We start from the raw sequence: 72,089 nt of genomic DNA on the forward strand, positions 1-72,089 counted from the left end.
GGGGGTAACAGTAAAAAATAAAAGGAACATTTAAGTCTAAAGTCCTTTGGGACGAACCCTCATCTATGCAATGTGCACGACTCAACTCTCCTAGGGCGAAAGAATGAATTCGGACCCCATTGTCATCGAAGTCCAAAAAGCTACTGTATTGAAGGAACCAGGATGAGTGCATGAGGTTCAGCGTGTCTATAGCAATGGGGCAAGGAAGCCCCATGTTGCTGACAGTCTTGGTCAAATAATCCTGGTACTATTAACTATTCCTAACTAAGGCCTCAAAATGAGGGGCGTAAGTTAAAATCGAAGGCATTTTACCTTGTCCCGAAATGCTAGCCCCGGGAGCTCCAGAGTTAGGCTGCCTTCCCTCGAGATGAACGTCCAGTTCTTTGGATTTGGCCCTCTCTACTTGACGGGCCTGCTCCTTCTTCGCCTTCTCCGCATTTGCCTTGACCGCAACCTCCATTGCCTCGATGTGTATAAGGGCCAGCTCCTCCCTCGGGGCGGGATCCCTCTCGCATTGCAGCCCCCGGAAGCTAGGACATCTATCGACATGTTCGTGATAATCAACCTGACCAGCTGAAGGTTCTCTGTAGTCATGAATCCCCCCACGTCTAACTCCTCGGCACTAAGTGTGGCATAGAACTTTTTTCGATCCAGGATCGATTTGCTAAGCCGGGTCTGAGCATATGGACCTGCTTTCCAAGATTGTGAGTGTCCAGTAGACAAAAACTAAAGGCTAGACAAAAAATGAAGAAGGACGACTTACCCACACGCTGGAAGTCCAACACCAAGGTGGGGTTCTTCTCCAGGAGGAACCCGGATGTCATGAACCAGTAGTGCCTGCCATCCGGGGGGTGCTTCCATATGCTGAATCGAGCCGCACTAATGCCACATACTTTCAGCCTATAAAACTCATCCCATGTCTTGTCTTTAGAGTTCAATTGCAGCTCCAGCTTGCAAAAATACAACAATTCTACGGGAGTGGGCGCCGGGATCTCCTTCGACGCGCAGATTATGCGCCATCTCGCGAGAAATTTATACGCTTGGGGGAGTAGCTGGAAAGGCGCGATCCTCGCAAAGTTGAGGAATCATGCGAAATAGTCGTGGAGCGGGAGAGTAGCTCCTGCGCTGATGTGGCCTATGCTCCAGGCCCCGAACATGCCCACGCTGGTATGGGCTTTCTCCTCCTTCCGGGTCAGTCGGTTGTAAAAAATCCCCCGAGTCGACTCTACTCCAAGGGCTTTCTCTAGCTGATGCAGCATTCGGTAATTCTGGAACTCATTATTCTCCCCACCCATTTCCCACTTGTTGCCAGTGGGAAGTTTGGTCTTCTCCAGGACTACAGGGCTCGCCTGGACACTGTCATCCGTGTACAAAGTCACGTCGCGACTCATAATTAGGGACCTAGAAGCGATAAAGAAAATGAGAACCAAGCAGTTAGCACCAAAATCGAAGAAAACTAGTTAAGGTACGAAGGTTCTCTTAAAACTGCCCTCCGGACCCAAATCCGGGTGCAATAGAGATCCCAAGATCTTATGTCAGGAACTAAACAACAAAGGCTTTTCTAATTCACCCAAACAATCTTGAGGCGTCCGAATTGATCCGGGACAACCAGACTAGTATGAGTTGTCACCTAGAAACTCTACGATTCATGCCTACCACTATCCTATCTAGAACCACCCTACACGGTGGTCACGGTCCTAACAGATTTATGTTCGCAGAAATAGCGTGACAATAAAAACAACCAAAAAGGAATAAAAAGAGGAGAAAATGACCATAAAATTTACTATGGGGTATTAGATTTGAGATTCGTAGAGTCTCAGGCGACAACATCGACAAAATCTCAGTCTTGAACCTGAGAAGACGATGCAACAGTTCGTCGGCACTCCCAGACGTGTGAACCGAAACAGAATTGTCTGTTAGTTGAATGGAAAGAGGTCTCATCGAAAATAAGTGAACACGACGGTGTATCAATCGTCGGAGAATCTCGTCGGCAATGTTGGACATACGAAGCTTTCTCTGCTCTCTAGTTTGAATATATGGGATGAGTAAAGTTTGGAAATAAGTCTGTCGAGGTATTTATAGGGTAAAAATCCACTATTTGATCCAACGGTCCATAGTGGGGATCCCAAGATTTTCCCCATCCGATGATCCCAGATGATGCAGGGGCATTAATTGGCCTAATCAAATACTAAATTGTAGATTCGTCAATCCACAATCTGCACCTACCTCATCCAACGGTCCATGTTAAAAATCTCAAGACTATCCCCATCCAACAGTTTTGGATAGTGAAGAAGCATTAAACAGCCCACTCAAGTACCCAATAAACCTTTTTCGTACAGACGGGACGTCTCAAGAATTGCACTGACACCCATCGGTCACCTGGGCAATCAAAAGATTCTTTCCAGATCTTTAAGGCGCGAGTGGCGCAGATGCACCATCAACCTGGAGACACGTGTCTGAGACGTTGGGAATTTGAAAGGATGGGGATCACCCAAATGGCCCCCAAGTAAATGAACCCGACTCCTAGTAAACGAATCGGGATATTTGAGATTGATCCGGGAGAGTGAGGCAAGTCTCCACCATGTGAACACAGATGAAGACTTGGGGGGTAAATGTTTTCATTATTTTCCACCCGTGACACATGGCATGACCCACTGGGTTTGTGGGCCCTCTTAAGAGGTCCAGGCCCATCCTGAACCCAATGAACGGGGAAGGAGGAAATCGTGATAGCCCGAGCACCATCAAGCCTAGCAACATTCAATGGGCGCGAGCATAATGAAGGAACCGGGACTAAGATGCAGGCCCAACTCATCTTCTCTGCCCCGACCAACCTACATCCTCCGAGATGCTAATTAAGGCGACATACTAACTGTTCACTGAAGACAGACCTTATCAATGTTATATTATTTCATATAATATAATGTTAGATTAAATAATGTGACAAAATGTGATTTGTCACACCTTGTAACATATTATTGAGAGTCAGAAAAATTAGACACATGTGTATACTCAAATGTGACATATTTTGGAGTTACAAAATCAGTTACAAATTTGTAACTCCCAAATATTACCCAATACTGTGTATATTATATGTTACACATTTGAGATTGGATTTCACAAAGCCATGATGAAATATGGTTGTTGGAGACATGTGTTTTAACTCCCAATAGGTGTTTGGAGGTTACAAAATCTTGTGGGAAAGGATTTGGGACGTTTTGGAAAAATGACTTTTTTGTGCTGGGGGACAGAAGCCAGTGGCCGCAGCCAGTGAGGTTGACAGCCTATATGGTTTTTCAGTTTTTTTCCAAATTAAACGGTTCTAACATCCCAAATAACTCCCAAATCTCCATTTTAATTCCATAAACATCCAATTAAACATTGGTAACAGCCATGGGGGTTAGTGGAATTTGAAATTCAAAGGGGTATCTCAAACTCTATAAATATGAGCCTAATGCTCACTTGTAAGACACACTATTTTCCATCCACAAAGCACTTGGCTGGAAAATACACCATAGATGCTTGATAATTCCAGAGAGTTATTTCCTTGAGAGTTCCCTTCGTGCTTAGAGAATAGGGGGAAATAAGCTTTTGGACAAAGGTTTTGAGCCTTGTTCAAGTTGGTGATCCCCACTACTCTACACTTTGGTTGTGTGAGAGTTTGTCCCTTTTTATTGGTTTTATTTTCATTCTTTTGATCTTGTTGATCTTATTTACTTGTATTATTATTGTTTTGAGTTTGTAATCTTCTTCTTCTACCTCTTTATATTTACTTGTATTTTGAGCAATTTAGTTGTAATGTTTATTTAATCAATTACCTTGTCTATTGTATTTTTTACATAGAGTTGTATTTTGGGTTTTCCATGTTTCCATTGAGTATAAATATATATTATCTAACAATCAAAAGCTTAACTTCCTTTTCAATGGAAGGAGAAACCATGGAGATCATATAAGGATCCAACTTTGAAAAGATGGTAAGATAAGGTAATGTTCTTCTTTGGTTTTCTTAGAAGATCTAATGGTTTTCATATAGTGATAGAAATGAGAAGAAGAAAAGTTTATAAATGAGGTTCATTGTTTTCTAATCTCCTTTGTTTTTCAAATATAGTGGTTATATTAGAAGATAATTTAATATCTTGAGTATTTATTATATGTGATTAATATGTAAATAATATAGTAGATTATTGGGTAAAATACTAGCATGTTATAGAATTGTCTTATTATGTGATAATGATAAATTATTAGAATGACAATTTTATGAGTTTTATATGACATGCCTATATATTGATTTTGTGAATCAATATAAATGTGAAATCATATGTGTATGATATTTGTAATTCATGTTCTCGTATTAATAAAGAGCTATATTAGTATGATATTAGTCATGTATGTTGACAACAATGTGAAGTTATATTTCAAATATTTGTGAGATGATAATATGTTTTATCTTATATCATTATAATGTAATAAGTTACTATTTATTTGGTGAATAAAGTGTATTATTTGGAAATTAAAATTCTCATTTAAAGTGTTGAGCATCTCAATTATGAGATAAGAAAAGATGAACCTAAGGGGGTTACATCTTTTGATAAGTGTCTTGCCATTGCAAGAAAAACGGATCAAAGTGAATTCAAAAATTGTGGGATGACATGTTGACTCAATAGACTTATAGTCTAAAGTGTGGTCAAATGAAATATATTTGAGAATTATTTAGTGACAATAATTCTTAAATATTGAATGATGAGACATTTCAAAATTGGAGAAGCAATTTTGAATCTTTACACCAATGGTGAATAAAAGAGAACTTTATTCATTTTGGTTAAATATTGTGACATGTTTAAATTAATCTCAATGAGGAAATAATTTTAAACAAAAACATAAAAAATCAAAGTGTTAATGTAACGCCCTACTTCCTTAGAGCCGCTACCAAGTGAGTTCAAAAACATGCATTTAACTCGCTAATCGAGGTTTAAAGTCAAAAGTGTAATTAAATCATAAACAGAGTTATAAACTTTGAAAATAATTCCATTTACTGAAAATCATAAAGTATTTGACATTTGGGATCCCAAAATATCGTTTAGAAGTATTTACAACATTTAAGTACAAACAAAGTCGACTAGACGACAAAATCTAGGTTTTAGTACAACCATCTCCCAAGATCCACTGGCTGTGGCAGCCAGGCAGGCCAAACATGTACGCGCCGCTTCACGCTCTCCGTACTCATGGTTGTTCGATTTTCCCCTTGCCCTTACCTGCACCACAGAGCACCCGTGAGCCGAAGATCAGCAAGAAAACCCTCACAAGAAAAACGTATCCATAACAAACACTTAGCATATAGACAGGCCATCAATAGGCTAAACACATACGGCTATGCCATCCCAGGCGCTTTACCAGGCCCTGGGTTTGCGGTCCACACCGTGAGGATATCCCAGGTATCTGTTAAGGTCTCGCCCTGGCAACTCGCACTCCACGTGCTCAACGCTGCTCCCGGCCCCTTGCCGCACTCGGCCTTGCACTCAACGTGCCTAACGCCGTTCCCGGCCCCTGCCGACCTCGGCCTGCGCCGTTCCCGACTCTTGCCGAACATTTACACAATTGCATTCATAGCATAATAAAACATATACTGAACATTAACAAATTCAATCAAGGGCTACGCCCTGCAATTCAAACATATAGAGCGCTGCCCTGCATACAAGCTCTATGGGAACAGTGGTTTTCTTACCTGCGTCTCGAGCTTTCCAAGCACCAATGCTTCGAGCACAGTTCCTTAGTCCAAGCCTCGCTGAAGCCCTAGTCACAACACATTAACAATGTCCACCTATCAAACTCTAACCCAATAAATAGTTTCAAACCATAATTATGATCTCCGAGGCATTGAATTCTATCAATCCGGGTGATAAAATCCATCCCAAGCCTTAACTAGTGAGTTCCTGAGCCTAAAACCTCTTAAAAACCCAAAAGTACCTTAAGCGTCGCGGCCCTAGGGACTCATGAAGCGGGTACAGATAGGTGACAGTAGCAAAAGTCACAAAAGTGGGTATAGCTCCCTTTAGCCATGTGACGATAGGGTTACAAGAGCTTAACTGATAAGTTATCCTTTCATAAGTTCGATCAGGATAGGTGTATGGTGAATGGTCACCAACATAACCTTCCTCATGACCATAGAGTCATAACCTTGGAACATCGTTCCCTAGCCATGTGACAACAGTCACCGGGGCCTTATGCCCTAGCTTTGAGTACTAGTCTTAGACTAGCCAAGCGCTTATAAGTTCATCGACTTTAGGGTCGGTCCAACATTAATGCCATAGAGCCATTAAATGCAGATATCGATTCGATCTAATCTTCATTTGGCCCGGCGTTCATAACGCTCTGCCATTTCTGACTCTTGGGTCAGTGTCCCTGACTAGTCAGTGCCATAAACAAGTAATCAACATTCACTAGCATTTAATATGCAATCCATGTCCACATATATCAACCAACATGCTTCAGTAACAAGCCATGCATGTCAAATACATATACAGGGTGCAACTGTATTCATACACTGTTTTCTTACCTCTGGTTCGAGTGAAAGTTATTATAAGAACGACCCCTGAGAACGATCAATCTTTTAATTCCTTGACGGTCACCTGGTCATAACCAAAATATAGGATTCATCAATGAAAATGATAACAAAGGGTTCCCAAACCAAAACCTAGCCTCCGAGACATCGAATCCCACTAAACTGGGTAGTAGGATCGATCCCGAGGCCTAAGGCTTGAATCCCCAAGCTAAAAATACAATTCTGGCCAAAATTTCCTTAAGGGTCGCGACCCTCCCTAGCTGCGCCACGGCGCGCCCCTCAAACAGAGGTGGCCTTTTCCTGTCAAGCACCATGGGCCGCGGCTCAGCATAGCCATGCTACGGCTCATTACGCAAAACAGCCAAAAACCAGCACGCACCAGCTCGACTTCCCCTGCGTTTTCCCTTGGAACCAAACCCTCAAACCAGTTCCAAACCTCCTCCAAACACTCAATCCAACCCCTAAACATCACCTCTATCAAACCCTCATCAAAACCCAAGCTAAACATCATTCAAACTTCCATCAATTCAACTATCCATCAAGAGAATTACAAACTAAAAAAAACTCAAAGCTAAAACAGAGTACAACCAGAAACCAATGGCTAAAACTCACCTCAAATCCGAGATTAGACCTCCTTCAATGGCTGAACCAAGTCTACAAACCCATCCCCTTGATTTCCTAGCTTGAAACCTCACTTTGAGCTCAAAAACTCCAAAGGATAAATGGAAGGAAATGATGTATGGGATGAAGAAGGAAAACCCTGTTTCTTCTCTGTTTTTCTACAGCCATCTAAAGGTCATATACATCCATCCAAATGACCTAAATGCCCCTAAGTCATTAAAAGTTTCTAAAACCTTCCCAAGGGCAAAATTGGTACTTTCGAACCTATACCGTTAATTATAATTAACGCTCTCCAATTCCCACTAACCTCAACAATCTCATACACCAATAATTCACATCCCGTTACCCTATAATTCCCGGTAACGCTCTAATCATTAAAAACACCCCGAGACTCACCCCGAGCCCCGAGCTTAAGCCTGTTATGACCAAACCGATAAATTATACTTGAAGATCGTCTCATGCCGAACAACTCGAATCAATCCACATTATAATGTGGCCTCACAATATATCATTGATATGCAAACAAATATACAATTATGCCCCCAACGGGCCAAATTACCAAAACACCCCCATAAACAAATGTGGACCCACATGCATGCATTTAGCATCATATTATAATATAATTCTGATAAACATGCATAAATTCATTTAATGGCATAATTAAACAGTTATGGCCCTCCCCGCCTACTAATCCAGCCATTAAACCATATTAGGGAATCCGGGGCATTACATTACCCTTGCTGAGTTATGATTCAGAGTTGATCCCCTAAATTCCCAACTTTAATTCCTCAAGCTCCAAGCCCTGGTTTTCTGGTTAGAGTCTCCCAAGCTCTGCTCCAATTCTTAGTTCTTGACCGTTTTCTTTTCCTAGCTTCTTTCCTTGAGTTGTCTTGGAGAGTAAAGGTGAGAGAGAATAAAAGCTATCTTCAGCTGAGAAGGAAAAGTGAATGTCGGTTTCTAAGTTTCTAAAAACTTCCTAGGTTTTGTTTTATTTAACTTAAGCTTTAAGGTTACCTCAAGACTCGGGGTGCCAAAAACGTCCCCGAGGGAAAAATGGTAGATTTCCCCAATATTCTCTCATAGACATTCTAACCTCAAATATATCTCCAAATATTTATTTCCATAACCCGATAACCCCATAATACATCTAATACCCAAAATACCCCTCGACTCGCCCTGAGTCGGATTCTCAACCCCGTTGTGACATTCTGGCTAACTGTTCCCTAGAACTGTCTCGGATCGTGCTACACAGATACATATCACATACATATCATATTTATCACATTTATGCCCTCAACGGGCTAAAATCACAAACTTACCCCTAATATCCAAACGGTGCCCACATGCATATTCAATTCAACTAAACATGCATCTCTATCACACATTCACATAAATTCACATATTATAACCGTAATTCACCCACTACCCTCCAGGCACGCTAATCAAGGTCCTATGCCTTATTAGCAAATTTGGGTCGTTACAGTTAAAGTAAATCAATGAGGGTTTATTTTCTTTGATTTAAAGTGTTTAAAAATTGACATTTTGATTTTGATTTTGATGAGAAAATCAATGGATATCAAATTGATATTTGCAAAAGAATCTCTAAGAGACTCTTAAAAAATGCACAAAAGTTGTTTAAGTGATTTTGAGATTATTTAGACAACTAAAAGTAAAAGTTGCTTTGAAAGGAGTGTGCCTTGCTTTAGCAAGTAAATAAATCAAGATAAACTTTGAGATTTTATCTTGAGAGTTTATCATTTGGCATAAAGGACTCATGATGAACTTTGAGAATCATAGGTCTAGATTTATCTTAGAGGATAAAGGACTTAATAGAAATGAAGATATTTCTATTTTAAAGTGATATTTTATTATCACTATGTGAGAAATGTGGGGGTGATACTCCAAAGTTAATCAATTGATTAATTTGGTCATCCTATCAAATAGATGATTTGGAATTCCACATTCTAATTTACATTGGCTATATGTGTATAGAATGAACAAATCTAGACATGTTTGGTGTCTAAAGTTATTGTTTTGTAATATTTTGATTCAAGAAGGAATCAATTTAAAACATAAAGGATAATTCTAGAAACAAATAGGTTTCCAGAATTAATATTCAAGGAAAATGTTTATCTTGGATATTAAACTATAAAATAGTGGGGGTGTTGACTATGGTCAAAATCACTATTTTACAGGGGTAACTATTTTAATCAAACTATAGCTAGCAACAAAGTTTGAATAAAATAATGAGAGTGTCTAAGTATGCATACATGAGAAAAATGATTCAAATGGAATCATTTCTACATCTCAAGGGGATGGGACTTAGACTCCCTAAAGAGATTCACAATTGATGGTAACCTATCTTAATACTAGTAACCAAACTAGTATTAGGTTCAATAGGTAATAACAAGTCAATCAAGTGAATAAGTAGTAGTACTCAAATTTTGTCCCATCTAAGATATGAGTACTAGAGTGTTGAGAAGACAAGTATTTTAGGGTAACAAAATACTGTAACAAAATGAGGGTTAAAACCGAAAGGTTTTTTAATAGAACTTAGTCTTGAGAAGACAAGTATTTTAGGGTAACAAAATACTGTAAGAGTTCTACCTATATAGACCTAGGGGTGGTGCCACCCCTCATGAGAATTGGGAGTCATTCTCAAGAAAAGACTATGAATGGAATGTGCACATGACCATTAACGGTGCAAAAGCGAGACATTGAGGTCTCAAGTGAACATAGTAAAGGTGTGTGTGTTATCACCGGTTTGTTATCAAGGGATAGTGGTTCAATGCTTCGGCAACCAAAATTTCAACAAACTTTATGATAATTACACCAAGGTAAAATTCAAGTCGAAAGACATTTTACTTTATGCACCAATGCAAATGTTTCTATAGAGAGTGATTATTTAATCAAGTGGGGGAATATTATAATTTAATATAATGTTTGATTGATTAAATAAGTGTTATAAAAAGTGATTATTTAATCTAGTGGGGGAATGTTATATTATTTCATATAATATAATGTTAGATTAAATAATGTGACAAAATATGATTTGTCACACCTTGTAACATATTATTGAGAGTCAGAAAAATTAGACACATGTGTGTGCCCAAATGTGACATATTTTGGAGTTACAAAATCAGTTACAAATTTGTAACTCCCAAATATTACCCAATAATGTGTATATTATATGTTACACATTTGAGATTGGATTTCACAAAGCCATGATGAAATATGGCTGTTGGAGACATGTGTTTTAACTCCCAATAGGTGTTTGGAGGTTACAAAATCATGTGGGAAATGATTTAGGACGTTTTGGAACGTTTTGGAAAAATGATTTTTTTGTGCTGAAAATGGCATGTGGCCGCGGCCTGGGGGACAGAAGACAGTGGTCGCGGCCACTGAAAATTCCTGGGCGCGGCCAGTGAGGCTGACAACCTATTTGGTTTTTTAGTTTTTTCCAAATTGAATGGTTCTAACATCCCAAATAACTCTCAAATCTCCATTTTAATTCCATAAACATCCAATTAAACATTGGTAACAGCCATGGGGGTTGGTGGAATTTGAAATTCAAAGGGGTATCTCAAATTCTATAAATATGAGCCTAATGCTCATTTGTAAGACACACCATTTTCCATCCACAAAGCACTTGGCTGGAGAATACATCATAGAGGCTTGATAATTCCAGAGAGTTATTTCCTTGAGAGATCCCTTCGTGCTTAGAGAATAAGGGGAAATAAGATTTTGGACAAAGGTTTTGAGCCTTGTTCAAGTTGGTGATCCCCACTACTCTACAATTTGGTTGTGTGAGAGTTTGTCCCTTTTTATTGGTTTTATTTTCATTCTTTTGATCTTATTGATCTTATTTACTTGTATTATTATTGTTTTGAATTTGTAATCTTCTTCTTATACCTCTTTATATTTACTTGATTTTGAGCAATTGAGTTGTAATATTTATTTAATCAATTACCTTGTCTATTGTATTTTTTACATAGAGTTGTATTTTGGTTTTTCCATGTTTCCATTGAGTATAAATATATATTCTCTAACAATCAAGAATCCAGGCGAGATCTTCAGTGTCATGATGTCCACCTTGGCAAATGAACCCGAGTCCTGGTGAACAAACCAAGACTCTAGTAAATGAACCGGGACATTAGTAAACGAACTCAGACCAGACCCCTAGATAGGGCAAGCCTAGTTTTCCCCGATGCTGACCTGTCCCCACCAAATCCGACAATTGGTCTCCTCAAATAACCTGCAGAAGAGGGTACACCCAGAACGTACACTGTTCCTAGGAAACAGTACTCCAACTACTCTGACAGAACTTGTCCCTAGGATCCCCTTAGAAGCTCATGCGGACCAGTCCGTGGTAACGTACAATGGGCAGCTGTAAGGCTTGGCCACACCTAAGTCGGTCCAATGAGCCCAGATTAACAACATCTAATTATGTTACATTATTTGTATTATGGCTCCATTAGCGAGCAAACTGTAATTACATCCCTATTGGCCCCGGATTAGTCCAGCCCAAGGTGCTTGATTGCCTATAAATAGGGCCAGTTGTGTACTGTAGTGGGGATCCCATAATTTCTCTAGTAAGCAAAAACTCTACTAAAACTTGTAGAAAAACTCCATTTTCAATATTCTCTAAAGCCTAATACTAGTGACTCGCGGACTAAGGCTCATTAACGCCCCAACCACGTAAAAACTCTGATTGTTCATCTCTAATCCTTTCTTTTCAGCTCTTATTTCATAATATATTTCTAGTTTTCGAAAAACTCAGTAAACAATATCAAATTCAAAAACTATATTTCTTAAATAAAAAATTGTATTTTTTTGAAAATTTATAATTGTGGTTAATTATTTTTAAAAACTATAAAAACGATAATAAAACATATAATTATTATTATTTTAAAAATCTCTACGTAATCATTATGAATATTAGTACTCACATATCATAATTTAGTGTGGAAATTACATTAAACATGGTATTTTTTTTCTTCATAAGTTTGATAAATATGAGGTTTTCAATTTGGTGCATTTTTTTATGGGTTTTTCTTCTTCTTTTTTTTTAATACATTTTTTTGAGTTTCTTTTTCCATATTGTTTAGTAATATCATTTTTTCCCTACTTATATGATGATAATTGGTTACTAGTGTCGAATTAATTATTTTAAAAATTGATGTGGTAGTTACCTATAACTACTATCATTTTTTTTTTGTAATATAGTAGTAACCAATTACCACTATCATTTTTTTTTATAGTTTTTTAGTGATGTGGTGATAAACGATTATCACTATGAAATTAATTTTTATATTTTGAATGATGTGATGGTAGTTGGTTACCACTATCAAAATAATTATGATTATTTCCATCAAAATATATAATTCGTTACGCTAATAATAGATCTAAAACCTTAATCAAAAATAGGTTACTTAACTTAAACCTGAATAATAATAATAATAATAGTGAAAGCAACCACTATAGAAGAATAATAAAAACATTCTAAATCACTGTCGGAGAAGACTATCACAATCTTGTAGGTGATGATGCCGGAGAAGATGCTGACAAGGAAGAAGATTATTGTCAATAATTTTTTTTTAATGAAATTTGTGAATTTATTTATGGTGATATGTTTTATATATTTTATTGACGTTCTATATTTTTTTTTGTCAACTTGCCCTATTTCGTGGCATAAGTCAAATGTTTATAAATATAGAAGTTAAGTTTAAATTTAAAATATGTAAATTTCTCTAAATTATTTGTTACTATTACTAAAAATGTTATAAAATAGTGACAAAAATGTCAATCAAGCCCAAAAAAAATCCAATTACATATGTCCATTTCACTTACACCATTCTAGAGTGAGCTTAAAAGTTGAGGAAATTACATTTTATATGAGATTTTAATAGAGTGAAAAAATATGATTTAAAAAAAAGAGTTAATTTATGACTTTTTTTTTAAGAATTTCACTTTTTAAGAGTTTATTTTTCCATATTTTTGTATAAAAGTTGGTTTATGCCATAGTTTTACTCTTAATCAAGTTTTATTAATTTGGAAGGGTATGTTTGTAATTTGATTATTATTTTTTAAGCTTATTTGTTTTTTTTATATAACTAACTTTATACTAATATTTATTTGGTTGTTTTGCAATTTTTTTAAATATGAATTGTGTTTATTATTATTTTTTATTTATTAGAAACATTTTTTTTCTTTTTTTTTAGATTGCATGTTTATTTTTTCAAATCTTAGGTAAGGTAACCAGTTACTTGATTGATCTTTGACAATTATGTAAAAAAAAATCTTAGAACTAGGTTAAATAACATGTACCAGAAGGGGTAACCAACGATCGTGAGAGGAGTAATTTTTTTGCCATAATAGGGGTAACTAGTTACCATAAGAGGAGTGACGGGGTACTCATACTATATATGAAAAGAAACATCAAATTTGAAGGAAAAAAAAAAGAAGAACACTTCATTAAAAAAGAAATAAGAAGTACCTATGATTTTAATAACAAGGTAACCAATTACCATAAGGAACCCATAAATATACACCCATATCAGAATATAAATGTAATCAGTTACCCCCAGAAATATACACACAAAGAACTGAAAGGTAACCAGTTACCCCTAGAAATATACACACAAAGTACGAGAAAGTAACTAGTTACCCCCAGAAATATACACACAAAGAACGGGAAGGTAACTAGTTACCCTAGACCTGAAGATAGAAAAAAAATCAGATCCACCCTCTTTCTCTCTCTCCCATCTTCTTCTCTTCTCTCACCAAGAACCCTAGCCGTCGTCTGCCTTTCCGCCGCCTGGGTTCGTGTCTAGGCCACCTTCCTGCATCACCTTCGACCATGAACCACCTTCCTCCCTCGCCTTCGACCACCACCAAAACCCCTTATCCCGTACACGCGAACCCTGTCGTTTTGGATCTGGGTGCGCATCGACACCACGGGCAGAGGTGGAGGTGGTTCGTCGTGGAGATGTTGGTGTTGCACCAGGGCCCACACTCAGATGGGGCTCTCTGACGAGTGGGGCTCAGGCGGAGTTGGGGTCTCGAACGGTTGGGGTCTTGAACGGTTGGAGCTGAGCTGGGTTTCATGGAGGTGCGCGCCTAAGGTGAATTCCAGGTGGTGAGGGTGGGTGGCCGGAGATGATGGTGGAGATGGTGAGGCAGGCGAGTGGAAGACAAGGGAGGTGGCGGCTAAGGAAAAAGGAAAGAGAAGAGAGATGGGAGAGAGAGAACCGTGCAGCTGGGTTTGGAGAGAGAAAATGTTTGTGTGGCAGGGGTTTGAGAAAGAGAATAGTGTAATGCTAATTTACAATAGTTACTTTGTTTGACTGATGTGTTTTGATTTTAAATTTAGCTTCTATATTTTAGTTAGCTAGTAATTGTGTTTTCTATACTTTAATTTTTTCTTTAATAAATTTTCCTATAAAAATTAAGAAAAGTATAATTTTCATATTTTTGTACAATAATGGCACGAAAGCCATATTTTTGAAAAATGCCCTTAGAAGTTTGAGCTCCATCTAGGCCCAATAGATAAAACTTGGGCTTTCATTGGAAGAAGCCAAATTTCTGGTTAAGCCCAACCTGCCCTCCTTCCCGGTTCGTCGTCTGAAACTGTGATGTAATGTGAGTTAAGCAATTTCTCAACCGCCATTGTCCATTGGAGCCAGTCAAGATTCAAGAAGATAAGAAAATGGCAGGCCTACTAGCATGGGCGGCAGACGTCGTCGGGGGCGGCGGTAGTGGACATGGAAACGGAGAAGGTGGGGCTGATTTAATCCCAATTGTTTACAGTCCAGAGCAGCAAAAGTACGTTCAGGAATTGGATCAGAAAGCGGCTTCTTTGAGCCGCTCAATTCAAGATCTACGGTTGAGACTCCCTCCTCCTGACATATCCCAACGCCTTCCTCACCTCCATGCTCACTCCCTAGCTTCTAATGCCGATCTTGCTCTCCAATTGAATTCCCACTCCGCTACCCGCGAACAGGTTTGCTTATCCTTCTTCTTCTTATTATTTAAATGTTTTTTTCACCAAATTTTTTATAATTTTTTTGTTCATCTGGGTCATTACAAATGTGCATTGATTCTATTCTAATCGAGTGATTTCATCTGGGTTTATATCAATGGTTTTTTTTGGTTTTTAGGGTTTGAATGAAAGTATAGTTTTTGTATATTGTTAATGCTTCATTTTGCATTATTAATAGTATTTCACCAATCATTATGGTCAGGCTCAATTGAGAGAGGTGACTCTACAAGAAGAAAATGCTGCTTTCGAAAAAGCTATATCAAATTGTGAAAATAAGATACAGGAGAAAAGACAGGAAGCTGATGTACTAAGGAGAAAATTAGAGGTGAGCATTAACACTTTCAATCGGAAAGGTGACTTTTTTTTTTTTTTTTGTAGGTAACCATATATAATGAATGCCACTATGTTAGTGACATTGCCTCTTGTTGAGACTTCTTATGCACATGGATTTTATAGCCATATTCTTTTACTCCAAAAGAGTAAAGTTTTTATGCCCTGTCCCTGTTATTATAAGTATACTAAAAATGCATGTAGTTCGCTTGGTGGTTTTCATGTGTTTGAGCAAGCCATTTGAAGTTCTTTTGATCAATTGATCATTTTAGGAGATGGAGGAGACTGAGAAGAATTTGAGGGTGGAACTTGAAAATGCACAAACTGCATTGAGTGCCAGTCAATCTGGTGGAGGAGCAGAAGTATCAGTGGGTGAATCCTCAGCGTTTGAAACTGGACAAGATACAGCAGCCCCGAAGTCCTCCATAATAGAGGAGTTAGAGAACCAGAAGAAGGAGCTGGTCTGCATTCTTTTGAATTTTTTTGACGATGAACTCTTATTTTTCTTGCATTTTACTTATTATAAGGGTTATCTTTCTTGTAGAGTTTATTGGAGGATAAAGTTCAGGTCTTAGAAAAGACTTGGTTAGAAGTACAAGAGAATGCACTGAAGCAACCCACCCCAGGTATTTTAAGTCATCAATTTACTTACTATGTCGGACTATGTCCTGCTTAGCTTAATAGAGGAATCATATAGTTGAAACTCTTGTCAATTTTTAATCTTCGATTCTGCAGCACAAAGAGAGAAGATATTAGATAAGCAGCTTCACAGCCTCATTGAGCAACTGGCTTCGAAACAGGTAATTGTGAACCTCAGAAAAATATTTCAAGTGTTCCCTACCCCAAAAAAAAAAAAAATCAAGATTTCTTGTTTCGAAAGTACCAATATTTATATGTTATCCATTGCTAAATCCTGGAGGAAATTTTGTCACCGTTGACACATTATCCATTTCATTTGTAGGCACAAGCAGAAGGCTTGGTAAGTGAAATTCATATAAAAGGGCTGGAACTAGAAAATTTGAATGGTTTGTGGAGGCGGCTGGAAAGTAGCAATGTAGAGGTGAATGCAGCCAGAAATCGGTTTGTCCGAAGCACATTAGAGAAGGGGTCTGCTTCCTCTGATTACATTGTTGAACCTAATTACAAGAACCCTTATTCTTCTGGTGGCCGAAATGAATGTCAGCAGAGGCTTATGTTGCTCAGATCAGGTTTTGTGTTTTACATTTTAGTTTTGCACATCTTGGTCTTCATCAAAATTTCATTTTGGTAATATATATATATATATATGGTTATCAAAATACTGATTCAATACCTTGTTTTATTCTTGGTTTTATGCCTCCAATCCAACTTATATAGAATGGGGTAAACGAGGCAAAAAAAGAAAAAGGAGATACACTTGAGAACGATTGCGTGTATGAATTATAGTTGTGTATATACGATGTAATATTTTAGCTATATTCCCAAGTTCATCATGTTGATAGCTGAGTTTAGTTGGGCTTCTTCGTTTCCCTCTATTGCAAAAAGAAAAGTACATGTCGTTTATGAACGAACAAAACGGATTTTAAGGGAAAACTTGTTTTTATAAGTTGAGTAATGATTGCTATTTACACATAATGATAATGATGTGTAATTAATTTCAACTACACAATTAAAAGTGATGAGGTCCCACTTAAAATTATCTATGGATGAAATTTAACACATCTAACATTACTTAAGTTTTATTCATTGGAAGTTCTTGATAAATTACATTAATAGCACGTATTATGTTGTTTATTCAAATTGTTCGGAAAATGAATTAGAATTATTTTATGTTGTTTACATTATTAGGAAACTTAATTAGAATGTTTAAATTGATTAAATTATTTTTTTTATTAAAAAATATAAATAAATATAAATATTTATTTTGTGAGATATATTTTTAAATAACAAAATTATCTTTAAATTTTCTATTTATAAAAAATAGAAGTCATTATTATCAATGGCATTTCTTTGGTAATTGGGATTTTTTTTCCCTTATTCTACCAATTTCTACCATTAGTAAATATGTGAATTCGGAATCATTATTAAACAAATAATTTTCATTAAACATGCCATATTATCAAACAACATATGAAATAGAAAACTAAATGTCGTTTTCTGCCTCATTTGTTGGTTTGTTTTTAAAGAAAAAAGATGTTGTCAGCGTTACATACATACAGGTCTGTCATCTTTGTAGAAACAGAAAAATACATGTCGTTTCTCTAAAACTCGATATGTTCTGTAATTGACTTATTGTTTCTGTTCAATAAGTAATGAAAGTTGGCCAACATGTCGTTATTCATCTGAAAGGAGACATCTCAAGGAGAAACGACATGTAGTCATAATGTGGTCATGAAAAATATTTGTACGTGGGTACCAAGTAAGCGTGGATATTAAGCAACCTACAAGAGAAAGAACTACACACACAACAAAGTCACACTCCATTCTTGTAACTATTTAAGAAGAGCCAAGTATATTGAAGCATCACTACAACAACTATCAATTCAAGCTTTGATAACCCCAATGGAGCTTCCCCTTAAAAAAAACAAAAAACTTCAATGGAGCATTCATCAAAGTCAAACTCCTCCAATCATTTCAACACCAATTTCTGTTTGGCCTTGACAACCCAAGTTTTAGAAAATGAAGCCAATAAGGGTACAAACTTTGTGGCCTCACCTTTATCATTACATGTTGTGTTAAGCTTGGTCGCCGCAGGGTCAACGGGACGTACTCTAGAACAGTTGTTGTTCTTTTTGGGATCACAAAGTGTTGATGAACTCAGTTTATTGTCTTCACATGTCACAAGTCTGATATCACCAAATGAAGGCAGTGAAAGTCCAAGAAGTGGTCCCCTCTTATCCTTTGTTAATGGGGCTTGGTTGGATCAAAGGTACAATTTGAAGCCATCATTTGAAGCTATTGTGAAAGAGACATACAAAGCCGAGATAAAAAACGTTGACTTTGTTGCTAAGGTAAATCTCTTTGTTTTCAACTTTTTTTAAATTTATAGCCGTTAAACTTACTGAGCTAATATTTTAAGTTGGGAATATTCTTTAATCAAGAAAATTGATGGTCGTGTTATCTAAAATTGGGGAAATTTGTAAATCATGATTCATGTTCATAATGTTCATCTAGTTGACTTTTTCGGTTTTAGTTTGATTTTTAGATCCATGGAGATGAACTTGTGTATTTATGTTTAATCTACATTACACATACACATACGCATACGCATACACATATACATTATTGTTATTAAACAATATCATTTTAATACGATTTTGCTTGTGCTTTTCTCCCTGAAGGCTGATGAAATAGTGGATGAAGTGAATTCTTGGGCTGAAAAAGAAACCGAAGGACTCATAACTAAACTTCTTCCTTATGGATGTGTAGATTTTCATACTGTACTAGTTTTTGCAAATGCACTCTACTTCAAAGGATCATGGGATAAACAATTCGACACTTCAAATACTCGAACTAGAAACTTTCACCTTCTTAACGGTCAAACTGTTCAAGTTCCCTTTATGACAACTGGTGACAACCCTTTTGAGAGACATCTATACAAATGCTTTGATACTTTTAAGGTTCTCAAAATTCCTTACCGAAGTGGTCAAGACTCTCGTAGATTTTCCATGTACTTTTTCCTTCCAAATGAGAGGGATGGTATCTTCAATCTAATCCAAAAGGTTAAATCAAATCCTAATTTTTTGGATGAACAATATGAGCTGACAAAAGACAAACTCACTGAGTTTTGGATTCCAAAATTTAAATTCTCATTCGAGTTTGGAGCGATAGAGACCATGCATAAAATGGGGCTCAAACTACCTTTCAAGCCTGGTGAGCTTACAGAAGTGATTGATTGTCCCATTCTTGGTAAGGACATCTTTGTTTCAAAAGTATTCCACAAGTCTTGTATAGAAGTCAACGAGGAAGGGACAGAAGCTGCGACTAGCACTGCTGTTATGTTCGAATTGCAACGCCAAAGAGTGTATCCAAGCTTTGTGGCTGATCATCCCTTCTTGTTCATGATTAGAGAAGAGACTCATGGGATTGTGTTCTTTTTTGGAGCTGTGCTTAATCCACTTCTAGACTCCTAATCCTCATTCCTCTTAACATGTTGTTCTACTGTAATTTGTCTTTATTAAGTGTGCGTGTTCTTTTTTTTTTTTCTGGCTGAAATATGTAAGGTGTGCTTTGATATGCTACTTTTGATGGATTGACATCTTTCTGTTGTATGAAAATAAATCTCAATTATTAGATATACAAAAATAAATTTCCTATATTCATATGTACTATTTCTTTTTGGCTGAGTGACCTGCAAACCCTCATTTGCTTTTTCACTGGAAACAATTGACTCAAATGAAATCATCATAAAAAATGAGTCTTGTGCTACTATTGCAATAGCTGTTGATGTTATTGAAGTCAACTAGTGTTGCTCATCTGAGTGTTTTGTCTTCACATATGACCTTGCCTAATGATGGCATTGGGAATCTTTAAGAGGTTGTTAGTCACATCTTGTCTTTTGTTAATCGTTCTGGTTTAGATTAAAGGCTCACTTGGGGCTATCTTTTGAAGCATTTGTGAAAGGTTCTTACAAAGCCAAGATCAGAAACCTTGGCTTTGTCTGTTAGTTGTGTGGTTAAGAGTTCGGTTATTTCTTGGTTAGAATTGCAGCCTAATTATTTGTAACTGAGGGTACCTAACATGGCAACTTAAAAATGGTTATCTGTTAGTAGTATTAGTTATCAGCTTGTTTAAAGTATCAACTTGTTTAAATAATTATAGTTGTGTATATACAGTGTAATGTTTTAGCTATACTCTTAAGTTCATGTTTTAGCTGGCTGCCTTTTGTTGTGCTTCGTTTCCTTGTGAAGAAAATTTACACGTTCATTGCCAGAAGGAAAGCATCTGTCGTTTTCGAACAAAAATAAAACTCATCTAAGTGAAAATCTGTTGTTATATGTTGTATTCGTTAACAGAAAACAACGTTTCAGATGAATTACATCCTTATAAAACAAGGTACTTCAAACAACATATGAAACAGAAAACTATATGTCGTTTTCTCTTTTCTGCTTCATACTTAGCTTAGCATTTATAGAGCCATGTCAATGTCATCTTTGTAGAAACAGAAAACTACAGGTGGCTTTCTTTAGAATTCGATATGTTCTATAATTGACTTGTCGTTTCTGATAAGTGATTGAAGTTGGCCAAAATGTCGTTTTTCATCTGAAAGGAGACATCTCAAGGAAAAACTACATGTAGTCATTAAGCAAGCTACAAGAGTTTACTTAGCAAGCCACAAGAAGTATGCGTGGATATATTTAGCAACCTACAAGAGGACAACACACGTACAACAAAGTCTAATAGTTCATTCTTGTAACTCTATTTAAGAAGAGTCACTACAACTATCAAATTAAGCTTTGCTAACCTCAATGGAACATCCATCAAAAGCAAACTCCTCCTCCAATCATTTCAATAACAATTTCTGTTTGACCTTGACAACCCAAGTTTTAGAAAATGAAGCCAATAAGGGTTCAAACTTTGTGGCCTCACCTTTATCATTACATGTTCTGTTAAGCTTGGTCGCCGCAGGGTCAACGGGGCATACTCTAGAATAGCTGTTGTTCTTTTTGGGATCAGAAAGTGTTGATGAACTCAGTTTATTGTCCTCACATGTCACAAGTCTGATATCACCAAATGAAGTTCACGAAAGTCCAAGAAGTGGTCCCCTATTGTCGCTTGTTAATGGGGCTTGGTTGGATCAAGGATACAATTTGAACCCATCATTTGAAGCTATTTTGAAAGAGAATTACAAAACCTAGATAAAAAACGTTGACTTTGTTGCTAAGGTAAATCTCTTTGTTGTCAACTTTTATATAGCCGTTAAACTTGCTAAACCAATTCCATCAAAAAGAAAAAAAAACTTGCTGAACCAATATAATAAGTTGGGAATATTCTTTCATTAAGCAAATTGATGATCTTGTTATCCAAAATTGGTGAAAGAATGTGGACCATGGTTCATGTTCATAACGTTCATCTATGTTGACTTTCTCAGGTATAGTTTGACGTTTAGATCCATGGAGATGAACTTGTGTAATTAATAATTATGTTGAAAAGTTCAATATGTTTGTCTACATTACACAACATACACATATATTGTTATTAAAAAATATCATTTCAGTACGGTTTTGCTTGTGCTTATCTTCCTGTGAGGTGAATTCTTGGGCTCAAAAGGCAACCAAAGGACTCATAACTAGACTTCTCCCTTATGGATGTGTTGATCACTTGACTGTACTAGTTTTAGCAAATGCACTCTACTTCAAAGGATCATGAGATAGAGAATTCGACGCTTCAAATACTCGAACTAGAAACTTTCACCTTCTTAATGGTCAAACTATTCAAGTCCCTTTTATGACAACTAGCAACAACCCTTTTGAGAGACATTTATACAGATGCTTTGATGATTTTAAGGTTCTCAAAATTCCTTACCGAAGTGGTCAAGACTCTGGTAAATTTTCCATGTACTTTTTCCTTCCAAATGAGAAAGATGATATACATAATCTAATCCAAAAGGTTAAATCCAATCCTGAGTTTTTGAATCAACAATATGAGCTGACAAAAGACAAACTCACTGAGTTTTGGATTCCAAAATTTAAATTCTCATTCGAGTTTAAAGCAAAAGAGACCATGAAGAAAATAGGGCTTGAACTACCTTTCATGGCTGGTGAGCTTACGGAAGTGGTTCATTGTCCTATTACTGGTAAGGACATCTTTGTTTCAGGAGTATTCCACAAGTCTTGTATTGAAGTCGACGAGGAAGGGAAAGAAGCCACGGCTAGCACTGCTCTTCTATTTGAAAGGCAATGCCTAAGAGTATATCCAAGCTTTGTGGCTGATCATCCCTTCTTGTTCATATGATTAGAGAAGAGACTCATGGGATTGTATTATTCTTTGGAGTTATGCTTAATCCACTTTTAGACTCCTAACATGGGGTTCTCAGCATGATATTCTACTGTAATTTGTCTTTGTTTAAGTTTTTCTTTTTTCTTTTTTGCTGGAAAATGTAAGGTGTGATTTGATATGCAACTTTTGATGGATTGACATCTTCCGTTTGTATGAAAATAAATCTCTATTATAAGACATACAAAAATAAACTTCCTATATTCATATGTTCTATTTCTTTTGGCTGAGTCACCAGCAAACCCTCATTTGCTCTTCCACTGGACACAATTTTCTCAAATGAAATCATCATGAAACTAAATGAGTCTTGTGCTACTATTGCAATAGCTGTTGATGTTATAGGAATCTTTAAGAGGTTGTTGCTAGTCACATCTTGTCTTTTGTTCATAGAGCTTTGGTTATATCAAAGGTTTTAATTTGAATCAATTGTGAAAGGTTCTTACAAAGCCAAGATCAGAAACCTTGGCTTTGTCTGTTAGTTGAGTGGTTAAGACTTAAGAGTTAGCTTTTTCGGTTCTTTATTGGTTAGGATTGCAGCCTAACTATTTATAATTAAGGGCAACTAACAAGGCAACTAGAAAATGGTTATCTGTTAGTGGGATTAGCTATCTACTTGTTAAGTACAAGGCCGTTCCAATGTTTTGGTTTGTCAATTAAAAAACAATGGAATCGTAATTATAATATGATAACAATTCCCTTATTCATTGAAAACCTCGTTTCAACCCTTCACCATTGGGAAGCTTTTTCATTCTTAAAACAACTTTAAATTTAAAATAAAATTACCAGTGAATACAACACTAATTCCATTTATTCCTATAACTAACCAAACAAAATAATTTTGATTCCAATATTTATTCTAAAGTGTAAGCAAACAACAAAATATGTTCCAATGATCATTCTTATTTTATTTCATTATGATTTCCGTTACCATTCTAATTCTATTCCACTGAACCAAACATAACTTATATTTCTAAGAGACTTTCCAAGGGAAATTGAGAAAAACAGAGAGATTATTGTGGGGATCCAAAGTGTAAAGGTGTTTTGTGTGCGCGTGTGGATCAAAAGTGTCAATACAGTGTTTATTTTGAAGTAGCTCGTCAAACTTGTCATATCAATTTGAAATTTGAAATACGTTGATTTAGACTTGGTAAACAGGGTGGGTCTGTTCTTATCAAATCATAAAGCAACGTGTAACTTTATTCTTAGTTATCTAATGTTTCAGCTTACTGTTTCATGATTAAGATGGGATGTTTCTATTGTAGTTCAAAAAGATTAGTAATTCAATAGAATTTTACATGTCCTTTGTTACTTGAAAGATAATGAAGCTCTAGTCTAGATGAAGTGAACTCTGTTTTTTTGAAAATGCACTTTATTTTTAAGAATCATGTTATACAAAATTTGACACATCAAAGACTTGAATTAGACATTTTACCTTGTCAATGAGCAAATTGTTTGAGTCCCCTTCATGACCTTTGAACATAATATTGTAGCGATATCTATGCAGAAGTTTCAATGCTTTTCCTTCTATTTTTTCCCCCAAGTTGAGAAAAATAGCCTTCTCAATCTAGTTCTTTGTTTTGAATTTTGATATGCACTATTAGCTGTGTGATAATAAAGCTCAATCTTGTGGTATTGAAAACATATATTTATGTAATGCATACACTTTTCCAACTCTGTAATTTGTAAACATTGTGGTAAGTATCCACAAAATCCTAGTTATGATGAATAAAAAATTGACTTTCAAGTGTGCTCGACTCATGAACTGTCCACATGTGCCTGACAGACATTTCTCTGTGAAACTTTACCTAACACAACTGTGCATAAATTATACATTTTCTTAACATTGTATAGAGTAAACAAGTATATCTGTTTATGTATGTATAGTTTCTTATGAATCAAACTTCTATAGTTTCCCATCAAGTGAACTCTGCCCAGTCCTCAACAAGTAGAGCAAAAACTCATTCCAAGCATCAATGGGTCCAGGCAAGCACCAGTGTACACAATCTGCCAATGTCATATTCCTCTGGGGTGAGTGTCCATAGAAGTTAGGATGTCCATCAGGTCTCATCAACATAGCCTCAGTTGTATCCATTAGCTTGAACTCCAAACCTCTCTTCCTTCCAAGCTCTTCCACAGCTCTAAACTCCTCAACCTGAGGTAAATGCATATCCCATATGTACTGATCAACCTTCAGTTCTTCTCTGGCAAAAGGCCTAGTCCTCACACAGTTGCCTCCATCGTTCCACGCCCCATTCTCGAAGTGAGATGGCGAAAAAGTCCTCAAAAAAGTCACCCCCTTGTAGTTTTCAAGGCTCAAAAGAGTTCTAAAGACAGTTCGGAAGGCCTTCCTGTATGCATAATAAGGTGTGAAGTTTGTGAGGTTGTCATGGCTGCAAGTTGAGCAGCCAATGAGGCTGCCATTCTCGTGTAACATCGCTGGCCGAAAGAACCATTGTCCAGCCGAGACGATCACATAGTCAAACTTCTCAACATCATTTAACCAACCCTCATTAGGCTCATCTAAGTAGAGGTTCATCTGACTGTTGGGTGAGTAGCCATTGGAGTCTGACTCTATGGATTTGACCAAAAATGGTGCCCAAAGTGTCCCCATAGTAAAGTTGTAATCCGGGTACAAATAGCGCTTGAAATAAGCTGTGTCTGTATAATATTTATCCGATACATCTTCTGGATATGCCACCTGCAGAAAAAACCAAAAAAGGTAAAGATATTTTAGTGCAAAGAAAAATTTGTACTATACCCGATATTTCCTTTTTCTTTTTTCTTTTGAATGCTTACTTTGGTTAAAAGGCACAACAAAGAATGCATTTGATTTTTTCCAACTGAATCTCCAAGAAAAGCTAGTGATTTTCCTCTGACAAGCTCTAAAAACTGAACAGCATCAAACAAAGGTAGCTCACATTCATCTGGTTTCCACCTCCAATTCAAAAACTCCTTATTGGGTCTCCCAAACTTGAGGCAATTCTGCTGATCAATGATCAAATGACAAGTTTCATTGGTGTAGTAAGGCTCTTCAAAATATGGAACCCAAGTTCCATTAAAGACATTACAAGTTTTGCTTGATTCTTCCAAGCTTTTCAAGCTACTGACATCACTCTCAGGAGATGACAATGAGAAAGGAGAAGTGTTCTTGAGACAGAATGGGATTGTAGTTAGGAGAATGAAGTAGACGAGTAGAAGAAGAAACTTCTTGAGTGAATTGGGTGGTGGGAATTTTCCACTATGAAGATCAGGAATGGTATGAAGCTTCATGGTGGATATTGTACCTATAGCAAAGATAAAATGAATTCGTTTTAGTATATATGAGGGGTTCAATCAAGATGCCTTGTCAGCAATACTGAGTAAATGGCCATTGTCCTTCGGACAATTTATTAGAGTTAATTATTAATAATAATTTATTATAATTCAAAAACAGCTTTTTTCTTTTGGATTGACTTAACAACCAGATCACCACTATGTCTCAATTCCATTTATTTTTCGGTGAAACATCATTATTCATAATTAAATGCTAATCTTGAAATGACTATCTCATTCCATCTTTACTCATATAATATATTCTTTCATATCATTTTCCAATACCGTATGCTATGGTTTTAAGTTTAAACTTAGGTTGATTTAATTAGACTAAGGAGTTTGAATTAAAACAGTCTAATTTTTAATACTGTTTGCATACATGCACTAAGGATTTCATGATATTTAAAAAATATATCTATTTATATATTATCCCCTATATGATTTTCTCTGAATCGGATGCTCATTTTATCGTCAAAAGCACTTAATATGTTAAAATGTGTATTGCAAATAAATTAACCAATAAAAAATTCTTAATGAATTGAAATTATGCTGTCGGTGTCCTTATATAAACAGGGGAAAATGCTCCTTTAGTTTTAGAACAATATATTTCTCAATCCACTCATTGTGTGCTTTTCTTTTCTTAAAAAAAAGTGTACAGAGAATCTGTGCTGTTGTTAATCGATTGATTCAAATTCTAAGTGCTTAGAATGATAATATATAATTATATATCTTGTTGCAGCCCCAACTACATAATAGATTCCTAATTAATGCCTTTTCTTATCACTGACAACAAAAAAATGTGTATGTATTTTTGTATAAGTGCATTACTTTTTACATATATAAATACATAGACAAAGAAAAAGGCCATTGTGTGTGATGATTAGTCTAATCATCCCACAATGAAAACTACTTCTCACCTTTGAAAAGTTCAAGAACATTGTGGCATTGGAAAAACACTAATATAAAATGTTTAATTACAGGCTGGTTTATCACATTGCTAATCTTTTATACAAAACTATGTATAATTGAGTGTGGGAATAACATACATTCCTTTATTCGTTACTTCATACAATCAAACAATTTTTATTTATTTTTTGAAGTAATCATTAGGTGTATGAAGATTGGCTAAAAGTCACTTCAAGGTTGTTACACATAAACATATAATGGGGCCAACAGGTAAAGAAATTCCATTATGTATAGATATATACAGTTTCAAGTTACAAACTGGCGTGGCTTAGGAGTGAAGTCGTTGATCATTACAATCTTGAATTAGCCTCAAACGGTAGTCTCTCACTCACAGCCTTCACACATTAAATATATGTTAGATTTTAAATTTTGTTGCCTTTGTATTTTATTTCATGTATGTATACTTAGATTGATTAAAAATCAGCTTAAAGTATATTAAATTTAAACTTAAATACGTAAAACAAAACACAAAGTACTTAATAGGATTGTGATAAAATCTTTATCCGGAACCAAACGTTGCCCACATATACTTTACGCATACACATACATACATACATACATACATACATACATACATGCATATGTATGAGTGTGGCTAATCTCATAAATTTTCTTTGGACTTTTGCTTGTGGCTTATTGTACAAAAGGGGACCGAAGAATAGTTTGGAAGAAAGTGCCAATAGCTTTCAATAAAGTTATTTTGTCGGCAATGTTAGGGTTCTTCCAAGAGGTGGGACTTAAATTTGATGCTAAAACAAGGAAATTTCCACACTGATTTACCCTTAATGAAGCTTTAGGATAAAAAAAAACAGATGGAGTTAATTCAATGCTTCAACTAATACTTATTCTAATTGGTTAATTCTAGATTTGAAGAAGAGAAAAGGGTATGGAACACATTACATCATGCAAGTGAAGTTTCTTAATTTGGTAGATCTATTTTCCTAATGCATACCACCATGACCTCATTTAAGTTTAAAATAAACATAGTTATCCTTTTTTGTAATTAACCATTTTAAAACTATTAAGATAATGAAAAGAAATCCATTCTTGTTTTATATGCGTTTATCAAGATTGGATCTCCAACTACTCCAAAGTGGTACATACTCTACTACTACCAGTACATGAAATAAAGTGATCAAAATAATCTTTCAATTATATGTGACATATAATTATACCATTGTGAGTACCCATATGGAAGTATCTTAACTCAATAGGTCAATCATTGTAGCTTCTTTGTCAAAGTATTCTTCCTTCAAAGATAAATCTCTTTCATTTTTGGAAGCTGCAAACTCAGTCTTTGTAAAGAAAATGGGTCTACCCTCAATGATCATAGGAGATAAATGATTATATTCAATGAAGGGGAAAAAAAAATCAGATGTTGCCCTGTTGTTTTCAATAAACACATGAAATTAATACAATAATTGAAACTTGTAAAGAACACTAGTCAATCGTGTATATGCCAAATTATTTACCAATCAATTGTGATTCCTTTCAAGCATAACATTGAAAAATGACATATTTTCTTTAAGATGAGACTGAAGATAATGAATCTTTTATTGACTGCTCATTTTTTTCTTAAATATAATAGGACATCGTACCAGTTATGAATCACATTTAGTATGATCAGAGCTTATCAATAGACAGAAAGTCTTGTGCGAAGTTTTGCTTTGGAGGGTTTTGTGACATTTGATCCTTCTTTGAGTAAGATGCTTTATGTGACTATGAGTTTGATGTTATATATCAACCTAATGGCTAACACTATTTTTGGTTTAGTAAAAAAGAGGGAGGAAAGAAGGTGTAGAAGAGAAAAGTGGAAAGAAGAGAAAAATGAGTTGTTTGCTAGAAAAGAAAATGAGAGGCCGGTAAGAGAAAAGCTAGTGGAAAATTATTAAACGAGACAAATTAATATTTTCTAGGATAAATACTTATTTGGTACAATGTGTTTTATCAAAATACAAACTAGATGCTTTCTGTTTCTGATAATTATCAATCAGTACCCTCTATTTGCAAAAACTACATAGTTTAGTAACCTCTGTTTAAATTTTTAATATTTCCATATTACTTTTCATTTTAGTGATTTTTTTATTTTCAATTGTTTTATTATTTTTAAATGATTTAAATATATTTTCAAAATTCATAAAATAAAATAAATGTTTAATTAAAACTTTAATATAATTTTGATAAAAAAATTAAAATAAATTTAATTAATTAAAAACAAACAAAAAATAGAATTAAAATACTAAAAAACTAATTAAAATCTTATTAATCAACTTTAAATAAACCTAAATTTTAATTTGATTAATGAAAAAAAATTCATATTTCACCCGATCTCACCATCACCATCTCAGTTCCCCACCCTCCCAATCTCACCCACATTTTTTGTTTCAAAGTTGGATTGATTAGTTAATTAAATTAAAATTTATGTTTATTTAAAGTTAATTAATAAGATTTTATATAGTTTTTTATTTATTTTTTAATTAATTAAATTTATTTTAAAAATAATTTGTTTATTAAAATTATTTTAAATTTTTAATTAAACATTTATTTTATTTATGGATTCTCAAAATATATTTAAATCATTTTAAAAATAATAAAACAATTGAAAATCAAATAAATCATTAAAATAAGGGGTATTATGGAAATATTAAAAATTTAAACGCACATTGGGTACCAAACTATGTAGTTTTTACAAACAAAGGGTATCGATTGATAATTATCAGAAACAGAGGGTACTAAGTTTGTATTTCGATAAAACATAGAGTATCAAATGAACTATTTTCTAACTTACAATTAGGGCTGCACATCGGGCGAGTTTTCAGGTTTTCGGGTTCGAGTTTGGTCGAGTTCGACTGCATGAAAAATTTACTACAAGAAAAAGATTCTACAAAGACGACAAATCGTTGTTGTAGATCAAGAATTTGTCGCCAAAACGACGTCACTATAGGTTTGTATGTGTAGCGACCTACAACGACGACAAAACGCAGTTGTCGCAGTAGTGTTTTACTACAGCAACGACATGTCGATCGCAGTAGGAAATCCTTTTTTTTCGGTTGGACTGAGATATTGCAACGACATGTCGTCGCTGTATGTGGTTACAAAATTTGAAAATTTGAATATCAAAAACTCCTACAACGGCCACATGTCGTCGCTGTAGGTCCGTCGACTGCCCACATCTACAACGACGGCATATCGTCGCTAGAGAGTGTGTGGGTTTATATGCCTTCCGCAACGACATGTCGTCGCCGTAGTGTCACAAAATCTCAGATTTTCGTGTTTAGCGAGCACCTTACGGCGACGACATATCGTCGCTATAGGTATATAATTTTAAGAAAAAAAAGAATTAATTATATAAATTAAAATTTATTTTAATAAAATATTAAATATTAATTAAATAAATAAAAACAATTTATTTAATTAAATAACAAAACCAATTTATTAATTAAATAATAAAACTAATTTAACAATATCCATAGTCTCCAAAATGTAAAAAAACGAAACATAAGTAGTATTGTTTCCAAAATTAAAAAAAACACAAAATATTAATAAGTTCAAAATAATAATATAATAAAACTAAATGTCATCAAAATCAATTCCAAAGTCATTATCGTCGGGTGGTTGTGGTGGTTGCTGTTGTGGTGGCTGTGGTGGTTGTGGCTGCTGTGATTGTTGTGGTTGAAAGTTCGCCATCATAGACTGTATCATATTCATGTCCAAGTTGACAGGCTGAAATTGTGAAGCTTGGATGTTCCGATTTGTTGCTTGCACAAATTATTGCATTTGCTGGAAGTTATTGTTCTGGGTCATAATGGCTTGACTGAAGTGTTGAACCATGGACTAGAAAGCCTCAGGTAGTACCGTTGGAGGGTCGATTATGGTGGATGGAAATGGTGATGCCTCTGATTGTGAAGAGGATCTGGTGGCGTCTGAGGCAAAGGTACTAGTGCCCTTTAACTTGCGTCCAATACCTCGGTTGTGGCCACGATGTTGACCAAGTACCTTTGAGACGACTTGTGTCTCATTGACAGTGGTACTTCCTCCTGAAAATTCATATTGAGATTGTGATTGGGATTGGGATTGAGATTGAGATTGAGATTGTGTCTGAACTTCTTGCTGCAAGACATCCTGCAGTTTAGAAACAAGACAATTAATACATAATATAATTGAATAATATACATATATACAAAACTTAGAAAGTTACTTACATATGCATCTTTAGCATTTGTGTTCACACATCCACGTGTCGGATGATTGTACATGTCATGGAACGTATCGACAATGCTGGGCAGTTCCTTAGTTTGAAGATTCATCTTTATAAAACAAAATTTAACAAAATCTCAGTTAAATATTTAAATTATTATTAAGATAACTTAAAATATTTCAAATTATCTATATATTTTTATTTACCTTCTTAAATCGAGCAGAAACATAAGAAGTTGATCCATGGAGACTTATATACTTCTGTTTTGCTCTGTTGGCAGCATTTGCCTTTGAGTGTGCCATGATCTGTGGAGTGGTGAAAATGTCAACCAACTTCTGCCAACTCTCGTTGTCCATGTCCTCTGGTAGATTCTTTCTGGCTGTCTCGATATCACCATACCCTCCATGTTCATCGAAGTGTCTTTTCTTGCAACCTTTTTTATCCTTGTAGCGATCCTGAAACTCTCGCTCAATCCCAGTCTCTATCAGTCGCCACTCAGGGAGAGCTCGGGGAAGAATGAAAAATTTCTTTAAAAAAATGGTTTGATTTTTGAAATTATAAAAAAAAAACATTATATGTGAATAAGTTGATAATTTTACCTTAAGCTTTTGCATCAATCTTATCTTGTGCTCATTCGGAACACTCTGTCATGAGTCATAATATAACAGGACATGGTGACCAATAAGGTTACCAATAAGTCTGGTGAAAAATGTCCCAAAATCACCAACTACTTTGTAGGTTCCATCCTTCAGATCAAATTGTAGAGCCAACAGACTTTTATTGTCGTTGACGAGCTACTGCAAATTTTTGGATCGAGACCGACCTCTTCTTTTTGTAGCAACTGCTGCATATGTTAACGAAACAATATAATTAAATTGAATAAAATAATAAAAATTTGTCATTTATTGATAAAAGATAGACCAATTATAGAATATTACTAGTCTCACAAGAAATAGGAACTAGTGTGGGATCTGGAGGAGGATCACCCGCTCCATCACCGCCATGAGAACAAGCAACAGTAGCAGACATATATTTGTAGTTTAAAAATTATTAACTTAAAATCAGTTAGTTGGAGGTTAATTACATAACATAAATAATTTCAATAATACATTTGAAACTATTGAAAAACAAACATTGTTGAGAAAAGTCATATATTGATTGAAAAGTCTTGAAATTAAAACATACACATTAAACATACAATAAGAATATGCATAAGAAAATATTATTCCTCATCAATGTCAATTCCTACATCATCATCTGTACTTTCTAAATCATCTTCAATAATTTCATCATCATCGTTATTGATGAAATTATCATCCACATCTGGAACAGATTGAGACGTTTCCCCAATTATGCTGGTGTGACCAAGTCGATCCAAATGCATAATCTCCAACTTTCCTAATTCCACAATGTGATAATGTGGAAAATAAATTATCACAATGTGATAATTATAAAAAACTACCTTCATTTGCTAATAATTTTTTTTATCACCAAAACACTAATTTTTTCAAGTAAATTGTGAAATCTTATGAATAAATTATTAAATTTTATGAATATATATTATCAAATTTTATGAATATATATTATTATTATTAGTTATGAATGTATTATAAATTTTCGTTATATAATCAAATATTTAATTATAATTATTATTATATTATTTAATAATTATCAAATTCTTAATATAATTTTTACTTTTTTATTTTTTTTAAAAACAACAATAAAGTTTTATTATTTTAATCTTAACTTAATTTTACTATTTTATCTACATATATTATCAAATTTTATGAATATATTATAAAATTAATTAAATAAATAAATATTTAATTACAAATTTATTAATTTACCATTAAAGATTATTATTTTAATTTCTACTTATTTTATAAAAAAATATTGGTAATTTTTTATAATTGTAAAATTATTATTTTAATTTACACTTTATAATTTTTATTAATTGATTTAAAATTTATTAATTAAAAAATTTAATCACACTAACTTTAAAACTATTTTGTAATGTTTAGTTTTTCTAAATCTACAAAAATTTCAGCAGCATAACAACTATAATCTAACATATCTCAAAATTTAAAATCTGCATATAAACTAAAAAACGAGTCTCAAAGCATACATAAAATTGCATAAAATCATTTAAATTCTCATATCAACAAAACAAATATTATAAATAAATAATACAAAATCTTAACATGATTTATCAATAAATTATCAACAATTATTTTTAAACTATAATCTTAAATAACATTAAACTTCTAACATGGATTTATCTAACCTAACATACAATTAAAAAATATATATAACATCCAAGCTAACATTTGTTTTATAACATACATTCATATTTCTTAAAACATAAATAAATAAATATATAAATATATAATTCTCATCTTAAAAAAGCACAAATATAATCAAATTAACAAACAAATATACTTCTAATTGTTATCCAAAAAAGTGACATTGATGACGTGGCGAGTGATCCCTGGACACGTGGCTGACACTTGGAAAAGCTCTGTTAGTACATCGACCAGAAGACGTATTAGAAACAGTTAGCAGCCCAGTCTTACCTGCGACCAGTCTGGTCGCAGGTTCCGCATGCGATGTAATATTATTGTAAAGATCTTTGTAGATCCCGAATTTAACTCACACAATCTCCTGAATATCCGGTTATTTAGGAGAGAATATCAGCAATTAAATCATGTAATCCCCCTTGAGCCTATAAGTAGAAAAAGATAGCTCAAGGGAGGGGACTTTTTGGGCTTTCGAATTACGTGATACTAGGATAATTCTATCTGAAATATTATATTGTTCTTCAGAGGTTGGTGAAACTCATTGAACCCTAGTTCTTTGATCACTCATTTGATTCTTATATCAATAACAGTCTAAGTGGACGTAGGTCATTACCAGATCTTGGGGCCGAGCCACTATAAAATATCGTGTTCTTTTTACTTTTTGCCATTCGATTCTTGTCAACACATTCATCCACATCAAGCATATTCTGACTCCGTGTCAGTTGGCCAAATTCTGGGTCAACATTCTGGTGCTTTCATTGAGAGCTTGATTTATCATTGTTGAGAAAACCAATGGCGAAAACTGGAAGGAAAGCTGGACAGGCGGCCGCTGCTGCGCCATCAAACCCACCTCCTCCTCCCTCTGCAAGCGTGGCAGAAGATGAGCCACATCTGGACTTCGAGGAGGAAGAGATGGACGATGCAACGCTGAAAAGTACCCTGGGGGCGTTGCAGGAAGAGCTCGCTAACCTGAGAGCCAGTCAAGAGACTATTGCCGAAGTTGTGGCGCGACAGTAGCAGGAGATTGAACGGAAGTGCGCGGATTTGAGCGAAAGACAGGTGGAGATGGACCGCCGCCAGAGCGAAGCCATGGCAGCCCTCGAGGCAGCCTTGCAACTGGCTAGGAATCAGGCCGCACCTGTTTCGCAGCCTGACCAACCTGTTGATGGGCCACCCCAGAGGGGTCCAAATCCTAGCCCACCAATCCAGCCCTCGAGTCCACAAAGGCCCGAGCAGCCTCAGGTGCCCCATGACGGTGTCCCGATGAACCCTGAGGCACAGCTTCCATCCCAAGCTGGTCGCAGCGATCCCCCACAACAGAGGCAGAATAGGGCCGAGCATCAACCTCGTAGTCCTAGACGCCGTAGGGCCGATGAGCCAAACCTACCGAACAGGGGTTAGTATCCTCCTGGAAATAGGAGGAACTCAGAGTCAGGCTCTGTGGTCCGTGGTCCCCCACGGCATGATAATGCACGGGGACACAACGACCAGCGCAGGCCGCCCTCTAACGCTTGGGACGCTTCAGCCAGGAATGGAAATCGAGGGAACAGTCAGTGCCACCATAGCCAATCAAGGTTCAGAGACGGCCATGGATATAACGAGGTCGACTCAGGCAAGGGAAACGCTGGCCGAAGAAATGAAGAAAGAGGTAAAGGCGGGAGCCAGGTACCTCAAGATGACCAACCCAACAGACGGGATGCTGGGGGGCAGCCCCGGCAAAATAATGTCTTCAACCGGCTCGGGGTAGCGAGCAGCGGAGAAGAGACGGGGATTTGCGAGACGTACTCAACGATCACCGCGAGCGGCATGGCGAGAACGTCCCCCCAGCAACAGAGGCCACAGCGATACCTGCCGCTGTACAGGCCTAGATAGACGCCCTCAACCAGGCAGTGCAGCAACTTGTCGGGGGAAGGACATCTTATATCGACCACGATAGGAGGAAAGGCACTCCTTTCGTACAGAGGATAGATAATGCAGAAACTCCAAGCAAGTTCAAAATGCCTACGCTTCCAAACTTTGACGGGTATGGAGACCCAGTATCTCATGTCAATAAGTTTGAAATACAAATGGACATTCAGAAAGTGTCCGAAGACGCTCGGTACAGGATCTTCCCTGCAACACTTTCTGAAGCCGCGCAGGAATGGTTTTTTAAGTTCCCCCCCCACAAGCATAGTTTCATGGGAAATGTTCGTAAGGGAGTTTTACGGACAGTTCTATGCAGGTCGTGTGCATCCGACCGAAGCAAACCAGCTGGTTGAAATTCGCCAACAGGATGGAGAATCAGTGAAGGACTACATCCAGCGCTTTATGCGAGCAGCAGCTGGAGCAAAAACGGTGGGGGACGAAGGCAAAATGATGGCCATAACTGTGGGGGTTAGGCGTCGTTCTCCCCTCTGGAAAAGCCTTCGAAAGGAAGGGGTAAGAACTACCCAGGAGTTCCTGGACCGAGCTGATCGTTACATCAAGCTCGAAGATGCCATTGCCGACGATGGAAAGCCTTCTGGCAAGGATAAGAAAGCAGCCGAGCCCGCCAAAGCCGCCAACGGGTCCAAACCTAACGGCAACGGCAAAGGCAGCTGGAACGGCAGTAATGGCAAGAATGGTGGAAAACGACCGTATAACGAGCCTTCCATCTCCAAAAATAAACGAGCCAAGGGTAATCGTTATGAACCTCGGTTCACTAACTACACTGCCCTCATTGAGTCTCGGGGAGAGGTTTATCAGGCCACAAGCTCTAGTGTGCCTTATAAGAAACCTGGCCCCATTCGAAAGGATATTTCGAAGAGAGACACTACCAAGTTCTGTCATTATCATAACGACTACGGACATGACACCAACGAATGCAACCAGTTGAAAGACGAAATCGAGTTCCTTATTAGACAAGGACACTTGAGAAGATACGTACGGGCCTCGGGAAATTCCCAACGAGAAGCTCCGGGTAGCAACGAGCAGGCGCCCACTCGCCAATGCTCGCCACCCTTACAGCCTGCCCCCGTGACTGGCACCTTATTGACCATTTGTGGAGGCCCGCACCTCGCGGGAAATAGTGGAAAGGCCAGGGAACGATATGCTCGGACTCTGCGCCACGACCAGGACATCGAGATGATGACTGTGGAAGACCGCGCACCAAAAAAGGCTCGGTCAGAGGAAGGTGAAATAACCTTCTCTGACAGCGATGCCCAACATGTCCGTTTCCCACATTCCGATCCGCTGGTCGTGGATATCCAGATGGCCAACATGATGGTAAAGAGAGTGCTGGTTGATACAGGAAGTTCAGTGAATATCCTGTATAAGTCTACACTGGAACGCATGAAATTGTCCGTTAAGGACTTAGAGCCTTGCAACCAAACGATATACGACTTCTCTGGAGAAGGACTTGCCCCTGCCGGATTGATCAAACTATTGGTGACGACAGGTACGACGCCTGCTACAAGAACATTACTCGCCACTTTTGTAGTGGTCGATTGTCCTTCGGCGTACAATGCCGTCATTGGAAGGCCTATACTGGTTGATCTACGAGTCGTCATATCTATGTGGCACTTGGCCATGAAGTTCCCAACAGACGCAGGGGTAGGACGCGTGTTGGGAAACCAGAGAGAAGCCAGAGAGTGCTACAACGCCTCAATCACAAAGGCAAAGAACAGAACGCCGAAGAGCACTACCTCAGATAGGTTGCAGATGGCAGTTGATACACAAGCCCAATCCGGTGATGAAGTCACCAAATAGGGTGTTGCCCAAAGTGAGGATAGAGATCTAGATCCTCGCTTTGAGGATTTTGAAGAGAACGTTGGACCCGTCGAGGACCTGGAGGAGGTCCAACTCGATGAAAAAGACCCGACTCGAGTCGTAAAGGTTGGGAAAAACTTAGAACCTACCACGAAGCACGCACTGGTGGAATTTTTGCGGAAGAACCAGGAAGTTTTTGCCTGGTCACATAAAGACATGGCTAAGATAGATCCTGCAGTTATCAGCCATGTCCTGAACATAGACAAGACCTTCCACCCGTGCAACAAAAGAGAAGGCTGCTCGATAAGAATAGATCGAGAGCCTTAAAAGAATAAGTTGAAAGACTAAAGGAGAATGGGTTCATCAGGGTGGCATTTTATCCATCGTGGGTCTCCAATCCAGTGCTAGTTCCCAATCCTAACGGCAAATGGCAGACCTCCGTGGATTTTACAGACCTCAATAAAGCCTATCCAAAAGACTGTTTCCTACTCCCAAGAATCGACCAGTTGGTCGATGCAACTGCAGGGCACGAGATCCTCTCGTTCATGGATGCATATTCGGGCTACAACCAGATTAGTATACATCCCCCCGACGAGGATCACACCAGCTTTCGGACCGATACGGGCTTATACTGTTACAAAGTAATGCCCTTCGGACTGAAAAACGCAGGTGCGACTTACCAACGGCTAGTCAACCACATGTTTAAGGAGCTGATCGGAGTAAACATGGAGGTATACATGGACGACATGCTGGTAAAGTCTAAGAAGGCAGGAGGACATGTGAGGGATTTACAAGAGTGCTTTGATGTATTGAACAAATACCAGATGAAGTTAAATCCCCTCAAATGTTCCTTCGGAGTTGGATCAGGGAAGTTTTTGGGGTTTATTGTAAATTCAAGAGGAATCGAGGCCAACCACGACAAGATAAAAGCCCTGATCGACATGAAGTCGCCAGAAAGGATCAAAGATGTGCAAAGTTTAACCGGGAGAATCGCAGCCCTAAGTAGATTTATTTCGAAATCAACAGACAAGTGCGTCCCTTTTTTCAATCTACTTAGGGGAAATAAGAAGTTTGAATGGACAAGAGACTGCGAGCAAGCATTCTAGGCCTTGAAAGCCCATATGGCACAACCTCCCATCTTATCAAAGCCGATCGAAGGAGAAACTTTGTTTATTTACCTGGCGATTACTGAAGTTGCTGCTAGCGCGGTACTAGTGCGAGAGGAAGAAGGCGTACAAAAAGCAGTCTACTATGTCAGCAAGAGACTGATCGGGGCAGAGTTGAGATATCCACCAATCGAGAGGTTAGCATATTGCTTAATCCTAGCCTCCAGGAAGATACACCCTTACTTCCAAGCCAATCCTATCACAGTTTTAACTGACCAGCCCCTGCGACAAGTCTTGCAAAAACCAGAGGCGGCTGGGCGATTATTAAAATGGGCAGTCGAACTAGGGCAGTTCGACATAACTTATTCACCGCGAGCAGCAGTAAAGGGACAAGTCTTGGTCGATCTTATTGCAGAATTCACCGAGCTCCCAGACAGTGAGCAGTGCGAACAACCTAATGCGCCTGAGCCTCAAGAGCAAGCTCCTTCGTGGAAGTTATTCACGGATGGGTCGTCCAACGAATCCCACGCTGGAGCGGGAGTGATATTGATAACGCCGGAAGGGCATCGATTTCATTGCGCCATTAGGTTCGACTTCACCGCGTCAAATAATGAAGCTGAATACGAAGCACTCCTCGCTGGATTGAGAATGGCGAAGGATATGAGCATAAAGACGCTTGATATCTACAGTGATTCACAGCTGGTGGTGAATCAAGTTCTAGGAGAATACCAAGCGCGAGGCTTAAAGATGGTGGCCTACATGAATAAAACAAAAGACCTGCTAGCCCAGTTCACGAAGTACACCCTCCAGCAAATTCCGCGAGATCAGAATTCAAATGCAGATGCCTTAGAAAAACTATCAAGCGCGAAGGATGCTGACACTTTGAACATTGTGCCAGTATAAAGACTGAGTGAGCCAAGCATACAAGTGGTCGAATCCAGTATGGAGGTTCGAATGGAGGATACATGGATGGCACCTTATTTGGAGTATCTGACGAACGGTGTGCTTCTAGCCGATAGAAACAAAGCCAGAACTCTACAAAGGCGAGCCGCTAGGTACATACTGGTCGATGGTATTATGTACCAAAGAGGATATTCAATGCCACTACTCAGATGCGTTACACCGGAAAAAGCTAAGGAACTCATGAAAGAGGTGCATGAAGGCTTTTGCGGGGATCACACTGGGGGGCGGAGTTTGGCAAAGAAGATTCTAAGGCAAGGCTACTTCTGGCCAATTATGAACGAGGATTCGGTGGAGTTTGTACGAAGATGCGATAAATGTCAAAGGTTCTCCAAGATTCCACGAGCAGCTCCAAACGAATTAAAACAAATGCAAAGCCTGTGGCCTTTTGCAATATGGGGAATAGATTTGATTGGATCCCTACCTACAGGGAAAGGCAGAGTAAAGTATGTAGTCGTGGCAGTTGATTACTTCACCAAATGGGCCGAAGCTGAACCACTCGCTACCATCACGACCAAGAAAGTTCTTGACTTTGTTATCAAGAACATCGTCTGTCGATATGATTTGCCTAGAAAGATAGTTTCAGACAATAGAACCCAATTTGATAGCGACTTATTCACCGACTTCTGCGAAAGACATGGAGTTATTAAAAGATTTTCTTCAGTTGCACACCCCCAAGCAAATGGGCAGGTCGAAGCCGTGAACAAAACTCTTAAAGATACCCTGAAGAAGAGGCTTGAAGAAGCTAAAGGAGCGTGGCCAGAGCAGCTGCCTGAAGTCCTCTGGTCGTATAGAACGTCTCACCGAACAGCGACAGGACATACCCCATTTTCTTTAGCCTACGGATATGAGGCGATGTTGCCTGTCGAATTAGATCCCCCCTCACATCGACGCCTAACATACGACCAAGACCAGAACAACCAACTGATGATGGAATCTCTAGACTCGATTGACGAAATGCGGGAGAAGGCCCAACTCCGAGTTGCTGCGTACCAGCAAAAAGTCGCCCGGTACTTTAACTCCAAAGATAAAGAAAGAAAATTCAACGTCGGTGACTTGGTGCCACGACGAGTTTTCTTGAATACCCGCGACCCTACTGCTGGAGTGCTCGGACCTAATTGGGAAGGACCTTACCAGATTAAAGAAGTCCTTCATCCGGGCACCTACAAACTTGTACGCCTAAACGGAGATCTCGTTCCACGTTATTGGAATGGAGAACACCTGCGCAAGTACTATCAGTGAACAGTCCTTTTTAAAGGACTGACTTGTATTAAAATTTTACTTTTTAAAAGTTTTGCAAAGAGGGTTAGCCACGCTGTATGGCTAATCGCTCGTATATGTAAGATTCTATCTTAGAATCACTCGTAAAGACATGTTTAGTCCATTTTTAATACGAGATTATAAGGGACTGTGCGCAGCCAGTCATTCTTACCAACTTTTGTAAATTTATATTTACAAGTATTTGTTCATTACGTGTGTTGTTTTGCTGTATTACAAATATTATTTTTCACCCGAGCAAAGATGTTCGAACAGGTCGTGGTCAAGGCAAGTGACCAAGGACCTAAAGCTCCTCGATCACTTGGGGGGCATATAAGGCACATCAATAGCAAAGCGTACCATGAGGTATGTAAACACATGAACAAAATGAGTGAAAGCATGCTAAGGTACTTAGAGTATTTTTCAAATTTTATATTTTGTTAAATCAAGCCAAAGTACTATGCTAAGTTCGGTCATACGGAAAAATGTTATAGCATCATGATGTAATCTTTTACACCGCAAGCATCTCTGCTTGGATGTAACTGTTCAAATAAAAGAAAAGGTTTGCTGCCCATGCAGCAAATTCAAAAAAGGTATTGTCTTTACATCACGACCCGTGGGTCGTATAATCAAAAGAAAGAAAAAATATTAATAAAGCTCAAGAGGCATTGGGAGCAGGAGGGTCTTTATCAGCATTCTGGTTGGCAACATCCTCAGCAGCTCCTTCTTCCTCTACGCCAGCAATGCTTGGGGAAGCAGGGACCCTGGCTCTTGCCTCCTCTTCAGCCAGTTCAGCGGTGCAGTGAGCCAGCTCGACAGTCCTAACATCTTCTGAAAGATAGCTGAAGTCAGCACCCTGATTGTGTTTCCAGAAGTTGTAAAAACACCGGAGCGTCGTCCTCTTATATCTTTCCAGATTCTTGGAGTTGTCAAGCTCCAGCTGCTTTACTTTGCCCTCAAGAGTAGCAATGGCCTCGTCCTTGGACTTGTGCTCCTCTTCCAGTCTCTTGCGTTCGCGATACTGGACTCGGCTGGCCTCCTGATACTCCTCCCTCTGCTTTATTATAGCTGCCTTCGTAGCTTCAACCTTTGACAGCTTTGTCACCGCGGCATCCCTCTGCTGAACCATCGCCTCCAACTCCTTTGCATGCCTGGCCTCTGCAGCCGAAAGTTCCTCGGCTGCTTTCACCCGGTGCCTCTCGATAGCCTTTGCCCGAGCCTGGTCGATGGTGGCTTGGGTGCGGGTACGAGCAGCAGTTGCAAACAGCAAAGCCTGAGGACAAAAGATAAAGTTAGAACCTGTTGCAAAGAATAAAAGACTAAGGCCTAAGAAATAAAGAAGCACTTACGCTGGCAATTTCGTTCAGGGTCCTGTTCAGAATTTGGTCGACCGCCATGCTCTCTGCCTCAACCAACGCATTTTTGACGCAGTCGTTCTTCGCGATGTGCGCGAGGCGGTCTTTGGCTGCTCGTAAGGCATGGCTCGAGAGTTTGGCCCCAAGAGCTTCTTCCCGCTTGTTTTGTTCCCTGGTGGGCGCAGCCGGAGGGTTTGGCAGGGCAGGAGGAGTCTGCTTCTCAGCAGGAGCCAGAGGATGAGCAGAAGTTTGCCCAGCTGGCATGTCCTTGGGAGGGTCTTCTGTTCGACTCTTTTTGGCGGGTCCCTGGCTTGTTTCGCCGGTGTGTCTCCTTGACGACTTTCGCCGGAGCTGAGGAACTTCCTCTTCCTCCTCAGCCTGATATAGGTCGAAGACATTAGGGGTGGCCATATCTGCATACAAGTAAACACATGAAAATGGTAAGATAGAGACAGATGAAAACTCTTTATTCAACGGAAAAGAAGGTCATAAAGTTAATACCCGAGCTACAACTACTGGTCGCTATACTATTGACTCTATTAGTCACACACTGTAACGCCCCAAACTCCAGGGACCGTTACGGTGTGCCTTGTAAACAGTGCTAAACTCGCTAATCGAGTCATTTGGCCAAAATCGTGAAACTAAGTATGATTAGCGGTTTAGGGATTAAAAATTTGGTTAGGATGTAACGTTTCACTAAAACGTTTAATATATACATTGGGATCCCGAAAATAAAGTTTCAGAGTCTATTACAGAAAACATTTACAACAGGCCGTTCTAAGCGGTAAAACAGGGTTCAACCCTAGTTCCACTTTAAACCTCGGCCGTGGCGGACGAGCAGCTGCGTATGTACACGTCATCACCTAAGCTCTCCAACTCAAGGATGGTCCAGCTTCCTCTTGCCTTTACCTGCACCACGTAGCACCCGTGAGCCGAAGCCCAGCAAGAAAACCCAATAAAGCATGATATAATATCAACAACGATCATAATAACCATTCAGGACTATCAGTCCAAGCAAATAGGGGGCAATAGCCAAAAGTCACAATAATGAGCATCACTCCTTCTAGCCATGTGACGATAGGGTCACCAGGGCTTAACCGATAAGTGATTCTTTCTTAAGTTTGATTAGGACAGGTGCAAGGTGATTAGTCACCAACATAACCTTCCTCACGACTCTAGAGTCGAAACTATGGACAACGTCCCTTAGCCATGTGACAAACGGTCACCGGGGTCATATACCTTGGCTATAGTCATCTGGTCGTAGACCAGGCAAGCGCTTATAAGTTCTTCGACTTTAGGGTCGGTCTAGCATTAATGCCATAGAGCCATTCAATGCGTGATTCTCGACTTTAGAGTCGGTCCCTGACTAGTCAGTGTCTTTCACTAGTAAGACATGCCACCAATCACATATCACATATTCCATATCCATAAACGAGGTATTTAGCATGCTTACTAAACAGGTATTAGTACTATTAGGGCCATGCATCAACACAGAGACTCAAGCTCTGAACGATATCATACTCAGTATTTAAAGTATGTCCCAATCACATGTTTCTCATACATCATATGCAATAAATCCAGCAATCTAACATGCACCAATAACAGCCATGCATGTCACGTTTAATAGTCAACCAGCATGCGCCAAGAATAGCCATGCATGTCATACATAATAATCAACTGACATGCTTCAATAATAACCATGCATGTCATACTCATTAATCAACCAACATGCATCATAATAACCACGCATGTCATACATAACAATCAACCAACATGCATCAATAATAACCATGCATGTCTCATACATAATAACCAACCGACATGCATCAATAATAACCATGCACGTCTCATACATAATAATCAACCGACATGCATCAATAACAACCATGCATGTCTCATATACACAGGGTGCAGTTTTCTTACCTCAGATTCGAGCTAGAACCAATATAAGAACGACCCTTGAGAACGATCAACCTTTAAGCCCTTAGCGGTCACCTAATCATAACCAAATATGGAACACCATCAATAACATGATAATCAAAGGTTCCACACCAATATCTAGCCCCCAAGAGATCAATCCAAACTAATCCAAGTAGTAGGGACACTCCCGAGGCCCATAACTAAGTTCCCGGGGTCAAAACGAGCAAACGAGGTGAAAACAGGGCAAGGGCTGCGGCCCTAGCACCTTGGGCCGCAGCCCCCAGGGTTCTCTGAGGCTAGGGCCGCGGCGCCCTCCATCAAGGGCCGCGGCGCCCAGCAAGGGTCACTTTCTGACACCTGCTTCTTCGAACTAGGGCCGCGGCGCACAAGAACAGGGCCGCGGCCCCCAACCCTGGGCCATTCCCAAACGTGTTTCAAGCACTCCAAATCCTCCAAAAACATACCCAAACATTCCCCAATCATCAAATCAAAGTTCCTAAGCTTCCCAATACTCCAAAACCCTCAAAACCCAAAGCTCAAACCGACCAAAAACTCAACAATTAACAAAGTCCAATTCTAAGCTTTAAAACTTTAAAAACTTAAAACTTCAAACTTAGATTACCTTCGATTGCATTGTTTCTCGTCAAATCCTTCGGTTAAGAAGCTTCTAATCTTTCCTAGGATCGCTATGCCTCGACCCTCGCTTGATTCCGACTCCCAGAACTCAAGATTTCCTCAAAAAGGCTAAAACGGTAAAACGGACTGTTTTGAGAGAGAACGAGAAGTTTCTAACGTACGTTCTTATCTGGGAAGCTACTTCAAGCTTAAGTAACCTCAAATAAAACCTAGTGCTCGGGGTCCCGAAAACACCCCAGGGGACACCATAGTCAAAACTTCCAGAATTTCACCCTGATCTCAAATATTCCCAATCTATCACCAAATAAACATTTCTATTACCCCAAAATTGACCCCGTTATGACAAAACCGCTAATCCATTATATATGACCATCTCATGTCGAATAGCTCGAATATATCTCCATAATAATTAAATCTCATTCACAAATTACAATATGCACCCAATTTACAAATATGCCCTCAACAGGCCAAATTACCAAAATGCCCTTATAATAATAAATACACCCATATGCATGCATTCACCATCATATAATAATATAATTCACGTAAACATGCATATAATCATTATATATCATATTAAATCAATTATGGCCCTCGCGGCCTCCTAATCAAGGTCCTAAACCTTATTAGGAAATTTGGGGCATTACACACACTCACTATCTGGCACGAAGAAGTCTGGCCCTAGATTTGGAGTATATGTAAAGTTGCCCTCCCCGTCAAACAAGTGACAGGGAATTGGCATGCTATTTAAAAGCAAAATAATTTTACCGTTCTCATCAGAGGATTCCCCCAAGTCCACAACCGGCTCTTTGGCCTTTTGTTTCCCCTTGCCTTGGGGAGCAGAAGGCCTTTCTGCGGAAGGATTGCCCGTGGGCTCCCTGATTGTAACCCCCGTTGGCCTCCTTCGAGGAGGGGACGCGGGAGGTTGCTGCTTGGGAACCCCCTTGGCAGTGGCATCAGCTACCACAGATCCTCTTGTTTCATGGCGAGGAGCCAGGAGGCCAGACAACCTCAGGTTTTCATCAGTGACCAGGGACTTGACGCTTTTTTCTGCGTCTGTCATCCTGGCCAATGCATTGGACCTCAACACCATGTCTGGTGTTGGGGTCGGACGTAACCATGGGCCTGAAAAACAAAGTATAGTTTGAGAAAAATGAAGAGAGACTCTTTGATTAAAAGTATCGACCAGTAAAAGACGACACTTACCTCCTCGAGCGAAGGCTAGGTTGTTGCTGGTTATGTCCGGAGTAAGGAAGTACTCCTTACTGTACTGCCCCACGTTAGATATGTGTGTGGTATCACTCAGGAACGTCCGGTTTGTCTCCTGGTGACAGAGGTGGAAGAAACTCGTCCCATATTGTTGCGGGTTGGATTTAAGGTCGAAAAGATAATTGACCTCGTGGGGGGTAGGTTCTGGCCATTTTTTAAGTTTGTACAAGATATAGAGTGCGGCCAACATTCTATATCCGTTTGGAGTAATTTGGAAGGGGGCGACGTCGAAATAATTAGCCATCCCCTGATAAAAAGGATGTAGAGGGAGGAAATCCCCTGCCTCTATGTGATACCGAGACCAGGCGCTATATATACCTCCGGGGAGGTTAGCCCTTTGATCTGCGGCAAGAATTTTAATGGAAACCCCTGTGAGGGGATACTTCCTAAAATAGTTAGCAACCATCCGAAGAGTCACTGAGCTGGTTGGGGAAGTATACCACTCGACATCAGGCAGATTCTCATGACGAGGGCGAGCTCTAATTTGGATGTTAGGGTCAGGAACAGGATTGTTTCGACCGCTGGTCGAGGGAACCTTAGCCTGCGAATCAGGCTGGGTAGGAAGGTTTGGACTATCGTCGGAGTCAGGTCTTCTCTTGCCTGAGGATTTGGAACGAGCCATTTGAGGAGGAGAAGGACGAGGTCTGGAGGAGGATCGTGAGAAGGGAATCTCGTGGATTCGGTCGGCCGGTTGTTCTTCGCCTTCGAGCAGCTGGGCGAGAAGATCGTCGTCGATGGGCCGTTCACCTCCCCACAAATCTGGCATCAATGTCTGCAAACAGAAGAATGGGGAGGTGAGGATGGAGAATTTTTAAAGGCTTTTTAGAATAACGCTGGTCGAGTATACAAGCCAAGCTTTTATACAACATCATTCTAACAAAAAGCTAAATTTTTCCACACGAACAGTTTGAAAAATGGATCAGAGGGTGAAAGTAAAAAGTTTTTCAAAAAATCTTTTTCAACTCCCCTTCGGGCGGGAAAACCTATTTTCCAACTGGCCTAAAGATCGAAATTTTACTTCGATTTTACGTCCTAAAAGTATGATCCCGACTATTAAACTAACTCGTAACCCTTTTTTCGCCTACAAGACATTCTACTCACAAGTATCTCAAACCAGAAGCAGATGAACTCAAATAGTCGACATACAGAAGCATGCATTGCGAAAATATAAAACATAAAGATTCGAAGACTTACCAGAAAAAAGATCGTTGAGAAGCGAAAAAAAGTCTTCGGAAGTCGAGGTGCTTTCAAGATGAACTTGGAAAGTGCAGAAGAACGGTTTCTGGGAGAAGACGAGAGCTCTGGTTTTAGGGTTTCTGGAGTGAGTAGTGGTGTGCGTAAAAAGAAAAGGAAGATTTCGGAGATATTATATAAGTTTGTTTGTGGCATTAAAAATGTGTAATCATCAGTTTCCCTTTTTTCGAAGCATGGGGAAGCGGAATGGCCGTCGAATTATTACTGGGGAACCGAAAGGTCATGATTAGACAGGAGTTGGTTACTTTTTCCAAGAACACACGAAGGGTTCTGACACGTAAGGCGGAGTAACCGAAGAGTCGTTCGCTCAAAAGTTTATTCATTGCTCGTAATAAATAAACTTGGGGGGCAAATGTTATCCAAAAAAGTGGCATTGATGACGTGGCGAGTGATCCCTGGACACGTGGCTGACACCTGGAAAAGATCTGTTAGTACATTGACCAGAAGACGTATTAGAAACAGTTAGCAGCCCAGTCTTACCTGCGACCAGTCTGGTCGCAGGTTCCGCATGCGATGTAATATTACCGTAAAGATCTTTGTAGATCCCGAATTTAACTCACACAATCTCCTGAATATCCGGTTATTTAGGAGAGAATATCGGCAATTAAATCATGTAATCCCCCTTGAGCCTATAAGTAGAAAAAGATAGCTCAAGGGAGGGGACTTTTTGGGCTTTCGAATTACGTGATACTAGGATAATTCTATCTGAAATATTGTATTGTTCTTCAGAGGTTGGTGAAACTCATTGAACCCTAGTTCTTTGATCTTTCCTTTGATTCTTATATCGATAACAGTCTAAGTGGACGTAGGTCATTACCAGATCCTGGGGCCGAACCACTATAAAATATCGTGTTCTTTTTACTTTTTGCCATTCGATTCTTGTCAACACATTCATCCACATCAAGCATATTCTGACTCCGTGTCAGTTGGCCAAATTCTAGGTCAACACTAATAATCATTTAATAAGTCTTTAAACGAATTTGAAAAAAATTAACACTATCTAAAATAACCAATCACACACCTATAAAATATAAATTAAACATACATCAATCACAAAAAAAAAAAAAAAACCAATTAAAAACAATACCCAAAGAAGGATCGGATTCCACTGATATCTGAAAAAGAAAAGAACAAAACAAACATCAAAAACTCATTTTTACCAAAAACTAAATAAACACAAAATTATACACACATATACTAACAAAAAATACATTTTAAACCATAAAATACAAAGAAAATAGGATTAGATTACCAAAACAAGGCAAAAATGGCAGCTAAAGGCTTGGATGGACAAAGAAGGCTCGGATGGACTCTGGTTTTTCCAGAAAATTTTGCAGAAAATGAAGAAGGAGGCTCGGGCTGGGGAGTAATATCGACTGACTCTATAGAGTACAAAAATGTCGTTGCCAATATCAAACACATTGTTTCACTCAAACGGTGAGACCCTACAGCAATGACATATTGTCGCTGTAGGATAGTGAATATTGCAGAAATCCTTCATATGCTACGCGTCCAGTCTATGGCGAAATTTGACTGAAATTTTTTGGCGGTCCACTTTCTCACAGTTTTTTTTACCCTATTGCGATGACTTGTCGTCGCCATAGACTAAAATATAACTGACGAATGGTTTAAATTAGACTCTATAGCGACGACTATCGTCGCTATAGGGAGTGAAAATAAGAAACCAACTCTTGGCGGTTAAGTTCCATCCTCTATCCTACAACGACGACATGTTGTCACTCTAAACAAACATATTTTCCTCCTTTTTTTTACGAGGACTCTACGGCGATGACCAGTCGTCGCTATAGGGAGTGAAAATAGACAACCAACTTTGGGTGGTTGAGTTCTCTCCCCATCCTACAACGACGACACATCGCCGCTATAGACAAACATATTTCCCTATTTTTTCGATGAGGACCCTACGACGACGACACCGTAGAGGCAGTTCTCACCTCTAGTTCCCTCCAAACATATGTCATCACTGTAGGGTACTGAGATTTGGAGGGCCTGGTCGTGTGCTGTTGACGACCCTATAGCGACGACATGTCGTCGCTGTAGCTTATTTGTTTTAATAGATTAAAAAAAATGAATTTTTCGTGGATTTCGACTACATACAGTGACGACTTCGTCGCAATAGATGTCGTCATTGTGGAGTCTTTTTCTTGTAGTGATGGTACCGAACCGGTCTGATACATTTTTGGATTTGGGCTATTTTTGGATTTCAGGTGGGGTCGAGTCGGGTTTGGGCCTTGAATGGGCTTTGACAAAAATGCCATTTTTTGAGTTTTTTTTTTTAACTTTTGTCATGTATTTTTACCAAAATAAAATAATTTACAGCAACATGCCAACATTCAAAAGCATAATTGTTGAATTGTTTTTGGTTAGACAAGTGTTTTATTTCACACAAAAATTATAAAACAAAAATCTATAAAAACATAATTTCAAAAAATAATTTCGGATCCCCTTTCAGGTTTTGGGTTTAACCTGAACTCGCACACCATTAAAATACTAAACTTGAACTCGGACTCGATTGGGTTCGGGTTCACCCGAAATTTTAAGATTTTTTGCAAAATCGAGTTTTTGATCTCGGATCGGTCGGGTTTCCCGGGTTTTACGAGTTAAATGTTCACTTGTACTTGCAATGGTGGAAAGTAATACAAAAAATGTTGTAATTAATAGTGTCCTTTCTCATTTTGATATTACAAACTCGTTATCTTTGTACTTAAACAATTGATAATGAATTTATTTGGTTTGACAAAATTCCTTTTTATACATTCTAACATTTTTACTTAACAATTACTAGCATTGTTATTTTGAAAATAATAATAATAAATTATTTATCAGGCAAATTTTATATTAATAATGTGAAGATAATTTTGATGAAGACTAAAATTAGAATGCATTATACTTAACTACATTACATTAGACTACTTGGACAATATTGACACATTGAAAGGTACGTGTGGGCAGACGATCTAATCCAATTAAAAGTTGGATTTTGAAAATCATCATCCAATCTAATTAAGCATCAAAATCCAATCCAATCCTAATTCAATTAGTAATTGGATTTGTTCGATTTTTAATTGGATTTCGAATTGAAATATGATTTTTTTTCTTTTCCGATATTAAGTTGGAACTTGATTTGTAATATTAATTTAAAAATATATAAAAAATCACTTAAAAACTAAACAACACTATTCATTTAGATTTAAACTACATAAAATTATCAATCTTACAAGTTAAATCCAACTAAAAACTTGAAATAATATTAAAAATAAGGAGAATAGATACGTATTTTAGTGTGTTCTCCTTTAATTATATGTGAAAGTGTATATCAGAAGACTAATAGTTAACCAATAATAATGTATTAAAAGAAATTTAAATATTTTTTAATATATTTAAAGAAATATAAATAATTAAATATTTTTTAATATATATTATATGTAATTGAATTGAATCAATTTTTAATTGGATTTTCACAATATCACAATATTATTTGCCATCTAATTAAAATTTAATTATTCAATTCAAATACAATGCAATTATAATGAATATCAAATTTTTTTATAATTGGATTGATTTAAATGTTTAAATGTTTACCACTCCAGCTGAAAGGTATGTGGTACCATCTTGACTTGGCTTCGGGAAGAAAGAAGTGAAAAAAATTCGTTTAGGTAGTCTTTGTCAAACAATTAAAGAAAGAAAGTCTATTAGGTGGAAGTTCGAAAAGGTATTAAGAACTTAATTCGTCACACAATCAGATCGATAATTTTGCCCAAAGAAGCAAACTATGTTAGAAGAGTATATATAAATATGATCTGTTCTTGCGTGGGTTTTGTATATAAAACTCTTTCGACAACTAAAAATAAAGTAGATCTCTCACTTAGACCTGGCAATTTTTGTTCATCCATACCTAACCCAATATTAAATATTTGGGTAAAGTGAAATAATTGATAATTTATAAGGTGGGCTGGCTTCAATTTGTGTCAGTCTTTTAAAAACCTTTCCTTTGGATCTTCCTGAAACTTGACAAATGCCAGTGTACTGATCAAGTACAAAAAAACAAAACCCCTTTTCAAAAAATTCAAATAATTTATATTATCAATTTCAGTCATGTTTTTAACATTTGAAACAAAAACTCATTCCAAGTATCAATGGGTCCAGGCAAACACCAATGAACACAATCAGCAATGGTAACATTCTCATGTGGCCAGTGCCCAAAATGGTTTGGATGCCCATCAGGCCTTGCAACCATGGCTTCAGTTATATCCATAACCCTAAACTTCACACCCTTTTTTCTACCTTCTCTTTCCACTGCTCTCAGCTCCTCAATCTGACCCGAATACAGTTCCTTCTCAAACCAACTCAGCTTCATCTCTGACCTCAAAACCGGTTCTGTTCTACTACACTCCCCACCTTCATTCCACTCACCATTCTCAAAATGAGCAGGTGAAAGGGTCCTCAGAATTACCTCTCCCTTGAAATTTTCAAGCCCCAAAAGAGCCTTGAAGGCTGTCCTAAAGGCCCCTTTGTAGCCATAGGCCATTGTGAGGTTTTTTATGTCATTTTTAAGGCAATAATTGCACCCAACGACACGACCTTTCTCGTGGTATATTTCGGGACCAAAGAACCATCGTGCGGCTGAGATGATAACGTAGTCAAATGACTCCATGTGAACTGTCCATGCATTATCAACTTGGTCCAAATAAAGGTCCATGAGCCGTTTGTGTACTGTGCCTTTTGTGTCAGCTTCTTTGGCTTTGACCAAATAAGGTGACCAAAACGACGCTAACGTGAAGTTATAGCTGGGGTAGAGCCAACGTCTGACCTTTGCATGTGTCTTAGAAGACACATTTTTTGGATATTCCACCTATATAACAATAATACCAAAACTATATATTAGAAATCAAAACATATATAGGAAACAAAATTGGTAGGGACAATTCTGTTATGATACATAATTTTTTTTTTTAATTATACTATGACGTATATTGTAATTATAAAAGACATCTTACTAATTTTTAAGAAATTTGAAATAATTTATAATGTTGAAATCATGGTTCAAATGGTAAGTTGCACGCATATTTAATTTTTTTTATATGCTTATAAAATAAATTGTTTAAATCCTAATTTTAGCACTCTAAATTATTGAATTTTTTTAAAAAATTGATGAATAATCTGCTATAACTATCATGTACACGATTATATAAAAAAAAAATTGAGTTATAATTTATTCAAATTCTAAAAATAAAAACATCCCTGCCGGTGCAGGGCAAAAATAATACCCTACCAAAAAATTTTCATATATATATATATATATAACTACATAATAAACACTATCTTCTTCTTCTTTTTTCCTTGTCTGTAACAGACATGACATGTTTACTCAAGAATATTTGTACTCGGTTACTTCATTATTTCTTATATGTATTCACATGAGCTTGGCTATGTATATAATATAGTTTAATAATTGTATGAGCTCTCTCTTATATACGTGTACAATTATCTTCAAGAACATGCCCCTTGCCAAGTGGACCACCCTATGCTTGGCTGCATACATGTATATTATTAATGGGCAAATTGGATTTCCTTTGTCGTCAACCAAACTGGGGTCATCATAGACTTCTTTTTTTCATTTTTATAATATAGACACATAATAATACATGTATATATAGTACAAATATATGTACAAGTAAGTAGTTCTATACTCTCTCTTCCAAGACTGTTCTATCATTTTATAATATAGACACATAATAATACATACATATAGTACAAGTAGTAGTTCTATACTTTCTCTTGTAAAATCACAATCATCATGTATTGGAATTTGGAATAGTATAAAGCTGGTTCGTAGTAAAAAAGGTTAAACTAATTGGATTCTATGGTTTGAAGCATATTATTATCTAAAATATTAGCTATATATATATAGCTCATACACTTATGTAGCTTCGTGATTATGTCCTTTTCAAGTGGACCACCCTTTGCTGCTCTTATATAGACGTGAATGTGACTATTATTAGCCAAAATGTGGTTTGTTTTGTCCTCAATCAAAGTGGGGTTATATAACACATACTCACATACTCATACACATATATATATACTGCAAATAAATCTAAGGGCTGGCACTAACTCCAATACCTTATCTTGTAATAACATCATCACAACTATGTGGCAATTGTGTAAAGTCGACTACATAGCAAGAAAAGAAGTAAAAACTAATTGGGTTTAAAGTGATGGTATACAGCTATTTGATTTGATACTACTCCAATTATGGATCCTACACAACCACATGTGAGTGTGCGATAATTGTATAGTGATAAATATAATCTTTTCTTCTTTATAAACGCAAATATATATATATATTAATAAAAATAATTATATATAGTTAAACAGTAGCTAGCTAGTACTTACTGTGGCTAAGAGGCACAACAATGACTGCATTTGGTTTCTGGCCACTGAGTCTCCAACAAAGGCAATTGACTTGCCTTTAACAAGCTCCAAGAACTGAGCAGCATCAAAAGTAGGAAGATCATCACAAGTAGAACCTGCTGGTTTCCAACTCCATTTCAAGAACTCAGAATCTGGTCTTCCAAACTTCATACAATTCTGCTGATCATAGATCTCAGGACAAGTGAAGTTAGTATAGAAAGGCCTCTTGTAAGGATCATAAACCCAATTGCCTCGAAAAATGCTGCACTTGTGAAAACTAAAGCTAAACATGTGAGACTTGAGCCATGGAAGTGATGATGATGATGAAGAAGAGAGAAAACTGAACAAGTGAGGAGAGAGTAGGCAAAGAAGTGTTATGGTAAGTGCAAGTGGGAGGAGTCGAATTGTGGAAGTGATGTACTGTTTTTTGGGTAGAAGATTTGTCTTACCGAAGGGAGAATATTTCAGGACATGGGCCATCATTTAATTTTTCTGTGAGGACTGGGAAAACGATACATTCATTTGGGGTTATATATATTCTGATTGTGAAGAAGAAGAAGAAAAAAAAAACAAGTATCAAATAGTGTGTACAACACGAATCATAGCCAATAATTTAGATGAAGGCATCTTGGCTTTTGCAAATTTGTACCTTAAAATAATCATAAACCATGGACTAAAAAATAGTCCAAGTTGATCCAAATACGAGTGAAACTATTGGTGATATATGATAAAATAATTATGAATAAAACAATCTTGTTTAACACAGTCGGTAGTAGAAGAATGGCTCAAAAACAAGCAGAGCATTAACCAGATCTATTTCTCACATACTTGGTCAAATTTTACAACTTTTTTTTAGGGTGACAATGACAATATATTTTTGCTATATATATAAATAAATTTATATGATACATGTGCAGTGGTGGAGCCATTTTAGGTCCAGTTGAGTATTGTAATTTTTGCTTTACATACCCTTTGAAATAAATTTATGCCGCTAAAATTTGGATTCTCATATTTGCTTTCACTTTTTATCTTTTTATCTTTTTATTTCTTTGTTTTACGTACCTTTTGCTTTCTCTCCACTACAAAGGCTTGCTTGTTTCTTGGTGTAAATTAGTTTTCACAAGGGAAATTTGAGTTTTTATGTGTCCTAAATTAAAAAAATGTTAGGCTTTCTAATAATTTCAAAAAAAATATCAAATTTTTTGACAATACCCAAAATATCTTTCCTATAATTTTTCGTATCCACTTCTTCTTCTCTCTCTCAACTCATTCCTCTCAATTCTCTCTCTAGAAAAAAAAAATTCATGGGTAAGGTAAAATATAAGAGAATTCAATGTAATGACAAGTATTCCTCACTTAGGACACTAAAATACTGCATTTTGAACAGATCTAGGCATGATTTTTGGATTTTTCTTTTGTGATTTTTTTCAGATCTGAAACTTTGAAATCTGCAGAAAATTGATATGGTTCGATGGTGGTTCGATGCCAGCTCGATGGGGCCTTCAAAATCAAGATTTTCATGCAAAAATGGATGTTGCTCGATGGTGCTCGATGCAATTCTTGCAAGATACGTAATTTTTCATTCGGGTGTCCATTTAGGGTGATTTTTTTTTATTTTGGGTATTTTTTCAAGATATACACACGTTTGAGATGTGTATATACACATTTGGGAAATGTAAATCTTGAAAAAAAATACAAAATGCAAAACATACCTTAAGTTCAAGATATATTTTGGTATGTTTTCAAGTTCTAAACTTTGAAAATGTGTATGTGAACATCTAAAACGTGTAGATCTCAAAAAATGCTAAAAAAAATCATCCCAAACAGACACTCGAGTGAAAAATTATGTCTCTTACAAGAATCGCATCTAACCACTGTAATGCCCCAAATTTCCTAATAAGGTTTAGGACCTTGATTAGGAGGTCGGGAGAGCCATAATTGATTTATTATGATATTTAATGATTATATGCATGTTTATGTGAATTATATTATTATATGATGGTGAATGCATGCATATGAGCTCATATTTTAAATGCAAGGGCATTTTGGTAATTTGGCCGTTGGGGGCGTGATTGTGTAATTTTATGCATGTGGGTGAATTATAATTTTACCACATTATATGTGGATTGGTTCGAGCCATTCGACATGAGACGATCATGGGAGTGCAAGTTTTTGGTCTAGTCATAACGGGATTTAGTTCGGGGCTCGGGGTGAGTCTCGGGGTCATTTTGATGATTAGAGCATTACCAGGAATTAAAGGGTAATGGGGTATGACTTATTGGTATTTGAGAATATTGAGAATAACGGGAATTGGAGAGCGTAAATTATGATTAACGGTATAGGTTGGAAAGGACAATTTTACCCTTGAAGTGGTTTTAGAGGCTTTAAGTGACTTACGTGTATTTTGGTCATTTAGGGCTGGATTTGTATGACTTAAATTGGCTGCTGGCTATAGAAGCATGTGGAATTAAAACAGAACCAAAACAGAGCATCATCATCCTCATCCTTCTCTCTTTGCCGTACACCATTTCCCTTCTTTCTTCCTTTGGAATTTTGAGAGCCAATTTGAAGGAACAAGCTAGGAAATCAAGGTTTGGGCTTAGGGACTTGATTCAACCATTGAAGGGGATTGAAAACTGAGCTTGAGGTAAGGAAACTCAGCCATGAAAGTCTGATTATGCTCTGTTTTCTTTTAAGTTTCAGCTTGTGATTTTGATGTGTTAGTTGGGAATTAATGGGAGTTTAATTGATGTTTAACTTGGGTTTTGATGTGGGTGAGTTATGGGTGATGTTTGGAGGTTTAAATGAGTGTTTGGAAGAGGTTTTGAGTTGTTTTGAAGGGCTGGTTTGAGAGGAAAAACGCAGGGGAGTTTGCTGGTGCGTTGCTGGTTTTTGGGCTGATCAGGGTAATGAGCCGCGGCCTGGCTTTTGTGTGCCGCGGCCTAAAGTGGTTTCTGAGGAAATTATGCCTCTGTCAGGGGGATGAGCCGCGGCATGGCTATGGTGAGCCGCGGCCCATCAAGGCAGATTTGGCCAAAAATAGGTTTTTGGCTTGGGGATGCTAGCTTAAGGCCTCGGGGTTGATCCTAGTACCCGGTTAAGTGGGGATTGATGTCCCGGAGGCTAGATATTGGTTTGGGAACCTATGTTGGTTATTTTTATTAATGGTATCCTATATGTTTGGTTATGACTAGGTGACCGCTAAAGGACTAAAAGCTGATCGTTCTCAAAGGTCGTTTCTTTTATTAATTCTCGCTCGAACCCAAGGTAAGAAAACTGCACCCCATGTGTGACATGCATGGCTATGATTGATGCATGTTGGATGTTTAAATGTAAACATTGATAGCATAATGAATGCTTGGCAATCTTGCCCATTTGCTTATAATTATCACTGAGGCATGCTGGATGATTAAGTGTGATGTATGTGATGCACGAGAAACATGTGATTAGGGCATGCCATGAATGATGAATATGAGATTGGCCAGAGCTTGAGTCTCTGAGTTTGGGCATGATCATAATTATGCTAGCAACTGTTTAGTAAGCATGCTGAATGCCCTATTCTTGGATGATTGGCATATGATACACATTGATAGCATTGCTTACCTGTGCATGGTACTGACTAATTAGTCAGATTTGGCAAAGGTGCTAGTACCAACTGTGAAGCTGTGACTCACTAGTCAGGTTCGGCAGTGGTGCTGGGCACTGGTCACGCACTGACTAATTAGTCAGATTTGGCAAAGGTGTTAGTATCAACTGTGAAGCTGTGACTCACTAGTCAGGTTCGGCAGTGGTGCTGGGCACTGGTCACATTGTGCTAACTCACTAGTCATGACAACCCTAGTGTGTAGTGCAAGCTATGTCGATTGGACCTAATCGACCCTCTGCATTGAATGACTCAAAGAGCATTAATGCAGGATCGACCTCAAGTTCGATGAATATAAACAAGCATTTATCTAGCCAAAGGCTAGTCATGTAGAGCCATTGCAGGAAATGGGCACTGGGCCCCAGTGACCTGGTTGTCAGTCACTCAGTATGGTTTACCAGAACCTCAAGTGATATTCACTCGTCTGATCAGAGCTACGAGCTCTGCATGATCATTTTGATCATCATATGCATGACTTGGGCACTGAGGCCCCAGTGACTTGCTTGTTGGTCACTCAGCATGGTTTATCGGAACCTCTAGTGTTACGGCACTCATCTGATTAGGATTGACTTGATAGTCCTCCAATCAGAAGGCCAGGACTTCTTGCCCTGGATACCCCAGCATCTGTTTGAATTCGTTTGCATGCTGAATAGAGCTATGATTGCTAGGCATGCCAGATATAATTTTGATATCATGATATGACTGTTTATGAGCATATGAGTTTTCTTGCTGGGCTTCGGCTCACGGGTGCTTTGTGGTGCAGGTAAAGGTAAGAGGAAGTTGGACCATCCTTGAGTTGGAGAGCTTAGGTGATGACGTGTACATATGCAGCTGCTCGACCAATACTTGGGCAAGGTTTGAAAGTGGAACTAGGGTTGAACCCTGTTTTTCCACTTAGAACGGCCTGTTGTAAACACTTTCTTGTAATAAGCTCTGAAATTGTATTTTTGGGATCCCAATGTATACAGTAAACGTTCTAGTGAAACGTTATATCTTAACCAAAGTTTTTAACCCCTAAACTGCTAATCATACTTAGTTACACGTTTATGGCCAAATGACTTGGTTAGCGAGTTTAGCACTGTTTGCAATGTGCACTGTAGCGGTCCCTGGAGTTGGGGCGTTACAACCACCATTGAGCAACATCGATTTTTTCAAGAAAATCTTGATTTTGAAGGCCCCATCGAGCTGGTATCGAGCACCATCGAGCAAAAATCAAGCAAAGGCAATTTTCTACAGATTTCAGAGTTTCAAATTTGAAAAATAACTCAAAAATCATACCCAACTCGATGGTTGCTCGATGGTGTTCTATGCCAACTTGATGGGACCTTAAAAATCAAGATTTTCATGAAAAAATCGACGTTTCTCGACGGTGGTTAGATGCAATTCTTGTAAGAGACATAATTTTTTACTCGAGTGTCCGTTTGAGATGATTTTTTTTATTGTGAGTATTTTTTTTGAGATCTACACGTTTTAGATGTTCACATACACATTTTCAAAGTTTAGAGCTTGAAAACACACTACAAAAAACAAGGCCTATATCGAGAACAAATGTCGTCGACAGAAGCTTGAATGTTCTCGGTATAGCTTCTACCGAGAACATGTTCTCGGCACTAAGTCCTCGGTACAGCCGTGTCGGCATATAAGATGTTGTCGGTATAAGTTGTACCGAGGACATGTCGTCGGCAGAGAGTGACCAATGTCCTCGGGACACCCAGCCCAAATTTTTCATATTGATGGGCTATAGCGAGGACAATGTCCTCGGTATAGAATTAACCAATAATTTTTTTTTATATATATTTGTAATGTTTATTCACTTATTTATTTATTTAATTTGAATTAAATATAAAACAATAGAATCAAATTAAAACACTTATATTTAACATATAAATCAAAACATAAGAGTACATTTACTGAATCAAAATAAAGACTTATCCTAAACATGAAAATGTAATAATCCATAGTAATAAAATTCACACATAAGTCCTACTGACTCGGTTCTCCAACATCGGGATCATCAGGTGGTGGTGGGGCACATTGAGATCCCGGGGTGATACAATGAGTCTGAATGTGCTCCTTTAATTGCCGAATACGCTCTCTCATCTCAGACATCTCTTCATCTCTAGTTTGTGGAGGATCAATAGTAAATGGAGTTCGGTCCTTTATGTTAAGGATACGTCCATATCCTTTCTGGTGGCCCCGTCGTTTTCCGAAGACAGTTTGTACCAAAGATATGTCTTCATCTTCAGGCGCACTCGAAACTAGTGTGGAACTCTCAATATCAGTTGTGTGTGTCTGCTGTGTGTCGCGATATGCACGCAATTCCTCCTATGATACAATGTATAATGTAATTATGTATTGTAAACAAACAATTAAAATTTTGAAAAATGTGTAAAAAAACTTAACGTACCTAAGTTTTTTTGGCTGTCTCTGTCACCCACCCTGTGCCTGATTTATGGTGAGTATCCATCCATGCCAATGCCAATTGGTACATTTCCGTAGAAAACCATTTACAAAGAGATGATTTTCTAATACATCAATCGTCTGAAATTCAACGTTGACACACCTCCTACACGGACATTTCACCAATCCCCTTGAGTCAACGCACTACCGAGCTCTTTGGAGAAAATCCATCACACCAGTCTCATACTCATCGGATAATCGATCTGTCAAATTAATCCAGCTCTTGTCGATCGACATTGTATGAATGTAGCACTGCACGGAACACTAATCATCAAACTTACAATCAAGTTGTGTGTGTGTCCTAATTCAGAGAGAGGCAAATTTAAGAGTCTTCAATGACTCACCCTCTCTGAACGGGTCTAAGACTTCTTGTGATGAACACTAAAAAAATAAAAAATTATCACTAGGTGATAATAACACACTATCATATCTTTGGTAATAATTTCTTATTACCAAAGAAAAAAACTAATGAAATTAAATATTGTTTTTATAATGTCTTATGCTCTTTGAAGTTAATTATGTTGTTTTATGATATCTAACTATAATATATTTGAGTGTAAATATTATTAAAATTATTTAAATTTGACATATTTTTTTCTAACTTCAAATATTAATTTTAATTTTAATAATGATTAAAATTATGTTTAAAATTGGTTTTCTAATAATATATTTGTTAATTTTATTTAATCAGAACTAACAAATATTATTTTTTTACATATTAATTCAATATTTATTAAATTACATATTTTACTTATGCTTTATTGAATAGTTTTATTAATTTACACAAAATTTCTAAGATTTGTTTAAAATTTATTTAATTACTTTAGGATTTAATTATTACTTAAATTATTTAATTAATTTTTATTTTTATTAAAATTTAGTTGCATAATGTTAATGTTAATTTTATTTAATCTTAATTAAAAAATATATTATTTTACTTATCAATTCACTATTTATTAAATTAGAAATTTTATTGAGTACTTCTACTAATATTCACAATATCTCTAAATTTTACAATTCTATAAAAAATTCGGCAGCATAACGACTATATTTTCATCTATCCCAAAATTTAAAATCCTGCAAATAACACATAAAAAATATCCAGACCCAGATCATGCAGAGAGCAATACAAATACATTTTAAACGACTATATAATTTATAATTATTAGTCTAAATTTTATTAATTATTCAATTTTCTAAGCAAAATATCAAAATTCTACTAAAATTTAACAACAACAAATCATCAATATTTATAAAATCTGATTTTTTACTACTAACATAACCAAAAAAATTAAAATTGACAACAACAACATACTAACATTAGCACTAAAATTTTCAAATTAACACTCAAATATTTAATATGTTTAATACACATAATTTTCACCAAAACAACATAGAATCTATTTTAATAAAAAAAACTAATTAATCATATAACAATTTTCTAATTCCTAATCTCATTTTTACTAATAAATATTTTTAAAACCTAAAAATAAATACATTCTCTCTAATATAATAATTTTAGATTTTTATTAAAACTAATATTATTTTATTTATATAAAAAAACATAAATTATTCAAAAATTGAAAAAAAAAAAAACAGAAAAATTAAAAACAACTTACCAACACCTTCAATTCCTTGCAATCTTTCTCTGTAGTTCAACAAAAACCGCACCCAACCTTCAAACAAAAATTACAAAAATACATTACCATTTCATAAATATATATATATATATATAAAAAAATGAAGAAATAAACCATACCTTTAACAAATAGAGAGAAACCCCTTCACTTTTGGAGATTTTTGGACTTAAAACCAAAATTTTTGGGAAGAAAATGGGGGATTTCGGCGGAGAGAGGCGGACGGCACGGACTGAACCAGAGGAAAAACCAGAGGGAAAGAGAGGAAGGAGAAGGGGGTTCGCGGAGGTGGGCATATTTATAAACCCTATACCGAGAATGGTATATGAACTAGCCCTATTCCAAAACCGTGAAAATGTCCCGCGCATCTGAAATGTCTATACCGAGAACATGTTCTCAGTATAGTGTTCTTGGTATAGAACCTTTTTTTTGTAGTGAGATATCTTGAACGTAAGGTATGTTTTGCATTTTGCATTTTTTTTTCAAGATTTACATTTCTCAAATGTGTATATACACATCTCAAACGTATATATCTTGAAAAAAATACCCAAAATAAAAAAATCACCTCAAACGGACACCCGAGTGAAAAATTATGTATTTTGCAAGAATCGCATCGAGCACCATCGAACCACCATCGAGCAACATCAATTTTTGCATGAAAAACTTGATTTTGAAGGCCCCATCGAGCTAACATCGAGCACCATCGAACCACGTCGATTTTCTGCAGATTTCAAAGTTTCAAAATTTTTAAAAATCGCAAAAAAACCCAAAAATCATACACAAATCTGTTCAAAATGCAATATTTGAGTGTTTTAAAAGATGAATATTTGTCATTACATTGAGTTCTCTTATATTTTACCTTACACATTAATTTTTTTTCTAGAGAGAGAGTTGAGAGGAATGGGTTAAGGGAGAGAGATGGAAGAGAAAAGAAGAAGTGGATGAGAAAAATTATGAGAAAAACTAGCATTTTTTTTAAATGATTTAAATGCCTAACATTTTTTTTACTTAGTACCCCTCAAAGCATAAAAACTCAAATTTCCCTTTCACAATTAACAAATGTGATTTCGATGTTGGGGTGAATTAATATACAATTGGAAAAAAAAATCTTACTTTGTAAGTTAGAGTTTTTTTATGTGAATAAATCACTTTAAAATTGAAAAAAAAAAATGTATACATAAGCGGAGGGATTTTTTCAGTAAGCTCAAAGTTAGAGTAAATGTGAGCTTTTGTGCATATTGTGTTCATTTGTTTATTTATTTATTTTTTACTTGCCTACATATTTTTATTTGTTAGCTTTTGTAATTTTGTTATTTCGTTATACGTTTATAACTCTTTGTTTTGTTTTTTTTTTAAACAAATGTAATATGCTAAATAATAAAAGATTGTAAACAATATATAATTTTCTTTCCGCTTTGTATAATCTCTAAAAAAAAGTGCTTCTTTATTCAATTTCATACATAGGTTGAATAAAAATTATATACTTATCAATAAGTATATAAGAAAACAAAATGATAGAAGAGCAAAGTCAAAGAACAAAACATATATATATATAAATACATATAATTGTCAATTCTTAGATAGTAACCTTAGATATAAGATATTTGATACAAGGAGGGAAAGAAAATTAGTATTTTGCAAAATCTGAGCTCAAATTTTTAAAATGCATTATTCAATAACATTCCCACTTGTTGGGCAACTATCCGTTGAGTGTTATTAGGTGAATTATTATTTTTTGAAAAAAATAAGACTTTTTGCAAATAATCTAAAATAACTATTTCAACCCATATTACTTTTTTTCGTTTTTATTATTAGCTAGATAATCTAATTCTCATTCATGTTCACAAATTCACAATAAAGTGAATTGCTGGCGTCTTCTTCCTTTCCCGCATATATGATTGAAATATTGGTCAAAAATAAATTCTTATTTTATTGACATAATCTAGCTACTAATCTATACCAGAACCTTCCCTCTTTTCTCCAATATAGGATATATTTTAATAATTATATGCATGCATTGATCTCAAATCGTAATCACATATTTTATTAAGCAATAATCAGACGAAGTAAGTACAATGATTGAAGAAAAAAAATCATAAATACACAAAAAAGAAAGAAAAAAAAACTCAATCTATTTCACTAGCAATTTTCTATCAGAAAATCGAAGGCTCTCCTCGGCAGATCTCAACCGTTCAGTCTTGATCATCTCAAGCAAGAAATCATTCCACGTGTCAATGGGACCAGGCAAACACCAATGCACACAATCATTATACAGAGTCACATTCTCATTGGGCCAATGACCAAATCTACTAGGGTGACCATCTGGCCTCAACAACATGGCTTGAGTAGTATCGAGCAACCTAAACTTCAACCCTCTTTTTCTGCCTTCTCTCTCAGCATTCCTAAACTCCTCCACTTGGATCATATAAAGCTCCATACTGGGACCCTCGAGGAGGGTTTCATTGCTCTTAAACGGCACCGTTCTGACACAATTGCCTCCTTCGTTCCACAACCCACCTTCGAAATGGGCTGGTGCAAAAGTCCTAAGGTAAGTGACACCCTTGTAGTTTTTTAAGCCATTGATGGCCTTCAAAGCTGTCCTCAAGGCTCTCCTATAGCCATAGTACATACCCAAATTGGTCACATTTTGTAGTTGGCAGTAGTGGCAGCCGACTATCTTATGGTTCTCGTAGAAGACCATGGGCGTGAAAAACCATTGGCCCCCTGAGAGTATGATGTAGTCGAACTCCTCGGCTTGGGTCGTCCATGCCTCGTCCAATTCGTCCATGTAAAGATTGAACAAGCCTGACTTAGTTGGGTCTGTTTTTTGGGCTTTTACCAAATGAGGGGTCCAAAATGTGGCTAGGGTGAAGTTGTACGTTGTGTACTTCCACCGTTTGTATTGTTCGTTTGAAGTGTATGACACGTCATATGGATATTCAACCTGAAAAATGTAGTAATTTACAATGTTATATTAATCACCAAATTGAAAAAAATTAATCTTATTTATTATTATATAAAAATTAAGCATGTAAACCAAAAAGACTTTATGAAATTTTGTTGGGAATGTCCTAAGACAATGTGACAAAAATAGTTTAATTATATGCTTTCTTGTGTGTATGGTTTTCGATTTTGATTCCTTTCCAGCTGGAAATAGAGAGAGCTATTATCCGTGCACTTCACTACACAACATCTATCGATCCTTCCAAGACGTAAAAATAATTTATTATTTAGGGACAAAAGTTATGCAACAGTGTTATTTTTACCCCTAAAGTTAAAACTGAATATGTATATATTTTAAACAAAATGCAAAAAAAAAAAAAAAATTGTGTACCTAGATATACTTGATCAAGAAGACTCTCATTTTTTTTTTCTCATCATATTTGAAAACGAGATTCCATCTAACCATACTAATAATAAATAATCAACTTTAAAAGCTAAATCCATCGACTAACTAATAACAATTTATATATAGTGATATGTATGTGCAAAGTACATTACACAGTAATAGAGAGTTTTTCAATTAAAAAATAAGAACAAAATAGAATAAATAGTACTTTATAGTAGAAATATTAAATACATTACTAATAGGTATCGATCAATTTCATACGGTCTAATCAATCAAAATACATACATACTAATAAAGACTGGGCCACACCACAGAAGAAAAAAAGAGAGTAAGAATGGACATCATCACGTCCCTATTCCCTTTAATATTTTTTTTAAAAAAAAAAAGTATAGGAAATTTCCTTTCTTTTATGGCTAACTAGCTAATAATACTTATCAAATTGCTAACATCTTATACATAATAAGATACTGAAAACTACCACATATTTTGTCCAAAAAAACAAGAAGAGAAGAAAACTATTATATATATAGAATTAAAATGAGTTAATTAGTGAGAGAGTTTAATTAATTACCCTTGAAAGTAGGCATATGAGAGATTGCATTTGGTTTCTAGCCACAGAGTCACCCACAAAAGCCAAGGATTTATCTCTAACCAACTCCAAGAACTGAGCCGGGTTGAAAACGGGCAAGCTACACCCGTCGGGTTTCCACTTCCACTTCATGAATTCGGAGTCGGGTCGCCCGTATTTCATGCAGTTCTGGTGCTCGTGTATGGCCCAACAAGTCTCGTTCGTGTAGTACGGCGCCTCTGGATTCGGAACCCATTCCCCGGAAAATATGTCACACTTGTGTGTCGACGACGACTGTATTTTAATATCCCAATCATCGTCACCGGGCACTAACGACGACGACGAACTATTGTCAGTACTAGTAGTAAAGAAAAACGACGAGTAGTTTATAGAAGGGTGGTAGATTGGGACGGTGGTGAGGATAACTAGGAAGATTAGTACTGCTAAGAGAACCACTCTTTTGGTACTACTAGACTTGTAGTTTTTGATGATGATTCTATAGAGAAACTGATGATGATGATGATCGTTGTTAGCTTGATTGTGCTTCATTGATGAGTGATGAGAGAGAAGAAGAAGAAGAGAGAGAGAGAGGAGAAAAAAAAAAACAAAAACAAAAATGGAGATGTGTGGAGAATAAAATTCAAAGGAGGTAGCACAAGGATGGTGGTAATGGTTGTAAGTAGTAGTTTTAACTAGCTACGTACATTAATTTTTATTTTATTTTTATAAATGGAAAATATATAAATAATTTTATAATATATATTGTTTTGCTTTTCCTATATGGTAGACGCCAAAACGTTCTGGACGATTATGGAGTAACGTTGCACATGTGACCCTCTTCATCTTTAATTAATAAAATTGTTATTATTAGTAAGTACCCAAACATATATAGCAAAACTTTTTTTGTTTTTAGTTTGGCATATGACTTAATTATGCATTAATTATTAATTTCGCATTATTGAATGTATTATATATTTCAATAATACAAACGTAATAATTATGACTTATTTGTACACATAGTATAGAAGGTCAATTCGTTAGTTAATCAACTTTAACTGATACGATATATATATATATATATTTATATATCTGCTAGAGCAGCTAAGTACCATTAGACCAAGCAAACATTCAATTAATAATTAGGTCTTACTGACCTATCTTATATAGTCACCAAGTTCTTCTAGAAATTTACGCTCTACAAATTACAAGCCACATAAATTTATATAAAAATATTTTAATTCTGTAGTTTGCTAGTTTTTTTTATTAATTATATTATTTGATTTGAAACCTGAGTGTTTTTTTAGGGAATAAATTTTGTATTTAGTGGTTAAATAAAGATGGAATCATTACACTTTTCCTATAGAGCATAAGCATAATTTGAAAAGAAGAAAAGAATTTCTTTATTATTATTATTGTAATTTTTTATTCCCTTGTTTTATTGGAAAAGAAAAAAAAATGCTAATTTCCATTTCCAATATGCCATTTTGCGGCTTGTGTGAGAGTTTTGGAGAGTTTCTTTTTTTAATGATTAGTTTTTTAAATCGTCTCTATAGAGATCTAAAATCAAGATGATGATCATCTAAATAATTAGAAGGAAAAAAAAGCAAATAGTTTCACTTGTGGTTTGATGAAAGATATATACACCTTTACTAAAGTTGTGTGGAGCAGAGACAGCTAATTAAACATCCTTTTACTTTTTAAAAAATTATATATATAGGATAATACTTTTTATAACTCACTGTTCATGCATTTTGGATCTTCTATTATGAAAAATATATTTGAATTTCGTATTTAATAAATTTGATCAAAATAGTCCTCATCAGTGAAATATTTTTGGTATAATTATGTAAAAATCAATGCTCATTAGAGATCCAAGCATTATTTTCTAAGTTGTTAAACCTATAAATAAAGCTTAAGAAATATTTTTTTTACCATAATCAAATTTAGGAGACTATTTTAATTAATTTATAAAATATTGGTCCAAAAAATTATTTTTCAAAACAAACAATCCAAAATTATATAACCTATATATACATATAAATATTTATACATCAACTTTTATATATAAAAAAAAATTAGTAACTTCAACTTTTAAAAATAATAAGAGTAAATATATTAATTTATACATATAATATTTTGGGGCACACTACCTATTTGCATGTGGAGCATACGTGATTCCAGTCTGTACTTGCTAACTAATAAATTGATTAATAATAGATTTATGGGCGCATGCCAAAAAATTCCGTCTTCATCTCCTTCTTTTACAATTTAAATTTTGATGTTTGGTAATGTGGTCTCTTTCATGTGCTTTGTTGAATCTCAATTCTCAAACATTTTGGATCGCTATTCCCCTTATGATTTCCAACCAAAATCTTTAGATTGTATTAAAAATATACATACATTTTGGCAAATTGTTTATGTATAGAATTTTAGTTAATGAAATAAAAAGAGGCTTACAATTTATATAATCGGTAGTTGAATTGGATATGATTAGAATGGATTAAAAATAAATAAATAAGGAATAGTCCATGATTTGTTATCAATAAAATAGAAGAAAATATGTTAGATGTAAAGTGGTAATTCTTTTTTTCTTATCATAAAAATACATAAAATGAGAATTGGATAGGATAAGATAAAATTATCTTAAATTTTTCATTGGGATTAAGTTATCCTAAAGTAGGGGATATTTAGGGTTGTTAAATTAATTTTTTTCAATATCTTGCTCTCTAATTTGATAACAAAATCATATTGTAAAAATGATCTAATTCTATCAAAACTAATCTCACTTTTCAAACGCGACCATAATTATTAACGTAATAAAAACATATAAGATCTAGCTAAAGCCTGGGTTTGAATTTAGCATATTGTTTTGAAATCTTGACTATTGATTTTAATTTTGAAATCAATGATTATGTTGATAATGATTTTACTCTTAAAAAAAATATGTAGCAATGACAACAAAATATTTTGTCGCTAAATGTTATTGGGAAGAGGCACAAAACTTTTCGACTGCCTATTATTTTTTTAGGTATTTTCAGTGTTTTATAAGACACGCTATCGACATGTGTCTTTGTTAATTCTCCTTGATAATAAACCCAAGAGTCTTTTTCTTTCCCAATCCTTCATTTTCTCTCTTGATCTCACAATATTGCTCTCTACATATTAGAATATGAGCGAAAAGCCACAGGGATTAGGATTGTGGTTAAATTTTTAAAATTAATTGATGATAATAGTAGAGTAACAATTTTTCCCCCATAAAGGTATTGAGGTTCCCATACTACCTCCCAACGATGCCACCTCAGCCACCCCGAGCCTCCTCCACACCCACAACCTTCTTGATCGACATAATCTTACTTCTATGGTATAAGATCATCTCCAATAAGAGATTTACATATTATGGTATATTTGACACAAAAAGTTAATAGTTGATATATTTGGTATAACTTTTACAATTATTCTCTTCTACAAAATTGTAAAAGTTCATACAAATATGAATATTTTATTAAGATTCATTTAATATTTATTAAAATATAAAAAAAAATCCTTCTAATTTTATTATTATTTAAAAATCTAATTATATAAAAAATATTCATTTACATTTAAGTTACTCAAAGTATTAATAAAACATTTAAAATGACATAAGAGTAATTAAAAATAAATAAATTGATGCTATTCCAAATATACATCATGATATATTTGTGCCAAATTTGTTACGGGTCAAAATTGGGAGAATTTTTTTTTCTCCCTTTGTAACTCTAGTTCTCCTAGAGGCTTCCTCCCCGTGTTTTCTCTTTCCACGGAAAGTCTCCCTCCCGCATTTTAGATAGTGACCTTGGATGTAATATGTTTGATACAAAGAGAAGAAAATAAGGAGAAAACAAAAATGTGTATTTTGCCAAATCTAAGATCAATCATTTTTGCAATTATCCGTTGTTGGGTAACTATACGTTAAGTTGATGTTATGTATTTTTTCTTCTTCTTTTAAATATGACTTTTGCAAATAATTTAAAATAACTATTTCAGCCCATTAATTAGTGTTTTTTTTTTTAATTTGCTTGTTAATTTAATTCTCATCTTTACCCACAATAAAGTCGATTGCTGGCGTCTTCTTCCTTCCCGGTATGACAGTAATATTGGTCGAATATACTTATTTTTTTCTGCTCATATAACATCAACTCCTTCTCTTTTCCATTACAGATATCTTTTAATTACACGCATGCATCAATCTCAAACCTTAATCACATATCTTATTAAGTGATAATCAGAAAAAGTAAACAATAATTGAGAAGAAAAAAAACTTTCATAAATACACAAAAAGATAGAAAGAAAGAAAAAAAAACATCTATCTCACTAGCAATTTTCTGTCAGAAAACTGAAGGCTCTCCTCGGCAGATCTCAACCGTTCAGTCTTGATCATCTCGAGCAAGAAATCATTCCACGTGTCAATGGGACCAGGCAAACACCAATGCACGCAATCATTATACAAAGTCACATTCTCATTGGGCCAATGACCAAATCTACTAGGGTGACCATCTGGCCTCAACAACATGGCTTGAGTAGTATCGAGCAACCTAAACTTCAAGCCTCTTCTCCTGCCGTCCCTCTCAGCATTCCTAAACTCCTCCACTTGGGTCATATAAAACTCCATATTTGGGCCCTCCAAAAGGGTCTCGTTACTCCTAAACGGCGTCGTTCTGAAACAGTTCCCTCCTTCGTTCCATAACCCACCCTCGAAATGGGACGGTGCAAAAGTCCTAAGGTAAGTAACACCCTTGTAGTTTTTTAAGCCATTAATGGCTTTCAAAGCTGTCCTCATGGCTTTCCTATAGCCATAGTACATACCCAAATCGGTCACATTTTCTAGCTGGCAGTAGTGGCAGCCGACTATCTTATGGTTCTCGTAGAAGACCATCGGCCTGAAAAACCAATGCCCCCCTGAGAGTATGATGTAGTCGAATTCCTCCACTTTGGTCGTCCATTCCTCGTCGAACTCGTCCAAGTAGAGACTGAACAGGCCCGTTTTCGTTGGGCCGTTTGGGTCTGATTCTCGGCCTTTTACCAAATGTGGGGTCCAGAATGTGGCTAGGGTGAAGTTGTACGTTGTGTACTTCCATCTTTTGAATTGTTCATCTTTGGTGTATGACTCGTCAATTGGATATTCAACCTGGAAAAAAAAATATGTAGGAGTTGCAACGTTTAATCACCATGTTTAGTTTGAACCAAATAAGCTATAATGAATATGTCTGTATTTTCCATCCCCAAAAAGAAAAGATTAATCTATAAAATTTATTTTTTTAAAATTGAGCTTTATGAAAAATTTGTTGGAATGTCCAAAGACAATGGGACAAAAATAATTTAATTATGCTATCTTTGCGTGTATGGTTTTCGATTTTTGATTCCTTTCCAGCTGGAAATAGAGAGAGCTATTATCCATATATACTTTTCAGTACATTAGACAATATCGATCCTTCCAAGACTGTAAAAGTAATTTTTTAATTAGGGACAAAAGTTAAGCTACTGTGTTTCTTTTTCAACTCAAAAGTTAAAACTAAATAAATAAATATTCCAAAAAAAAAAAAAAATTTGTATGTATACTTGATCAAGAAGACTCTTAATGCTTTTTTCTCATATTTGAAAACAATATTCCATCTACCCATATAGATCGAATCCTAATAATTAATCAACTTTAAAAGTCAAATCCATCGACTAACTAATAACAATATATTACATCTTATTATTTTCTTCTTCTTCTTTTTTAAAAAAGAAAACAGCATAAGTATTAATACTTTGGTAGAAAGAATAACTACATTATTAATAGGTATCGATATCATATGGTCTTATCAATCAATGTATACTAATAAAGACACATATGGAATAACAAGGGAAAGACAGGGCCACACCACAGAAAAAAAGAAGGAAAGAATGGACATCACATCCCCATTCCCTTTAATAAAAAAAAAAAGCATAAGACATTTCCTTTTCTTATATGGCTAACATTACTTATCAAATTTCTAACATTTTGTGTAGTAGGTACTATATCATGAGATAATATTCACATATATAATAAACTAAGGCTAAATATTCCACGTGGCATAAGATGATACGTGGCTCATGCATCGTGATATATAAAATATATAAATATATATTTATATATAAGTTGTGACTGACATGTTGTCTTGGCTTGGCCTTATTACACTTTTATCATGTGCTAATACAAGACATACTCATTTGAACCCATTGGGGAAGAGATTCCATTGCCATATGCTATCGATAAAAACTGGCTAGAGATGTACATCTCCATCTAACTATTTTAAACAAATATCTCTCTCACTCTATACCTCTCTGCCTCTTTTACCTAATCCTTTTAATAATTTAAGGCGTTGGTCAACTAATCTTATTACCACAATTTTTTATTTTAGAAAAAAAAATATCATGGGCAAGTAAAAAAAATAGATATAAGTAGAAAATGAGTCATTTCAATAATATTTACCACCACATATATCTAAATGCTTTCTCATATATGTATACTCTATACTTAGAAAAAGAATCAAAGCAAAACAAAACAAAACAAGCTCATGATAAGGACCTCATGATAATTACTTAAGACGTAATTTTCCATCATGATTCATGATTATAACTACTCGAAATAATCACATTTTTTTTTCTAGAATACAAAATAAAATACACGTATATACATAGAATATTTATATAGTGAGATAATTAGAGAGATAGTTTACCCTTGAAAGTAGGCATATGAGAGATTGCATTTGGTTTCTAGCCACAGAGTCACCCACAAAAGCCAAGGTTTTATCTCTGACCAATTCCAAGAACTGAGCCGGGTTGAAAACGGGCAAGTCACACCCGTCGGGTTTCCACTTCCACTTCATGAATTCGGAGTCGGGTCGCCCGTATTTCATGCAGTTCTGGTGCTCGTGTATGGCCCAACACGTCTCGTTCGTGTAGTACGGCGCCTCCGGGTTCGGAACCCATTCCCCGGAAAATATGTCGCACTTGTGCGTCGACGACGACTGTATTCTAATATCAACATTTCTCTCCGACGACGACTCATCGTCGCCACCACCGGACGACGACGGAGACAACGACGGCGACGACGACATATCATCATTTCTAGAACTAAAGAAAAACGACGAGTAGTTAACGGAAGGGTGGTAGACAGGGACGATGGTGAGGATAACTAGGAAGACAAAAGATAAGAGAACCAGT

At 36.4% G+C, this 72,089-nt stretch overlaps 7 protein-coding genes across 7 annotated transcripts in view; 3 read left to right on the forward strand and 4 right to left on the reverse strand.

The window, feature by feature from the left end:
• Positions 1-14,793: 14,793 nt before the first annotated feature.
• LOC133817785 (uncharacterized) lies at positions 14,794-17,003 on the forward strand. Its single transcript, XM_062250383.1, has 6 exons — positions 14,794-15,179; positions 15,421-15,543; positions 15,821-16,009; positions 16,093-16,174; positions 16,284-16,348; positions 16,510-17,003. Exons 1-6 carry the CDS (start codon positions 14,886-14,888, stop codon positions 16,816-16,818), a joined length of 1,062 nt encoding a protein of 353 aa, XP_062106367.1. The 5' UTR covers positions 14,794-14,885; the 3' UTR covers positions 16,819-17,003.
• A 4-nt stretch (positions 17,004-17,007) lies between these two features.
• On the forward strand, positions 17,008-19,838 carry LOC133817784 (serpin-ZX-like). Its single transcript, XM_062250382.1, has 2 exons — positions 17,008-18,538; positions 18,869-19,838. The coding sequence occupies exons 1-2, from the start codon at positions 18,125-18,127 to the stop codon at positions 19,658-19,660; spliced, it is 1,206 nt and encodes a 401-aa protein (XP_062106366.1). The 5' UTR covers positions 17,008-18,124; the 3' UTR covers positions 19,661-19,838.
• Positions 19,839-21,974: 2,136 nt separating this feature from the next.
• Positions 21,975-22,724, forward strand: LOC133814244 (serpin-Z3-like). Its single transcript, XM_062247233.1, has one exon. It carries the CDS (start codon positions 21,975-21,977, stop codon positions 22,479-22,481), a length of 507 nt encoding a protein of 168 aa, XP_062103217.1. The 3' UTR covers positions 22,482-22,724.
• Positions 22,725-24,129: 1,405 nt separating this feature from the next.
• LOC133817789 (protein trichome birefringence-like 19) lies at positions 24,130-25,803 on the reverse strand. Its single transcript, XM_062250386.1, has 2 exons — positions 25,320-25,803; positions 24,130-25,221 (listed from the first exon to the last, which is right to left on the reverse strand). The coding sequence occupies exons 1-2, from the start codon at positions 25,791-25,793 to the stop codon at positions 24,427-24,429; spliced, it is 1,269 nt and encodes a 422-aa protein (XP_062106370.1). The 5' UTR covers positions 25,794-25,803; the 3' UTR covers positions 24,130-24,426.
• Positions 25,804-50,851: 25,048 nt separating this feature from the next.
• LOC133817790 (protein trichome birefringence-like 19) lies at positions 50,852-54,055 on the reverse strand. The gene is made up of 2 exons (XM_062250387.1): positions 53,191-54,055; positions 50,852-51,649 (listed from the first exon to the last, which is right to left on the reverse strand). Exons 1-2 carry the CDS (start codon positions 53,689-53,691, stop codon positions 50,891-50,893), a joined length of 1,260 nt encoding a protein of 419 aa, XP_062106371.1. The 5' UTR covers positions 53,692-54,055; the 3' UTR covers positions 50,852-50,890.
• Positions 54,056-62,965: 8,910 nt separating this feature from the next.
• Positions 62,966-65,537, reverse strand: LOC133817787 (protein trichome birefringence-like 19). Its single transcript, XM_062250385.1, has 2 exons — positions 64,869-65,537; positions 62,966-63,892 (listed from the first exon to the last, which is right to left on the reverse strand). Exons 1-2 carry the CDS (start codon positions 65,412-65,414, stop codon positions 63,080-63,082), a joined length of 1,359 nt encoding a protein of 452 aa, XP_062106369.1. The 5' UTR covers positions 65,415-65,537; the 3' UTR covers positions 62,966-63,079.
• A 3,549-nt stretch (positions 65,538-69,086) lies between these two features.
• Positions 69,087-72,089, reverse strand: part of LOC133817786 (protein trichome birefringence-like 19) — a 3,372-nt gene continuing 369 nt past the window's right edge. Inside the window, exons 1-2 of the mRNA XM_062250384.1 lie at positions 71,603-72,089; positions 69,087-70,029 (exon numbers count right to left, since the gene is read on the reverse strand). The exon at positions 71,603-72,089 is cut by the window's right edge and continues 369 nt beyond it. Coding sequence (XP_062106368.1) covers positions 69,208-70,029; positions 71,603-72,089 — 1,309 coding nt within the window. The 3' untranslated portion in view covers positions 69,087-69,207. The remainder of the gene's footprint in view (positions 70,030-71,602) is intronic.

This window comes from Humulus lupulus, chromosome 2, assembly GCF_963169125.1.
Source record: "Humulus lupulus chromosome 2, drHumLupu1.1, whole genome shotgun sequence".
NCBI classification, from domain to species: Eukaryota; Viridiplantae; Streptophyta; class Magnoliopsida; order Rosales; family Cannabaceae; genus Humulus; species Humulus lupulus.

Excerpts from the sequence above, each read along its gene's own strand:
- LOC133817785 (XM_062250383.1), top strand. The coding sequence starts at position 14,886 with ATGGCAGGCCTACTAGCATGGGCGGCAGACGTCGTCGGGGGCGGCGGT. Across the intron at positions 15,180-15,420 it reads ACTCCGCTACCCGCGAACAG|GCTCAATTGAGAGAGGTGAC; the intron begins GTTTGCTTATCC and ends CATTATGGTCAG. Across the intron at positions 16,175-16,283 it reads ACTGAAGCAACCCACCCCAG|CACAAAGAGAGAAGATATTA; the intron begins GTATTTTAAGTC and ends TCGATTCTGCAG.
- LOC133817784 (XM_062250382.1), top strand. The coding sequence starts at position 18,125 with ATGGAGCATTCATCAAAGTCAAACTCCTCCAATCATTTCAACACCAAT. Across the intron at positions 18,539-18,868 it reads ACGTTGACTTTGTTGCTAAG|GCTGATGAAATAGTGGATGA; the intron begins GTAAATCTCTTT and ends TTCTCCCTGAAG.
- LOC133814244 (XM_062247233.1), top strand. The coding sequence starts at position 21,975 with ATGACAACTAGCAACAACCCTTTTGAGAGACATTTATACAGATGCTTT.
- LOC133817789 (XM_062250386.1), bottom strand. The coding sequence starts at position 25,793 with ATGAAGCTTCATACCATTCCTGATCTTCATAGTGGAAAATTCCCACCA. Across the intron at positions 25,222-25,319 it reads TGTTGTGCCTTTTAACCAAA|GTGGCATATCCAGAAGATGT; the intron begins GTAAGCATTCAA and ends TTTTTTCTGCAG.
- LOC133817790 (XM_062250387.1), bottom strand. The coding sequence starts at position 53,691 with ATGATGGCCCATGTCCTGAAATATTCTCCCTTCGGTAAGACAAATCTT. Across the intron at positions 51,650-53,190 it reads TGTTGTGCCTCTTAGCCACA|GTGGAATATCCAAAAAATGT; the intron begins GTAAGTACTAGC and ends ATTGTTATATAG.
- LOC133817787 (XM_062250385.1), bottom strand. The coding sequence starts at position 65,414 with ATGAAGCACAATCAAGCTAACAACGATCATCATCATCATCAGTTTCTC. Across the intron at positions 63,893-64,868 it reads TCATATGCCTACTTTCAAGG|GTTGAATATCCATATGACGT; the intron begins GTAATTAATTAA and ends TACATTTTTCAG.